We start from the raw sequence: 72,089 nt of genomic DNA, 5'->3' as shown, positions 1-72,089 counted from the left end.
CAAAAAACAACAAAAAAAAAGCCAGGTCCTTTCTTTCCACTCTTCAGCTTAAGTGAATTGACAAAAATTCTCCTTAAAACAAAAAGACAAAACTTAATGGTGAAAGATTGCGATTATTTTTCACTTAGCACGACCACTTCAAACAAAATGGAACGTTTCTAACTCAAATTCTATTTTTTTATTTCCCGGTATATCCATTATATAACTACTGAATTGAATAAATCATACGAGAAAAATAAAAACCCATTAAATTATCTAATTGCTTACTAATATTTTTTACTCGGATATATTTTCACTCTTTTATAATTATGATTAAGATTTTTTTTTTAAAGAGTAGTAAGGCATTCCATGCATAAGATAAAGAGATAAGGTGATAGAGTTCTCTGGACGTATGGAAATGAGTCGAGTCAAGTCAAGTGTTATTAGGTTTGAACTCGACTTGAGCTTGGCTCATTACCTGTCATAGACTTTTTTTAGAGGCTCGGCTCAACTTCCATAAAAGTCTGACTTGACCTACGAGCCTATTTAAAAGCATGCCTAAAGACGTCTTTAACCAATTAATTGTTTTAAGACCTAGTGAAATACTAACTAAAAAAATAAACTTATAAAATTTCGTATAAGTAATGTACAAATCCAAAAATAATTGATAAACAAAATCATATCGAATTCAAGTTATTAAAACACAAAGTATATCAAAAGAAAATGAAAAAAGAGAGCATAAATATTAAAAAATATATGGATTAGAGATGATTTATACTAATATAGCCAAATAAAAATATTTAAATTGTCTGAAAATGTCTTTATAAAACATTCTTTTCTTTGAAAGTATTAATCTGGTTACATTATCCTTTTAACTTAGAGTCTTTTTCTTTTTAAAAATTTTCCACATGCAAGTGAATTCTCTAAGCACTTTATGATACTTCATCCTGTCATTCATAATGTCATAAAAATGTTATGGATAAGAGTTATTATTATTATTAGTTAAATAAGCCGGCTTATCAAACTTAACGAGCTTTTTTTTATAGTTTGACTTTGGCCTTTTATCTAAAAAAAAGTTTTTTAAAAAGCTTGAGCTTGACTTTTATAGTAAACAAGTCAAGTCGAGCTGAGCCTTAAATAGGCCAAGTCATAGGCCCTTGACAAGCGGCTCGGCTCATTTCTATCCCTAGTTTTGTGTAAGACATCTCCTTAAAAAAATTGGGCCAACACCTTCACTATTATGCAAAATATCTACTAATTCAACACACATTCTCATCCTCCCCCACCCATTAAGCAGCAAAACCCATCTTGAGTAAAAGGACACTTAAATACCTATTCAACCTTATCAAATACTTTGATAATATCAATTTTGCAGGTAAACTCACCAAATATACCTCTAGTCTTACATTTCAATATCATACTTAATTCGACTACAATTAAAAAGGATAAATTGTATCATAATTAAATTAATTTAAATAAAAAAAGAAAATTTATATTGCCATCAATTTGATTAGTTTTAAAAAATGATCTAAATAGAACTACATTTTCGTTTTATATTGTGAAAATATAAAATGGAAACGGTTTCCATTTTGTGTTCTAAACCAATACAAAACTAAAACGTTTGTTTTGAATAGGGAACACACGGAAAAGCCATAATACAAAATGGAAATAGGTTTTCATGTGTTATGTGATCAACAAAAACACATTTTCGTGAGGGGTGTTTTTGTAAAAAAAAAAACTAAAGCAGGGTAGTGTTCTTAGCAATAAAAGTGTGCTGATAACAATTCCTAGAAAAAGAAAAGAACACGCTGACCCAATAAAATAGGCCCATGCCTCGCACTTGGTTGCCAGCCCAAAACGTCTTTCATTCATGTTTTTTTAAAAGGAAAATTAAATAAAAAGAAAACTTAAAATAAAAAAAGTCCATTAGTTTATTCAACCCGGATTTATACCAGTCTTACCTGAAATCTAATTGAATAGACTATAGCGAAAAGAAAAAAGTTGGCACGACATCCATCAATCATATGCATCTTACGTAATGATAAGTATAAATTTGAGGTCTAAATAGGAATGGATGGCTTTATCAAACTTGCTGCATATCAATCACCGAATAAAATCAATACGCACGGTAACAAAATAGAAAATGAATCAATCTCCTCTAGCACTATCCCTCACAGACTACTAAACATGCACAAAGACATCAATCAAATGGTGTTCCCAATCCAACATTTAACACACATACTAAGGCCCTATGCATTTAATTATGCAAAAATAGGGACAAAAAACAGTGCTACGATGCAGGTTAGACAACTGTAAAAAATAAAACCAGTAAAGGCCCAAAGTACTAACATGGATCACTAAGCCTTTTATGGGGTTGGGAGGCAAGGCTTTTACGGGTCTGATGGATTAAGACGATGGCTGGGATCGAATTTTTGGAAAGCCTGCTTATGGAATTTGTTTATGTAATATTTATGTTCTTTGTAACTTAAATATGGTGCAACCAATGTTTACGCTGTCTCTCTTGGAGCATTGTATTTCTGTTTGGGTATAGCTTGTACCCAATTTCATTGATGTGTATTATTTTCTACTGATTTTTTTTAAAAAATGGATCTCTAAGCTCGTGATTGGTGGGTGTGTGCCCAAGATTATTGAGAGTGATTATTTATTTAGAGTGATGGAGATTTAAATCTTGCATCTCTTAAAAATATTTGAAAAGACTAAAATGTCTTAACACCTCCTTCAAATTAATAGTAGCTCTAAGACTTGTAATGGCCACAAACTCGTCCTCCACATCGCGTCACCTCTTTCACCCACCCACAACGGCAACAACCTTATCATTCATCACGGAAATCCATGCACCCCCTTACAACGTGGCACCACCATCTTTCCCTTTCTTCCTTTGTGCATCGCCATTTATGGATTTGAATGAGTTTCGGGTTTTTGGTGTGGGGAGAGACATCTATTATGGAACAATAAATCTAGAATAATCAGTCCAAAACTTTATTTTAGTCTTACGAAAAGATGATTTTAAAATAATTTTGGAACACTTTATTTTTGAATGGTCATTTCGAAAGATAAAAATCACCTTCCTGAATGATTTTTATGAAATAATTTTGAAATCCTTATTTCTATTACGGAAGGTAATATTTACTTTTCTGAATGATCATCTTCGAAATAGTTTTAGAATACTTATTTCTATTCCTGAATGATGTCAAGTTGTTATTATAGCAAACAAAGGGAAAATGAGCTCAATCAGAAGTGGGCTCATTGCATATTTTGGTGCAGTGTGCCGATGCAATTTTTATATATACCTACATTTATTATTAATATACTTCCTCTTACATTCCCCTCACCCCTAAAATACCCTTTATGCATACCTTTCCTTTATTATTAATAGACTTAAATATATATTTTCATACCTATAAAATAATTTTTTTTCTTCAAATTACTACCTAAATTATTATTTTTTGCTTTAATTATCTAACATTTTTTTGTTTGGTTTTCATACTTATTGTTAGTCCTATTTTCTACATCATTAATCACTACAAGAAAGCATGACTTTAGGGTCGGCTAACAAATCATTTAATTTTTTATTATTGTTGTTAGAGTTAATCATGCTAACTTTATTTTATTTATTATTCTTGTATACTTTAGGGGAGTTCATGTAATGTATTTCAAATAATTAAGGAGGTGTCATTGTATATTTTTAAATAATTAAGGGAGGGGAAAGGGTAATGTAATGCATATGAGTGTCAGTTTTAAATAACTAAAAGGGGTTAGTGTATAAAGATAAAGGGTATTTGTGTAAGTTTATGAAATTTTAGGGAGTATTAATGTAATTTATTCATTTTTTCTTAAAACTTAAATGTATAATTTATTTATTTTCTTTTTTTACCAGTATGTCGTCAATTGAGTGAAATTGGTTTAGATATCTTAATTAAAGTCTTTAGATAGAATCTTGAAAATGAAAAAAAAAAGTAATTTTGAGAGAAAAAAATTACTAAAATTGATAAGTCAAACTTTTCTAGTAAAAATTAATCTTTGATAAAATAGATGAAAATGATGATACTTTGCATTAGTAAGATGGTAAAAAAAAATTAATTTTTTTTTAAAACCCTTAAAAAATTGGTGGCCTTATTTGAGTGCTTCGATGGCTTAAAATCAGCCAAGATGCTGACCTATAAATAAATGAGAAATTATATGTTTATATGTATATAAAAGTTTGAAATAACTTTTTCTTAATATGATAAATAAAGAAGTACCAGAGAAGATGAACAACATGATGGAAAGATATATAAAATAAATAAGTAAAATAATTTATTAACCTAAAATTGCGCATTCAGTCCACCACTAGTTATTGTTTACCAACTATACATTTCCATTCAACAAGATATCAAAGTCAACCTTGATGATGAAGATGATCACCTTTTCTCCCGCAAGTAATCTGGCGGGATTGTAGGATTAGTTCAGCCATCCATTCAGTGAATTTTATTATCAGCTTAATTATGATAGATTGGGATGTTAAAAAAACTGGTTTTAAAAAAGTAACTATAACTAGTTATATAAAATATAAAATTATAACCAATTTTATAATTATGGGTAAATAACTTATTTTTATTTAAAAATAGTTATATTTATAAATTATAACTAGTTTTTTTTTATATAGAAATGATTATTTCAAATGTCTTACTTTATTTATCCCTAACTGATTATGTAATATTAGTTTCAAATATATCTTCTTATATAATTGGTTATACAGCTAGTTTACTCATAAATAGTATATATTCGTATTTTAAAAATAATAACTAATTATATCAAATTATATCCATATTTTAAAATTAATATATAATTATAATTATAATACTCACTTATATAACCTAATTATTTATTAAATATGATTATATATAATTATGTAAATACCTAAATTATGAACACCCTTAATCTCTAGTGATAGAGATCACATTTGTTCTTAACTAATTGAACGTACCCCTAGAATAAAAATTACGATAATGCTTTTCAAACCTATATATGTTGACTTTTCGGGAAAGCTTTTAATTTTTTTTTTAAAAAAATCTACAGTATTTTTACTCGGGATTTATATCAATCGTATCACAGTGTCTAAGTAGCATAAGCTTATAGTTTGTGGGATCGATAGGATCGATATTAGTGGTAGTGGAAAGTTCATTATTCATTACAGAAACTGATAAGAGTTGGTCCACTATAACATGCACTGCTCATGCATTTAGGTGATATAGGCTAGTAGTAGACGAGTACTAGGTGGACACAGATGTTTGACTATGTCTTCAAGCAATTTCATAATGGTTAGACTATTTTACAAAGTAGAATTGCATGTGCTCTCAATTAGAAATACAGAAGCTGGTTAATTGATTTAATATATTAGCGGCGAGAATGTTGAAATAAACACGTTTTTAGTTAGAATATGTAGTGCTCTCACTATTTAAGTGCATTTAAACGTGTAACTACACCCCATAATCTTCTCAAATATATGTGAATGGTGCTGTTGCTATAGAAATATTAAGCGTTTTGAAAAAAAACAAAAACAAAAAACTGCAGATTGTAAATTATGAAAGGTGCATGTCGTCTAGAAATATGAAGCATTGAAATCGCTACTGGGAAAAATCAATGTAGTTCATTATGACAATGCTATCATGAAATGTAGATTCATTTATCACTTTATTAATATTTTCGTTTTACATATTTAATAGAGATATTGGAGAAAATTTAAAATTACAAAATTTAACTAATACTTTATTTAATTGAAATAATAATTAATAATCTTTTGAACCGGAGTTTTATAAAAAAAATGAAGTATTTATGCAAGTATATGATACTTTACAAATTCATTGTAGGTGTATGATAATTTACAAATAATAGATGTAAATTGGACATGTATAGGTGTATAATACTTTACAAATTAACTGTAAGTATATGGTTCTATATCATGAATTTAACCGCAGTCATCTGTAATTCAGTATATGTAAGTATATGATACATATGAATTAACAGTTGTTATTTAATTTGTTCCTAAGTACATAATCAAGCTTGCATGGTAGAATGGTACTGAACGCCCGTGGAAACTGCTTGGGCTTCTATGCCCAGTTTAAACCGTAAGTAGAGTCATGCTCCAAAAGATTATGCTTAAAGATTCAGGTTATGTAACTAGCTATAGATTTCAAGTTTTCAACCGTCAATAAAGAAAAATGTTTTTATTTTTTTCCTCTATTGAGACATAACAATGACCCGGTTCTAGTGGAAATATAAAGTGAAACATTTTAAAAAACTGCAAAAGAATCTTATATATCCAAGTCTCATCAGATAGTAAAGCTGTAAAGAGTTTACATATCTAAAAGAGAAAAAAAGATAATAATAATAATAATAAAAGAGTTTTAATCGTTATGCTGTTATATAATCAAGCCTCGCTCTTTATGTTTTTCTCTTTTATCGTAGTTTGCTTTTTTCTGTGCTCCTTTATTTAGAAGTTAACCAAACTGCTGCATGGTGTAAACTGTAGACATAAAAAAAGAGCCTGAGATGACATCTGTTACGAATAAAGGACCTTGTGAGCCTTGTTTCGAGAACAAGGGGCTTCCTTCTACTCTAAAGCATTCATACTCAAATTCATTCCCCAATTGCCTTATTGTTGCATCCTTATATAGGCTATTACCTTCACACATTACCACTAACAAAATTCAAATAGAACGAGCAAGTGGCACTACTAACAGTTAAGACCACTACTAACAAACTTTGGCATTTAGTGAAACTTAAAAGCACTACTATCAGATTGATATTCTTCTACCCCGCGTCCCTAAGGTAAGCTAGTTTGCTTGTGTTCCTAATTCCTAACATTTTCTAGCCCATCAAAAAAACCTTATCCTTAAGGTGTTGGGACTTCAACAATGGCTTCCAAAATCAATACCAGGATCCCAATGTTTGTTTCGGCAAGGCTCCTCTGGGTCAGTAGCCGTCCATAATGCAAACATAACTGGTTGGCGCTTGCATGCAACCATGGTAGGTCCATAGTATTCAGTTCCTATCTCAAACAACGTCATGTTTCTCCCTTTGAGAGCCTTGTCATTAGGAGTTGTTGCACGACCATACTGAGCAACAGTACTGAAGAGCTTGTTGCAAGAAATAGTGGCACGAGTGTGGCAGAGATCGAGGAGGTAGGCAGCAGGCATGGGAAGTGGAGCCGGCAAGGGTGCAAGGAATGGTTGCACGGGTGTAGGACATGGAGGCACAATCGGCATGGGAAGTGGTGGCTAGTTATCGGGATAGGTAGTTTTAGAAGAAGGGCATCCAATTTGGATTCCATGGAAGCTTGGGTCGCGGCGAAGCGGAGTTGAGCTGCAGCAAGTTTGGTCATGGCGGCCTCGAGGCGATCCATGCAAGCGACAGAAAGTTTGGCGTTCGCCATTCGAGGTGTGTGCTGGAATGGAAGGGATGAGTTTGCCAAAGGTGGTTGCTGATGGAGGGTAGTGTGAAGAGGATGCAATAATGGAAAGAGGTGGTTTGGCGGGTGGTGTGGGTTGGCATGGTAGCCATGGAAGGCAGCCATTGGAGCTCAATGAAAGCACCAATATTACGAATAAAGGACCTTGTGAGCCTTGTTTCGAGGACAAGGGGCCTCCTTCTACTCTAAAGCATTCAGACTCAAATTCATTCCCCTATTACCTTATTGTTGCATCCTTATATAGGCTATTACCTTCACACATTACCACTAGTAGAATTCAAATACAACGAGCAAGTGGCACTACTAACAACTAAGACCACTACTAACAAACTATGCCACTACTAACAAACTTTGGCATTTAGTGAAACTTAAAAGCACTACTAATAGACTGATATTCTTCTACCCCGTGTCCCTAAGTTAAGCTAGTTTGCTTGTGTTCCTAATTCCTAACATGGAAGATTGCTAAATTGGTGTTGGTCCACCTTGGGGGAGACAAGCTTAATCGTAATCTATTTTCATAATATTCCTTTAGCACAAAATGACAAATTCTATTAGTAAGGAATTAGTATAAATAAAGCAATTGTAATGAACAATGGATATGAAAATTAAGCTTTCTTTCCTTCTTTTCCTTGTCTGGAGGTCCTAGCCCTTGAAGCCAGCTTTTCTTCCCTATTCCCTATCAATTTTGATGCTCTCGTTGTTCTCCTCCACCCAACAACACCCATGGGGTTCTTCGACAAGCTTGATGATGCTTTTCTCAGGCTTACTAATCATCAGCTATCCCTCAGAGAATCAATGCAATCCTTGACTCAAAAAATTGATGAATTTCTTCTTCGCGTGACTCCCATACTCTCTTCATCTTCCTCCCCAACCCTATCCATTCCGCCACCGCCTTCGGTACCTGTAAACAACCACTGCATGAAATTAGATATGCCTCACTTTGATGGCACTAAACCGCTTGGTTGGATCTTCAAGATCAACCAATTTATTTAGTTCCGCGGGACACCAGAACAGGAATGACATACCATTGCCTCATTCTATATGGAAGGCAGAGCACTGGCGTGATTCCAGTTGATGACCAGTAATAGCCAATTCACCTCCTGGCCCATATTTCTTCAAGCCCTGCAAACTAGGTTGGCACCATCACAGTAGGAGGACCCTACTGGAGCTCTATTCAAGCTAACATAGAGAGGCACAATAGCATAGTACCTGTCGGAGTTTAAGGACCTCGCCAATCGAATCATTGATCTTCCTCTGCCCTTCTTCCTGAGTTGTTTTGTTTCTGGCCTCACCCCGAAGATTCATCCGAAGTGTAGGCGCACCAGCCCTTGACCCTTGTGCAAGCGACCGACCTTGCTCGTCCCCAAGAGGAGAAACTCTTGGACATCCGTTAGCTGTCGCACCCTCGTGCTTCACCACACCAACCCATGCCCTCCCCACCTCTACGCCCTATTTCCCTTCCGCCTCTACTACCTTCCCTTGCCCGCTCTGCTCCACCACCATTGAAGCGCCTCTCACCGGACGAACTCGCCTCCCATCGCAAGTGTGGCCTCTACTTCAACTGTGATGAGAAATACTATAGAGGTCACCGTTGTGCCTCTAGGGTTTTTCTTTTGATTACAGAGGATGAAGACACCATTCTGCCTAATATAGTGACACTTGGACTTGCCTCCTGACTCGCTTAATAATAACGACCCGTGCCCGACCCAAACAAGTTTTAATTCTTTGGGGGGTCATCTTGCCCCGAAAACATTACGCTTGTTGGGCTTGATCTCCGACCACCAAGTGGTGGTGCTGGTGGACGATGACAGTACACATAATTTCATCCAACAATAATTGGTGACTCAATTGGGCTTACCTTGTCGCGAAACCATCCCCTTATGAGTCATGGTGGGCAACGGCCAACATCTACAGTGCACATGCTTATGTGAGGCAATCACCATCGACATTCAATCAACACAGTTCAGGGTTGATCTCTATTTGTTACCCATCTCGGGTGCTAATGTGGTGTTGGGCGTTCAGTGGCTCAAATCATAGGGCCCGATCCTCACGGACTACAATACCTTATGCATGAAATTTTTCCACGATGGTTGTTTGGTCGAACTCACCGGCGACAATGAGTCAACTCTGGGCATGTTGACTCCATCACAGTTTCGTTGTTTATCTCACAAATAGGGGACTGGCCTTTATTGTCACATCGCAATTCTTCTTGACGAAATTGCCCATGACGCCATTCAGGAACCTCATCCTGCCATTCAAGCGCTTTTCACCAGGTTCCATCTTTTGTTTCAACAACCCCATGCCTTACCTCCAGAACATGACACCGACCATCACATTCACCTGCTACCTCATTCAAATCCAATCAATGTGTGCCCATATCGTTATCCACACTAACAGAAGTGTGAAATTGAACTCCAAGTTGAGTCTATGCTTCAGAATGGCCTCATCCAACCAAGCACCAGCCCATTTTCTTCTCCGGTGCTACTGGTTAAGAAGCATGACGGGTCATGGCGGTTTTGTGTTGATTATCGTGCCCTGAATGCCATCACCATCAAAGACAGATTCCCCATACCCACTATAGATGAGCTCCTCGATGAATTAGGCGGTGCTAAATGCTTTTCAAAGTTGGATTTGTTGCAAGGCTATCATCAGATACGAATGAATTCTGCGGACATTCCTAAAACAGCTTTCCGCACTCACCATGACCATTATGAGTTCAGAGTAATGCCATTTGGGTTGTGCAATGCGTCATCCTCATTTCAAGCCACAATGAACAAGATTTTTCGGCCTTATCTTCGCCACTTCATCATCATTTTCTTTGATGATATACTAATCTATAGTGGCTCCTTCGAAGATCACTTGCTTCATCTGGAGATGGCTTTTCAGGTATTGTCCGCTAACCAATTCATTTTAAAGATGTCTAAGTGTTTTTTTCTCAACCTCAGGTAAAGTATCTTGGCCACCTCGTGTTGCACAAAGGCGTGAAACCACTAGCATCTAAGGTGGAAGCCATTTACCAATGGCCTACTCCGCGTTCGACCAGAGCCATACGAAGCTTCTTGGGCCTTGCCGGGTTTTATCGCCGTTTTATCAGAGGATATGCTACAATTGCGGCCCCTCTAGTTCACATCACCACCATGGAGCATTTCGAATGGACAGCCCAAGCCCAGACGACCTTCGAACAACTTAAGCAAGCCCTCTCAGAAGCCCCTGTCTTGGCCCTGTTGGACTTTCAGCTCCCTTTCATTGTCGAAACAGATGCCTTTGGTATCAGGATGGGGGTGGTTCTCTCACAACAGGGTCATCCTATTGCCTTCTTCAGTAAACCATTCAGCCCAAAGCTGTTACGTGCGTCGGCATATGTTCGCGAGTTATTTGCCATCACGACAACCATGAAAAAATGATGCCAGTATCTGCTCGGCCACTGCTTCACCATCATCACCGACCATCATAGTCTCAAAAAGCTTCTGACACAGGTCATATAGACGCCGGAACAACATATGTACCTCGTAAGATTGATGGGCTATGACTATCAAATCCAATACCGCTCCAAAACACACAATTAGGCGGCAGATGCTTTATCTAGATGTTTTGATCAGGACTCATCCTCATTAATGAGTCTCTCAGTCCCTTGCCCTCTCTTCTTAGAAGAACTGTGACACCAATTGGAGGATCACCTTGATTATTGACAACTTCAACAAGCCATCACGGCAGACTCAGACAAGCACCCCGAATTCACTATTGTTCATAACTTGATGTTGAAAAAGGGATGAATTTGGCTACCACGGGGACTTCCACTGATTCCCACATTACTCGTGGAGTATTATTCAACACCCATAGGAGGCCACATGGGAATTGCAAAAACGATAGCTCGCTTATCAAAAAAATTTTGTTGGTTAGGGCTCCGAGAGGATGTCTCCCAGTTTGTTTCGCATTGCATAGATTGCCAACACGCCAAGTATGAGACGAAAAGAGTAGTAAGGTTACTGTGTCCTCTACCAGTTCCCCATCAACCTTGGGAAGACTTGTCCCTTGACTTCATCATTGGACTGCCGCCATATCACGATAACACAATGATACTTGTAGTGGTTGATCGATTCTCAAAAGGCGTTCATCTTGGCATGCTACCTTCGGTAAACACAGCTCATACAGTAGCCTCATTGTTTATGGAAATTGTGGGAAAGATTCATGGAATCCCTTGCAGCTTGGTTTCAAATTGAGATCCTCTGTTCATTAGCAAATTTTGGCAGGAGTTGTTTCACCGAAGTGGAACTCAACTATAGATGAGTTCTGCCTATCACCCTCAAAGTGATGGTCAAACAAAAGTATTAAATAGGGTCATTGAGCAATATTTATGCACATTTGTTCATCGCCGACCATGGGAATGGGGAAAATTTCTCCTCTGGGTGGAGTGGTTTCATAACACCTCATGTAACACTGGAACTGGCACCACTCCGTATGAAATCACTTTCGGACGCAAACCATAAACTTTCCAGAGTACATTGCAGGATCTTTCACTCTCGATGTAGTCGACGAGATGCTAACCAACTGAGAAGAAACATTCCAGACCATCTGAAAAAAGCTTTTGAAGGCACAAGAAAACGTGAAGACCCTTGCAGATGCTAAGAGGAGGGAAAGGATTTATCAACCAGGAGATTGGGTTATGCTCAAATTACGGCCACACCGACAGACTTCAGCTAATGGGTCTCAAGCAATCATGGGGAAATTGGCTAAGAGATTCAATGGGCCCTTTCAAGTTCTAGAACAAGTAAGGATCGTGGCCTACCGCTTAAAACTGTCTGAAGAAACCTGCATACATCCAATCTTCCTGTTCACTGATGAAACCACTCAAAGGCTCCTAGAACTTATTAAAGAAGTTCAGTTGCCGACTCAATTTGTTCAACACCATCCGATTATTGTTCCCCTAGCCATATTAGATTATTGACAGGCTTCATCAACAGAACAAGGACCTTGGGAAGTGTTGGTGCAATGGCAAGGACTATTTCCAGACGAAACATCTTGGGAGGATTGGGCTCAACTATGCAAGGATTACCACCTTGAGGACAAGGTGATTTTACAAGGGCCGAAGAATGATACAAAAGCTGAGGAACATGGGGTAGCTAGCAAAGAACACAAGCCAGGGGTGCGAATAGAAGGAAGATCAAAGAGGGCAATCACAAAGCCCTCTTACCTCATTGACTACCTATAAGAAAAGAAGAGTGTAGGAAGTTGACCTGGAATGAAAGATTGTTATAAGAAAAGTATAAGAGGGCCATAACTTGCTCAGTCTCATTGGATATCTGTCATTACCAAGCATGGATGTGGTGAGTCTCTTGCAACATGCATGTAGGGCTGGAATTTTTTTTTCTATTTCTAATAATAAAAAATATAATAACCATGGAATTAAAGATTTATTAACTGACTATTCAATATATTTTGATATATATGGACTATTTTCTGAAATGAAAATCATAACTTGAAGGTCCTAAAGTACTTCACACTTTTTTTCTAAACAACTATCTGTTGTAAATCTCTGAACCAAACCTTCAAGGTTATGCTTTAAAGAATCGTTAATTGGCAGACAATACTAGTTAAATGTTATTGATTCTACGTCTTATAATATATACATGCATCTAAGTGTACCAATCAAAGACTACAGCATACTTCCCATCATATGATTAGTTAACTGGTGTGCATGTTTCTTATGGGCGCAATTAATGAGTACTTTAAATAAAGCTGAAGCTGACATGCTTATGCGTTTAGTTGCTGTTGAGTAAAATATGAAAGATATAACTCAATAGTTGTGGTGCCAATGTGGGTCATGAGAGATTTTAGCATATTGCTACTATATATGTTCCACAGCTAATTAAGAAAGTAACACTTACCTGTGCAGCTATCAAATTGCGAACATACTGATAAATTAATCTGGTATTCAAAATCTCCGGTGGGGCAAGATGATAAATCAGCTTTAGGGAGCATATCTTTCACTAGAAATGTACTTTAAACTCAAGAAAAAAGCACTTTGGAAATGTTAGCAGTGTTAAAAATAGGTTAGTTTGCTTAGAGGTGGCCCAATTTATTTAGGTGTAAAGCGAATTCTAAGACGATATATTTTTAAAATATATACTTAAAACGATTTATTAATACATTATATTTATTATATTACATCATTTTATTTTAAACATATTTTTCAAATTTTTGAGATGCAAATTTACTTATTGATCATGTCAAACTCTACTTATACGTCATGAATCTAAGCAACAAGGAAATAATCAATATATCAAGGGCTATGCCCAATCTAAGAAACAAGGAAATACTACTTAAGCATAGTCATGGATATAACCAAGAAAGATAAATAATAGCAAAAAACCAAGATTTTGGGACGAAAAAGGAAGAGAAAATAATTTGTCTTTGATCTTCATCTTAGTGTCATTGTCTTGCCAAGGCCCCAGAAAAAAAAATACCTGAAAGTTTTATTGAAACTTAGGGTTTAAAAGAGCTCAAGCCCATTACATAACATAACTCAAACACAACAGAAATTAGTATTCCTAACTAGCATCACCATGATCATGGACAGCATCATCACTAGGTCGTGATAGATTCTAGCAGTATCTTCATAAAAGTTGGAGATAAATTTATCCTTCAAATTTTGACACTTGCCTTATGCCCTTTTGGTTTCTACAATTCAATTTAATTTATGCTCAAAATATGATGCACAGGAGGACACATTATTCTTTTTCTTCATGGCAAAATGAACCTTAGTTGCGCAAATATAAAAAGAGATAGAGAGGGAAAATGGGTAAGAAAAAAGGATAAATAAGAAAACAGAAACAAAGAATTGTGAATCGATTAAAGTTGTGCTTGCTTTTCCAACTCAAAAAGGGTAAAAGGCTTTAAAAAATGATAATATGTAAGTTTACAATAATAATATTTACAATGAAAGTTTTTTACTGCAATTTTTTTCGCCTTTACATTAAAGTAATATTTACAATAATGATATAAGATTTGATTTCTCTGGCATAATCCAACATTATATTTGAGAAGTATACCAGATATGCAAAAAGACAAATATGAAAGAATTTGTGTGTTTTCTAAAAATTAGAGGTGACAACGTCATAGCCCATGTCTCAGATCGACTTAATATATGATATATAGATGAGAATTACTGAAATTATTAATTAAGAAGTTTTGGTGTGCACCAAGTATTTATATATTCTAAAGAAACAATAATCTTTATACATTTTGCTACAGTAATTGTGATTTTATTTTTAATCATGTTTTTCTTCATAAAATCAAGTTTCAAATACAGAGCATTTTAATATAATATTATTTTTATTTTTAATTAAAATTAATAAAATTAAGTGATGTTAATTTATTTATTTTTGTGTAAAATTAGATATTTTTACTTTTATTTGTGTCCGGAAAGAGAGTATATTCTAAATAAATTTATTTTTATTTTGAATTGATTTGACATTCATGGCTTTCAATTTCAAAGCACGAGGACGTGAATGAAAATCCAAAATTTAAATCACATGGTGTATTGAATAAAAGGACTTGGCGGAGTTGCCGTGATCTCGATTGCATTCGGCCTGGTGCACTAATGGTTGACTAACATTATATTTGAAAATAATTTTGTTTCTTGTGGAGTATAAAAAAGTTGCTAAATTATGCTTTCCATGTTATGAATGGTTCTAGCCCGTTGAAGAAGGTGGAAGTGCTTCGGCCACGACGAGTATTGAGCTTAATTACAAGTTGACATCCACTTCTCTAGATCCATTCAAAATTAATTACTCGATTACCAAATTGAATTATCTTTGTCAAATGTTCCCCAGATAGATATGTTGCTCCACGATTAATTAACAAATAAAGGAAAGTAAGAAAGCCAAAGCTTAATAGACAACATCATTAGGGTCATAAAGTTTTAATCAACAGATTTAGTTTAAAGGCGGTGGATATTGTTTTGTCTTCAAGCACGGCTTCTATGTGCCTATGTGTCAAACCCGGAACTCTACTTAAACTAGAACAATCCGTATCAATTGATCCATGTACTTGATAGTCTATGCTTTTATACTTACATTACATGTGAGTGTGTTAATTTAAAATATTTGCGATTTGATTATATTTTTTTTTAGATTAGAGCAATGGATGTTGTTCAACTCACTGAGTTAGAGACTAGTTAATCTCATTCACGTTGTGTGGTTATTGTTAGTCTAAGAAAATTTTACACAAAAAAATCAAACATAAGTTCTTTCGTTCAATAAATCGTTCTTTCATATATGAACACAAGTTTTATACCAATGTGTTAATTTTATAAGTTAGTTATATATAGGCAGACAAAAACATTTTTTTGTAAAAAAATAAAAATAAATTCTAATAATAATAATAATAATAATAACAATAACAACATTAAAAAAGACTTAATTAAGTTTTTTATATCTGAAATATAGACCGCTTTTAGATTATTACCTAATATTTTTTTCAATCAAGTACCTGAAAAAAATTTCAGTTTCATTTTACTACTTGTTGTTAGTCGCCTTCTGTTAAGTGATAACGTGACAGATGGAGTGTCACGTTATCACAGACACCTCATTGTCACGTCATCATCTTCAATGATGTCTCAGTGATTGATTGGACGTGACACTCTCTCTGTCACATCATCACTTAATAGAAGAGAATTAAGGACAGATAGTAAGATGAAATTGAAAAGTTTTTCACGTAGGTATTTGACCAAAATTTTTTAAGTAGTAATCTCAAAACTATTTATGTTTCCAAGTATAAAAACTTTTTAAGTCAATCTAAAAAATAATTTATTAGTTAACAAATGATAAGGAGGGGTTTTTATAAAAATAAATAATTTAATTTAAGATAAAATGATAAATGAAAAATTTTATTTTATTGAAAACAAAAATAAAAATGGTAATTATAAATTTAATTTATATTTAAAATTAAATAAGTCAATAAGAAAAAAATATTTCTCAAACACTTTTATTTGATCAAATATTTATACATTTGTCAAAAATTAAAAATTAATTAAAATAACTTGATGAACATATATGTAATTTACTTTTATATAGACTTAAGAAACTTTATCCTATTTATTTTTTAAAGATAATTTATCATTCAAAATAAGAAATATATTAAATTAATAATTAAGATATTTTTTATTGGTAGGAATAAAAAAAATACTATTTGAAATTTACAATAACTCATCTATTAATCTATCAGGTTTAATCAATTGAACTATATTAATAGGATAATATTGAAGGTGAAATTAACAAGTTAAGATGCATACATTTAATATCTGGAAAAAAAACTATAAGAGAACCCAACAATATCAAATGGTGAGATATATATTTTGGGTCTAGAGAATAGTGAAGGAAGAATGAGAGAAGATATAATATGTTACATGTGTACATTAATCATAGATCGCAAAACACCAATTATATATGATTTAAATAAGCTTTTCATGTCATATATTAAATAAGTTTTTCATACTTGAAAAATATGTAATTTTCAGATTACTACCTAAAAATTCATTTTTTTTTGTCAAATATCTATCTAACAAAATTTTCAATTTTATTTTATTAACTATCGTTAATTCCTTTTCATTAAGTGATGACGTGATAGACGGAGTGTCACGTCATCACGCTTAATCACTAACACGTCATTAAAGGTGATGATATGTCCACCACAAGGCGTGATGACGTGACACTCCAACTGTCACATCATCATTTAATGGAAGACGACTAATGACAAATAGTAAAATGAAAGGAAGATTTTTTCAGGTACTTAGTTGAAAAAAAAATATTAGGTAATAATATGAAAACAGTATATATTACCGGCATGAAAAACTTAATTAAGCCATTAAAAAATACATATAAAATATATTTATAATTTTTTTTGTTTAATTAGTTGGTGACATATTTTTTTTTCATTTACATAGAAAAATATAACAAGAGAAATTAAAATATTTATTATATAAATATTTAATGTACTATTAATCTTATACTACATTTGCTAATAATTTTTCGGATATATGTACTAACTTTAGTTAAAAAATAATAGCAAAGTCCGTCTTGCACTAGAAAAAGGCATTTGCTTAAATGAATAGTAACATTAGCATGAAAAACTATTTATTAAATTTTATGCTCTATATATATCCATCTAAATTGGATGTGGGGCGGATAATTGGCACAGAAGGATAACCACAATATTCTGAATTCCCACTTCCAGTCCAGATAGTCTGGATTTGAGTGGGTGGAAAAGTCATCATGTGTTCATTATATGTCCATATTTAGTTGTTTAGTTTTTGCTATAAATCGATAATTTGTTTGGCTAGAAATTGTGCTTTTATATAGCTCCATTATCTCTTTGGTACGCTAAGGAACAAAAATATACCTCTAGATGTACCAAAAGTGCATGAGAATAATTTTAGCTCAAATCCAGCTTCAATATATATATATATATTGATAATTTGTCGCATTGCCCACGAAAGATCGAGTGTATTTGTCTACTCTACAAAACTAGTTATTTGACTTTTTAAAGGAATTAAAGGATTTCCATCTTGAATTTTATTACACTCACCCTAATTAAAAAGATTGATAAAAAATATTTCAGACAAAGAAATTAAAGAAAATTAGGGTTTAATTCAGAGCTAAAATTAATAATAATAATAATAATAATAATAATAATAATAATAATAATAAAAATCAGAGCTAAAAAGCAAACAAATGGAAAGCAAGGTAAGGAAGAGACCTGTAATGAGAACCGGCCAAATGAAGGGTGTTCATCACTTGAATACGATTTTGTTGTTGGCAATATCTTTTGATAAGAGCAGTTACCGTAACAAAAAGAATTGATATCTTAAAACTTTTGAAGATTCGCATGATGCTAAATCGTAATGGTTGGATAAATAACCAAATTAGGAAGGTGTACGTAGGATAAAACAATTTGCATATTTGGCTAGAAACACTGAATCATACATATATCAAGTTTCAATCTTTTGTGCCTAACGTACTTAATGGCGACATCAAATTTTGGATATGACACGCTTTTTTCTTGAGATGTGATCACCTTACTCCTAATCGATAACAGTACAAATTTTAAAATTTTGGTTTGGTACAAAGGCAGGTTTGCGTCGCGCTCTGACAACAAAGCATAAAATAAAATTTTACAAAAAGAAAAGTGAAAAAAGCAAAGATACATAATTGTTGAAATATCATGGCCTTTTTGTTTATACAACATTCTTTTTTGCAGATAAACACACAACATTTTTTCTCATCAAGTGTTATGCACTTTTTTTTTTGAGGGAATAAAGACTTTACATATTTGTAGAGAACAAATTAAAATCAATTAATGCTGAGTGTTAAACACAGTAAAATGGCATTTGATAATATTTAATAAAAGTTAAATTTTATCAATATAACTATTGAATTTTGTGAGATTATCTTAATAGCTAGTGTACCTTAATGCCACTCAAATCTTTGTTATTGAAGTTATGATATTGGCCACTTCTCTCACTTTACCAAGGAAGGCCAAATCTTCTCAATTTGCTTTTCCATTTCTATCCTCTTCGAACTCAATCCTCCACAAAGGTATTATGATTAATTACTATTAATCACACTTTAATCATCACACAAATTGCATTGTTTGCCTATATAAGTCAGTACATATCTACATTATCTTTATGCAACATAGTCTAGGTATTAGTTAAATTGATATTTAAAATTCAATCACAAAATAGCAATAAATTCACTTGATTAAGATTTTTTAATTTTCTCATGATTAGACTTAATTAATTTTAAAGATAAGTTATTAGTAAATACAAATAAAGTACAGGCTGTGAGATTGTTGTTAGAGTGAGTGGATGTATATAGGTTTGGAGGTACGATGGTGATTGCAAGCTTGGTGAGTCAATGAAGGTTCAAATGGTGGTTTACCAGTGTGCTTGTTCATATTTTAACATTGGACATTCATTTCCATAATTTGTTGCTATATGCGTTAAATTTCTTTGGTTCTAAGTGTGAATGAGACTGTTGTTCACTGGCTTGAGTAGGTTGGTGCGATGACCCCTCTTTCATCAAACGAGGAATTAATGTTTCTCCAGTAGAATTGCATGTCCATGAACAAATAAGTGCAAAAAATTTGTAGTATGAACTAATGAATAGTGTGTTTGAGTATGCGTTTTAATCGGACATAACGTGAATTTTCCAAAGCAATAAATATTATCTTCTCTATCAATGCGTGACTTTGACGTGGAAAAGAAAACATACAAGCGTCGGTGCAATGTTTTTCCAAGCACAAAGGAGAACATGTATCCGAACCAAAATTAAAGCATTCCACAAACACATCACCAAATTGTTCAACACCATCCCAAGGTAAGAAAAATGTGTGAGGAAATATGGAATCTTCAATGATTTTTCCTCGAGCTGAACTTCAATGTGGTAACCTGGAGGAGCTTTGACGCTAAGACAATGCATGTAAGAAATGATGAAAAAAGTAAAACTAGAATGTTTGTACTTTGAACTTACTAGGTTTATCTGTAGTGCTGTGTTTGAGATCGAAGAGTAGTTTTCCCTACGTGATGCACGGTATATGAAGGATGACTATGTTATTGAATCCCTTGATTCATAATACTCATTCCAATACTTCAACAAGGGCTTTTTACGATGTTTTTTCATCAGTATTTGCAAAAATGATGTAATAACAAGCACTTTAGTGGCATTGTTATAATTTTTTTAAACTTGTCTACATCAGTCAATTACTTTATAACCCATGTAAATATAAATTTTTACACCGATTAATAATATAATTGACAAAGAATACGTAATTTTTACATTGATTATATAAATAATCAATGTAGAAATGTTTTTATTGTTAACTTCCCGTCTTCTTTTGAGCGTCTCATTATCGTGCCTCTGTTTCACAAACTTGCTAATCCTTTGCATTATTGCTCCCACCTTCTTCTTGTACTACCATTGTCCTAAACCGATGTAAAAATGCTAACGAAATTGACATAAAAAGTCAGTTTGTAGTATTATTTCCAATGGTTTGTGATCATAATTCAATGTTTTGCCCCCATAGGCTTATGCATAGTTAAAACAAGTGACAATAATCATTGGACTGAAATCAAGTATGGGACGATTGGGCTTGGTAACTCTTGAGTCTATTATTTACTTTATCATTGAGTCATAGTAGATCTAGTACTACCCTAAAAAATTAATGTAAAACTTTTTTTTTTTTGGAAAAAATGTAAATTATATTAAACCCAAAATGATATAATAATAAACGGAGCATACCTGCAGTTAAAGAAAATCAAAAGTTTCCCTAATACAAGGAAATCTATATCAAGATACTAAAATAAATACAACAAGTGTGTTTATCTATAACTTAATCTTACTAATAATCTCTATCACAAACATTTACATCTAGATATAAATGCTGTGAAGCCTAACAAATACAAATATGTTGAACTGTTGTGGTTGGTTGAGATATAATTTAGGTGCACAATGCAACACTGAAGTGTGGGCCCATGGAAGATAATGGGCATATATGGATATGGTTATTCCTTACAACAATGATGTTACCATATTTCCATTTTCCAAGACCTTTCATTTCAGGTCTTCACCAATTAAAGGAACGCGCGCGTTTCCTTTTAGTGTAACTTCTGTATGTTGCGTCCCCCAATATAAAAAAAAAAAACTTCTGCATTTTGCGAAGAATTTTGGCCTATCACAAATATCACATTGCATGTTAATCCAATTTGGATAAATTAAGTTATTAGATTTTATTTATAAAAATGATTTATTGCTCTCCTATAAATTAATTCAATACTTGAATTTTATTTCAATAAATTTTGTTATCAAATTTATCAGAATAAGTTAGTTGAAATGATATACAGAAATTAAAGTCATACATTTAGGATGAAAATGACATTAAATAATTATACGTCTAAGGACTTATTTGATATTTTAGGAACTTATTTTATATTTTCTTATTTTTAAAGATTAATATAACAACGTTTTTTTTTACTGTAAAAGATCAAAGTGGTTGTTTACTTTATGTAATACACTTTATTTTATTAAGCAAAGATTTAATTAAACACTATACTATATATCTAAATGTACGCGTTGTATAAATGGTGAAAATGGTGTTTTTTTTTTCCTACCAGAAGTTAAGCTTTAATTAGAGGAAATTTTACCATAAATTAAAGAGATTAATATTTTCAAATGACGTAATATAGGTGTACTATTAAAATGTTCGTTCTCTTCTAAAAAGAATAATTAAAATGTTCGTTTAATCTCAATTGATACAAATACCAACATAAAAAGATTAAAGGCCGGTTTTTTTTTTCACACCTTCATTTGTGAGGAAAGAGAAAAATTAGAAGGAAAAAAAAGAGAAAGTGATTTATAAATATATGAGTCTAAGAAATTATGGTGAAAAGAAAATCAAGAATGATATAATTAAAACTTAAAAGATATCTTTATTATGTCAACAACAGAAAAGAAAAAAGGAATAAGTTTTCAAAAAAAGAAATAAAGAAAGAAAGCAAATCCTCCTCTATAAAGAGAGGTCCTGAGGTTAAAGGTTGGTGCGTGTAAATAGATAGACACTAGCAAGAAGCAAGGCTAGAAGGGTTAGTCTTCTCTACTTGCAGTAGAATTAAAGTAGCAATACTGAAGCAACACTGCAAGATGGAGAAGAAGGTTAGTCTTGAAGTGAAACCAGAAGAGGGTGATGAGGTGAAATGGGTTCTTGATTCTTCAGTGGACCACAAAGGCAGGGTTCCACTCAGAGCTTCAACTGGTTCTTGGAAAGCTGCTCTCTTCATTATTGGTAAGGAGTTTAATTAGTTGCTTCAATACAAGTTAATTATTAATATTGCATTCCATATATACTAGCTAGCTAGTTACTGGATTTGGACATGCAGTTTAATTTGGTTTTATGTGTTGTTTTCTTTATGCTCCTTTTGGTTCTCAATAAAGTGTAGGGAAAGCTTCTAGCTCCTATTCTTTCTCAAACTTTCACCTACTACTACTACTACTCTTGAAATATTTCCTTCATGCATCTATTTTTATCACTTCTAGTTAGCTTTAATCAGTTACCAGAGTCCCTCCTTGTGTTTGCTGAAACCCTTGTTCTTGAGCTCTACATAATTTTTTGTCTTCTGCACTATTGTATATATATATAGTAATAACACAAAGATGCCTCTACTAAAATGTTTTATGAAACGAGTTTGCATAGTGTGGCTTCTCGCATGTTACATCTGAATGAAGAATATATTGACCTAAAGTTATTGGCTTAGTGATAGCTGCTAATAATGACAAATAATTGTTAAAGAGGCGCTCCTTGTTTAATGAAGAATATAGTTTTAGACAGTATGGTGTGCTCAGTTAAATAGTTTGATTAAACACTTGTTTGATAAATTTTTAACAAAAAGGATTTTATTCATAAATTTAAAACATCTTATAATAATAAGTTTTTCAGTGAAACTTATTAAAATTATGAGTTAAAAATTAATGTTTATAAAAAAGTTGTAAGTCACCGTACACTCCTTAAACATAGCGAACACAAAATAATAAATTGGGAAAGATTCATATATATATATATATATGTCTATATTTTCTTTCTGTTTTCGCTCCTTAATTATGCCCAACATTAAGCCTTCACAATCTCTTTTCATTTTCATTAGAATAAATTCCTAAAATATGCTGCATTAATCGCCCACACATGCATCTATATCATCACAATATATATTCCCTGACACAAAGCAAACAAATCTCATAAATAAGAAATGCCTCATCCAACTTATACGTACGTACATACACACATATAACATTATCTACATTTTTAATAATCCAAATCATCCGAGGAGAATAACTTTTCTTATGATTCATGAATATAGATAGAATGCATTAAAGGAGTTTATGAAACATCTATTCCATCCGAAGATATAGTCAAATCATACTCTAATACAGAAAACGATATGTTGTGAATAAGGTTCTCAAAAGCTGCATATATGCATGTCGCTTGGTTAGTGGTTTAGACAAGTAGTCGGAATAACAAGCTTCTACACTATGTTTTAGATATGCTCAGACTTATTTATTTATTTGGTTACAAAGCAATTAAGAAAATAAAAAAAATTTATAAGGACTCTAATTTTAAAATCAAACCTCTTGAAAAATGATCTAAGATCTTGTTTTGATATATGATTAAGAGTCCTTTGGAATTGATAGATTTTGAGAGTCTCTTTTCTTGAAAAAAATTCTATATTTTTAGTAGAAAATTTATAAAAATACCTTGTATCCAAACAGAACTTAATTAGAATATCATTTGAGTGGTCATTTATCAAGGTAAGAATCATATCCATATATATATGTTCAAGCGTAAGAAGAATTATTGCTCTGAACAAAAAAGGGGAAATGATTATGGTCAATTTCCCTTGTACTCCACGCTAGTTTAAGTAAAAAACAGTACGACCATGAAAAGCGGTGGATTCTCAGTCCCACATATTAATACCCACTACCCACTAATAGACATTATCATAAGACCATTAAAATTATGATATGATAAACGATATCAACCACATAAAGGCTAATGGATGCTATCACTAAGAATGTTGCTATTAGTAGTGGTGCTTCTTTTTAAGATACTGACCCTGATTTAAATCAATCGTGTTAAGTATTTAAAGGTTGAAAACGTACGTGATTATTGTACATGGACCATTGCATGAAACTTGTATAGTGTATATATAAAGTGCGGCGCTGAAGTGGCCGACCTTATATCCTTTACCACAAACTAATAACAATTTCAGGATTCCAATTGAGAATAAGCAAATTTTTCAGAAACCACGTGAATCGTGATATTCCGCTAGTTCTGAAATTCTACCTGTTGTATGCATAGTAGCATTAATTGAGTTCTAGAACACACAATTTATATATGATCATATTTCATTATAACTTAAAACAAATTCCACATATAATTAAATGCATGTGTTGTTGTTAAACTTTTAAAAGAAGTATGTAGAATAAAAAAATATAAGATTGATTTAGTAATAAATAAAGAAAAGAAAGAGAAATCTTAAGTTTGAATTTTTCTAAACACTAATAAGAAAGAAGAAGAGGAAGGAGACATTATGAGTTTGAATTTTCTCATTAATGAAAATTAACAACTAAAATTTATTGATAAAACAAAAGTTAAATGTATCATAGAATAAAATCATTTTATGTGTTTTGTATTTTTTTTCTAGGAAAGTGTATTATGATCTAGTTAAAAAATATTGAATATATTATTTGTTTTATTGATTTTAAATATACATTGTTAACATTTTTTAAAAAAAATTGCCTCAATTCACACTTAAAATCATTTTTAAAAAAATTAATTTATTTCTCCTAAAATATATTTGCATTAAAAATATGAGAAGTAGTCTAAAATTTTATCTAATTAAACATGAGTTGCAGTCAAGGGGTAATAGGCAGGAAACTAATACACTACAAGAAACCACCTTCATAGAAAAAAAATAGTAGAGGACCAATCCTGAACAAAAGGTAAAACAGCAAAATTAGGAAGAACTAATTAAAACATAGCTTGAACTTATAAGGATAGCTAGCTCATGCTTAATTTATCCGCTATGCTTGTCGGAAGGAATGAAACTAAAGAACTGACTCGAAACTCCAAAGCCAAAATCCACTATCTCCGGTGTGTACCCTGTAAATTAACATGGTTACATGGGTGTCAACATTATAAAAAGCATGTTCAATAATGAACCTTATCGTACTATATTAACTCAATCCGACTCTACAAGTGGCTGTATCTTTAATTTTATTTAAAAAGGCACATATCTTACATTATTTGGTTTAACATTCTTTCTAATATTTATATATCAACTTGTTTAAAAGACTTAATAATAAAAGACATGAGACTGGACCTTGTGTTTCTGATGTAGTGCATACATGTTGATTTGCAAACAATTCTTTGCATTATGTGGTTTTATATATATTAATTTTGTGAGGCCAAAGAGAAGACAGTCCGATTCTAGAGAAGACATTCAACGGATTGGAACCAAAAAGAAAACATCTACTTTCATTAGCAACTCGTGCAGCTCCATTATCCCAAGCTTTAAGAAATTCTTTTGCACCTACCTAGCCATGAACTTGATTTATATATAATAATAACATTTGAAGGCTGGTTTAAATTATTAAAAAAATAAATTTTGCTACCTCCAAATAAACTCAAAGGTGTATATCCAAACATAAGGTCAGATTTTCTTAACTGTATCCTAATCCTTAAACTCATGACTATGATGGCTATCTTCATCTTGGTTATGACACATCACACACTTGATTAGAATGAGACATTAATTTCCTCCTATCATATTTTGTCAGAAGAGCATTTGACATTAAATTTCTATAATAGCAAGCTAATGCGCTGTGGACCCCTCCAAGTCTATATCGTATTAAAAAGAGAGAAATACTTAATTTAAATGAATCAAAACCTGGGACCTATGGGAGTATTTATTTATTTTTTAAAAAATTTCTCCTTTTCATATACAAGACTTTGACTAAACCCATGATTCTCTTCGCGTGTCAAAATGCAAAGAATGGAATCGTACCTGTTTGCTTTCTTGTCCAATTGAGGCTTTCCAAGTACAAGATTAGGGATTTGTGGCTCTAGTAGTTTGTTCTCTTTCAAATAGTTGATCGATCCACGTTTGTACGTGGTCCTTTGAATAATATCTTCCATACACATAAGCATCAAGCAAGTAAATTAAAATCACTATATTAGTTTTATGTATCTATCAAAATGTTAATATTACCACTTGAACTTACAATATTAAATAACAAGAAGCTAACAATTTTCTTACATTTATTTAATCCAAGACTAGCATTTTTTTTTACAAATAGACTAGCAAAATTTTTGTCCGTATTTATCATGTATTCTATACTGTAGCATATCTTAATTTCTTTTTTTCTTCTTAGTTTCATGCGATTTGGGTAGCCCAAGGATCTCAATTAGAGAAGAATTGAAGAATAAATATGGAAATAATAACTTATTTATACCACTTATCTGAAAGAAATTTACTACTTCAAATTAATCTGTTACTTACCAGATGCTCTCAAGATCTTCCAATTTAGAGTACCTAAATATTAAGTAACATGTGTTTATACAATCAATCATGATTGGAGCTTACAAGTTTGAATCAAGTTGTTTATTTTCATCAAGTGCCATCAACCATAAGATTTTAATTTGATCCTTGTTTTCAGCTATTGAGACTAGCGAGAGATTGAGCTACTTCGGAATAGCAACTAGTTTGGTCCTTTACCTCACAAAGGTTATGCATCAAGAACTCAAAACAGCAGCAAGAAATGTGAACTACTGGGCTGGTGTCACAACTTTGATGCCACTGTTTGGTGGATTCATAGCTGATGCATATTTGGGCCGTTACTCCACTGTGCTGGCATCATCCATTGTTTATCTCATTGTAAGCTCAATCACTATTTCATTACAACCTAGCGCTCAAACTGATTTTACTCTCAAACATACTTTTGAACTCTTACACCGAAAATCCAAACATAGCCTTAGTATTACAAATATTATCATTTTTTTTAAAGACATATATTTTCATTATTGATTTGTACATTTCCTCTACATCTTCTAACTAAGAAAACTTGTTCTCATAAATAAAAATAAATAAAATGCAGGGTTTGGTTCTCCTTACTCTGTCTTGGTTCTTACCAAGCTTAAAGCCATGTGATGGCACAGACATGTGCACTGAACCAAGGAGAATTCATGAAGTGGTTTTCTTCCTGGCCATTTACCTTATATCTTTTGGAACTGGAGGGCACAAACCCTCCTTGGAGAGCTTTGGAGCTGACCAATTTGATGAGGATCATGATGGAGAAAGGAGACAAAAAATGTCCTTTTTCAATTGGTGGAATTGTGCTCTATGCAGTGGACTTATTGTTGGAGTGACCCTCATTGTTTACATACAAGACAACATAAACTGGGGAGCTGCTGATATTATCTTCACAGTGGTCATGGCCTTTTCACTGCTCATCTTCATAATTGGAAGGCCATTTTATCGTTATAGGGTACCAACTGGGAGTCCCTTAACTCCAATGTTGCAAGTTCTTGTCGCTGCCATTTCCAAAAGAAAGCTTCCATATCCTTCTAATCCTGATCAATTGTATGAGGTTCCCAAGTATAACAGCAACAATAGAAGATATCTGTGTCACACTAACAAACTCAAGTAAGTAGCATGACTTGCTAGTATTTGGCAAGCAAACACAACAAAATAAAACACTTTCTTTTTCTGTTCTTTTCTCCTTAGTGCAACCAAAATGTATCTCTGTTTTTAACACTGTCTCAGAGATTAATTTTGATACACTATCCATCTAAATAATTTTACAGTGCCAATTAATTAAAAATCACCTTATATATGACTTTTAAAGTAATTATTGCAAAAGTTAACAATCTTATCATATATGACACTGTAAAAACTTTTATACTACCAGTATGTTCTAAACTTCTAATTAAATTCTATGCTTAGAACAGAACTGATTATGATGTTTTGTTCCATTTTAACCTCTCTACCAAATTTATTTTTTAACATGTAATTCATCCTTGGTATAATTTGATTTCAGATTTCTTGACAAGGCAGCAATTCTTGTTGATGATGGAAGTTCAGCAGAGAAGCAGAGTCCATGGAACCTAGCAACTGTAACTAAGGTTGAAGAAATGAAGCTTATTATCAACATTATCCCCATTTGGGTATCCACCATACCATTTGGTATGTGTGTAGCACAAACAGCTACATTCTTCGTCAAACAAGGCACCCAGTTGAACAGAAAGATAGGTGAAGGGTTTGAGATTCCTCCAGCTTCAATCTTCACAGTTGCTGCATTGGGAATGGTAGTTTCTGTGGCCATATATGACAAGATTCTTGTGCCTGCGTTAAGAAGGGTAACACAAAACGAGAGAGGAATCAACATTCTTCAGAGGATTGGCTTTGGAATGCTCTTCTCTATTGCTACAATGATAGTAGCAGCTTTGGTGGAGAAAAAAAGGCTTGAGGCTGTTGAGAGGGACCCCTTGAAGGGTTCACTAACAATGAGTGTGTTCTGGTTGGCACCACAGTTTCTCATTATTGGTTTTGGTGATGGTTTTACTCTTGTGGGTTTGCAAGAGTACTTTTATGATCAAGTTCCTGACTCAATGAGAAGCCTAGGCATAGCATTTTACCTTAGTGTAATTGGTGCAGCGAGTTTCCTAAGTAGTATGCTGATAACAGTTGTTGATCACATCACTAAGAAGAGTGGGAAAAGTTGGTTTGGTAAGGACTTGAATAGTAGTCGATTGGACAAATTCTATTGGCTATTGGCAGCCATAGCCACGGTGAATTTGTTCTTGTTTGTGTTTGTTGCCCGTCGATATTCCTACAAAAATGTGCAAAAGTTAGCAGTGGCTGATTGCTATGAAGGCAAAAGTGACTGTGAGGGGGTGGAAACCAAGGTTTAGGGTCGTTCTAATTTTAATTACTAATGCCATTTAGACAACAGAGGGAAATGCACCAATTAGAACAAATATATTATCACATCTCTTGGTGTCTTATATTTATGCTTCTTATTATTCTCTGTTGTTCTCCCATCCTTAAATATGGTTTTGGGTTAGTTAATATCGAGATCCTATAAATACTAGTAAGTAGCTTAATGCACAATGCATTTTCACATACTCTCTGAAATGGTAAATCCAAACATCTTATGTCAATTTTATAACAAACCATGCCACTTAGCAACACAATGTTATCACTTACCAACCCTATAAACCATAGTCAATTTCAACTTTTTCATGTTTTCCGTCTATACCATCCTCAAATTCTTTCTGAAAATTTCCTCATTGTGTGCCACCTTATCCAACAGTCATTTTTTCTTTATCACCACCTACAAAAACAAAGCGCTGTTCGTTCTAAAATCTATAAGGAAGCACTTCTGCACTCCAATTGAACTATGCTAATTAATGAATTGTAGTTTGATGCTATTGTAATCTCAGAAATCAGAATCTTAGTTTTACCTGAGTAAGAGAAAATGCCAAAAAAACATCAGAAACATTACAACTTCAAGTTAAAAAAACAACTCTCCACTAACAAAATGGTCCTAAAATTAGTTATGCCATGACCAAAAAACAACAAAATAACTATTCCCTAAAAACAGAAACAAGAGAAACAAATAAAATACATTCACAATTCCTATTAGCAGTCTTAAACACATTTACTAACACTCCTCCCTGCTTTAGGAGTTGTAATTCGAATTTGCTAACTGATAATGAAACGGAGTAAATATCTGTTGAATTTCTGTTTTACTGTAAATCAGATAAATATCTCCATGTTTCTCTACTTCTCATAAAAAAAATAAGTTGATGTTGAAATTAATGCTTGGTTTTCCCATGAAAGAAAGGACTAGGAGAAATAGCAATAGCAACTTGGTTTTCAACAAGAATCTCCAGTCTCTTTCTATTCCAAGTTAAGATTAAATAAAATCTTCCTTGGCCACAAAGCTTGATTAACAAAAGTTGTGATTGTAAGATCAGTGAATCCAGCTTCGGTTGTAGATTTCAATTCGGGCTATTAGGCTGAGCTACTACAAGCCAGCACATTTTTGGATTGGGCTAGCTCGATCAAATTTAATGATAGGTTGGAATTTCGCTAGTAAAGTTCAGACTTTGCCTGGCCACATGAACTGGTTCATGGTAAAATGAAATTGTATTTCCGTTATTTATTTATTTTTTCACTCTAATTATATACAATGAAACCGTGATTATGATTCTGTAGTACAAGTGAACGACTCTAACCGTGTTTCCATGGAAAGAGTATTTTTGGAAATTAGTAAAAAGTTACTCACGTGAATGCTGAGAAAAACAATTTTAATTGTGTGAATAGTAGCTCCCATCAATTATTTATCAAACCCAAGCATAAAGATTAGCGTTTCTGCGGCCACCAAGAATGAGCAATGGAGTTACTCATTGATGCTAAGAATCCTAATCTATCAGTAAAAAAAATAAAAAATTCCTAATCTATCATTATTCATTAATACCAAATAAGTTAAGGCACACAAGTGCAAGCAAAAGGTTTGTTTGATTTGCGTAAAAATAAAAGAAAGTTGTACAATATAAAGTTCAGTGTTTGATTTTTGGCAAATTATATTTATATTTCTTTATTTTAGACAAATTTACTCAATACATTTTTTACCTCACATAAATCTTCTTTAATTTATATAACAAAATATCATAGTATACTTTTTCTGTTATAAATGGAGGGAAATTAAAATATTGTAAAAAAAAAACTTTTGAGAGACGTCAGTATAAGCATAAATAGAACAATATAAGTACATAAATTGATAAAAATCCTGTTTCGGCTCCTATAAAATTAAATTTATAAACTGCAATAATTTTATTATAATTTTTAATCGTTGATTTCAATCAATGATATAAGTACATTTTATCCTCTAAATTGTATTTTCTGATTTTAGAGGAATTAAATCCGATGTGATAATATCACATTAAATTTAAGAATTTCAATAAATTTGTTTAAATAACTCTAAAAAAATTAAAACAATTCGTATAATTATCTCAACTTATAAAATCAAAACTTATATACAATTAATTTTTATACAAAATCTATCACACCAATATAATAAAGAATAAATAATGATCAGAAAATAAGATTTGAGTACCATGAGCGTGATTGAGTATCACAAAATAAAAATGTTTTGAATAAATTATATTTTTAATGCTTTTATAGTTTATTTGGTGGATAGAATACGATATAATATGATATAATATCTATCTTATCCATGCTATATATCTATAATTCATTGTTTGTCTCTAAATTTTTTCTAGTTTTTCAATTTCTTTAAATTCACAATTTTTGGTTAAACTTCATCTATTGACCGTACTACACCCGCGAGAACTGCACCGAACTCGTGGAATAAATCACTGCACCGTCCCACTCCGTAAAACCCTAATTCGTTCACACCTAAACCCTTTTCCTTTTGTTGTTTTTCTTCACTTCCAAGGCTTCACTTTCTCAGAATTAAAACAAATGCTTTTCTTTTTTCTTTTTCTTTTTTGTTTTCTTATTCAGCTGTTTATTTATTCTCCTTCATCTTCACGCCCTGTTCCTTGTCGAGGAAAAGACCCATTCCATCACCCATGTATGATGTAACAACAACAATCCATCATCCTCTCCTGGGAACTAGCATTTGAGGTTTCCGAGGTTAATCGGGTACTCCGAGTAAAAAAAAACAGAGAAGAAGAAGAACAAGGGTCTTTTTATTTATTTATTTTTCTGTTAAAAATTGAATTTTTGGGTGTTGGGTATGGAAGCAGCACGAATGGGTGTGACGGTTGAAGGTGGGCATGGAAACAAATCAAAAACAATGTGAGAATGTTGCAGCAGCAGCAAATGGGAACGGTGTCTCAGCTTCTAGCGGTTGGATTAGCCGGTGCTTTTGCCAAGACCTGCACTGCTCCACTTGCACGCCTCACCATCCTTTTTCAGGTTTCTTTTTGATTTATTTAGAAAAAGTATTTGTTATGAATGTGTTAGAGATTTAGAGATTCCACATCGACTATGGAATGGCCAAATCATGGTTTTAAATAGCGTTCCGCAACCGCAATTGTGGCCGCAATGTCAAGGTATTTTGATTCACCGTCACCGCAATGGCTGCATCAGCCGCATTTTCTTGCAATATAAAGGTTTTCTGACTTATCGCAACGCGACCACGACTGCAATTTAAAACCATGGGCCAAATTAAAGTATATAAGTGGTGCAACCCTCATCATACAAGCTGGTTTTGTAAGGTAAAGTTAGACCCATGACACACATTCTAAGATTTTGAATTTTGGGTTGCCTAGCATGTCATGGATGTGGATTTTGAGGTTTTGGCTTCTGGTTTAGTTAGTTGGTTGGTTGGTTTCAGTGGTAGATTCAATTCGAATCTCATTTGTCAACTAATTGAAATGAAATTCATAGTACATAAGGTTTTCTAGTATGTGTGCCACAGAAAGAAATATCATGGAATATTTTGAGTTTAATTTTTATACAATGTAAGGCAATTTTTATATTCTTGTCTTGTTTACTTAGGGAATGTATTGGATTAAGATTTTAAAATACTATTTTAAAAAACTTTGTAAGGATGGAATAATGACTTTTAAGATTTTTTAAAAAGATTTTTACAATTAGAATTTTGTAATTCGAATTTTAATGGATTTATAAAATATGAAATCATAAGATTTAAAATGACTCCATGAATTTTTTAAAAACATTCAAAATTATTGATAAAGATCCATGAATTTTTCTCACCTAACACTTTATCGCTTTCAACAAAAAGACAAGGGATTATAAACGATGGGGAAGAAATACATGTCAATTGGTAAAAAAGAAAGAAAGCAAGAAAGTCTTATGAAATCTTAAGGGTTTGGGTGAGATTGTTTGATGTGTATTTTCTACTAAATTTTTTTTATTAAATCTATTAAAATTCATCCTGAAAAAAAATTCATCAAATTTTGTATACTTTTGAATGACAAAAGACTTTTTTTAAGTTATAAGCAATATTAATTGAATATCAACGGAGTTTATAGAATTCCTTAAAAAATCCTAGTCTTGATGGAATATTACATTACTTATTTCTATTATTTAAAAATCTTGATTGAATACCTCAAGACTTTTTTACTAAAAGAAAATCATTTAAAATTCTTTGAAATCCTAATTGAATACACCCCCTTAGTTTCATTTGTTGTCTCCATTTCAACTTTAAATTTTCAAGCTTCAAAGTCAAATTGTGATAATTGTTTGATGAATCATTCTTCTGCTGGTAATCATTATTGCATGGTTGTAACTATTTGTTTTTTTACCTTCAATGACATTTAATAATCTCAGAACGTAAGTTAATTGATTTCATTGAAAAGGATAGAGTGTATATCCATCATTCTCCTCGTTAAATTCAAATTCAGTCCTTTCAAGTAATGTTTTTCTGACTATTTTACATGCGTTGGCTTTATCAGGTGCATGGTATGCATTTTGATTTGGCAGCATTGAGCAAGCCTAGCATTTGGGGTGAGGCTTCACGTATTGTCAATGAAGAAGGATTTAGAGCATTTGGTGACCATAGCTCATCGTCTCCCTTATTCTTCAGTCAACTTCTATGCATATGAATGCTACAAGAATGTAACGTCTGATGCTCTTCACATAATATGTATATGGTTCAGAAGTTGCTGTTTATGTTTCTAAAGTTTGAAACAATTTCATTGTCTCTTTATTGTGTTACAGCTATTACGTTTGCTTCTGGGGGAGAAGCATAGAGGAAATACAGGTGCAGATCTCTTTGTACACTTTGTAGCTGGTGGTTTGTCTGGCATAACAGCTGCTGCAGCTACATATCCTTTGGATTTAGTGAGAACACGATTTGCAGCACAGGTATTTACCAATTGTTGTGAGTTGAGAAATTTTCGGAGCTCAGTTTTTGCATTAGTGACTTGATTATATTTTAATTGGCATTTAGTGTTCCATTGAATTTGATCCAATTTGTAATGACTTTATGTTTGAGATTTTATTTTTACTGAGTTGAGACTAACATGCTATGTTTCTTTGCAGAGAAGTTCCACATACTACAGGGGCATCTCACATGCTTTTACTACCATTTGCAGAGACGAAGGGTTCTTGGGTCTCTACAAAGGACTTGGAGCTACATTGTTGGTATGCTCATGATGTATTTTCAATACCTTTTAGCTTCTTTATGTTGATGATCCTGCTATGTTTTACAAATGACATAACTGCTTATCTTGTGCGGTACAGGGTGTTGGTCCCGATATAGCTATAAGCTTTTCAGTTTATGAGAGCCTACGTTCTTTTTGGCAGTCCCGAAGGTGAATATCTGTATTTGCATTGAATTGAGAGTACATTATGAAGGGGGTTACCTCCTCATGATTGGTGTATATATTTGTAAATATTCAGTCTATTTCTTTAAAATTTAGGCCAGATGATTCTACTGTCATGATCAGTCTTGCTTGTGGCAGTCTTTCAGGAGTTGCATCGTCAACAGGTAAGGTGCTTATGGAATGTTGCTATCTCCAATATCATTTTTTTTCAATTCTTGAGTGTTTCTTTTAAATATAATTTTAGATAATAGATTACATATCCTGTTCCAGATATGATACATGCCTTTTTCTTTGAGCAAATAATGTTAATTAATGATATGATTGAATAAATTTGTTTAGGTCTATTGGGTATGATTGTAGTTTTCAGTTTTCAGATTTTTAATGCCAAATATCTTGTGTCAACTGGTGTAAGCTGACTTTCATCTCATGAACGATGAACAAGTGCCCTCGTTTGAAACACACAATGCCTTAGCGCCTTTAAAATGAATCAGTTACGTAGTGTAGTTAACTTATTTTTTTGTAAGAATATATAATTTTGTCAGTTATTGTCAATATAAGCTTTCCCAAGAAGTCATATGATAGAAGCTAGTTATCTTAAGATAGGAGCAATTTTCTCATTTGGGAACTTTTGTGTTTAATTGATGTCTCTTGCAACATGCAGCAACATTCCCCTTGGATCTTGTAAGGCGTAGGAAGCAGTTGGAGGGTGCTGGTGGTCGAGCACGTGTCTACAATACCAGTTTGTTTGGGACATTCAAGCACATAATTTAGAATGAAGGGGTACGAGGCTTGTATAGAGGCATTTTGCCTGAGTACTACAAGGTTGTTCCTAGCGTGGGCATTATCTTTATGACATATGAGACATTGAAGATGCTTCTATCAAGCATTCCAAGAGATTAACATTAGCATAAAGGGTGTTGCTAGGTGCATCCAGTGTTATTGGTGGTGCACCCAGCACCCCTGTGAAAAGACAAAAATATTTCCGTGTATTTTTTAAAAAAAATTTGTGCACAAGGTCATTGAGGTTGATCCGTGTATTGGTTTTGGTTGATTCGCAGAAGAAAAATTTGATCCATATGTGACCTAGATGATCCGCGAGTCATTTGCGGATCAACTTAATCCGCCGCAATATTGCGGATCAAGTTGATCCGTGAGTAGCCTACGGATCAACTTGATCCGCAAGCAAGTTGTGTCTTTGTTTTTTATTTTAGATGAGGATTATATTTTATTTTTGAATACGAATAACATAAAATTTGCACGAATTGAAACGTAAAATCATTCCAAACATAAAATAACATTACATTAGCTTCAAACATTACATTAACTTAAAGAGAGTGGAAAGAAATAAAATTTGCATCAAATACGACAATTGAGCCATGTTAATTTTGCAACAAGGACATAAATATATTATCTTTCATGTCGATTACATGCTTACTAAAAACAGTTAAAATTTCTATTGGCCCGAATTTTTTTCAGTAGTTAGAATGCACTAGCACCTTCATGATGTCATCGTTGGATTTCAGTTCAATAATTTCGAATTTGATAATTTCATGTGAATACTTATAGTGACTTGGTTGTCGAAAAAACAATCGTCTTACCGTTGTGTTTCATGAATACCATAAGGGGGAATCCCATGAGGCGCAACTTGTTTGATCAAATCCTCCAGTTCGTCCATAGTACATTCGAAAGGAATGTCAAACTTTTTGGGATTTTTTCCTGTGAACGAATAACCAACAAACTCATTTTGGCGTGATATGTTTCACCTCCCATTATAGGACATCATGAGTAAGGGTCATAGTGACTTGAAGTATGTTTAATATATCATCTGGTGTTCTACCAATGGTACATAATAACTCAATCAGATCAACACTTGAAAATTGATTATTACACATTAACATTGTGTTAACATCATCATTATTTTTCAGTTGCATACATTAAAAGCAAAGATGGTTACTTGTATCTGTGAATGACTACCGGTAGTAAATTTCATCCAAATATTGTTCGTCAGTTAGTTGAAGGGTATTATATATTCTGGTTTTTAATGTTTGAAAATCACAAGCGTTGGGTACTCGAAAAGGTACTTGAGTAGAGGTTTGAAAATAAACACCACTGTCGTTGTAAACAATGGAATCATTTGGAAAAATAAAACCTAATATGGAGTTCACAATTGTCTGACTGCTTGTTTCTCCAAAAAATGTTATACTTTGTTCAAAGAGTTGAGTTAGGAATGAATGTTTGATTTTTTTACCGTGTTCAACTGTGTGATATATATAGATGAGTTTTAGTACTATTAATTCAATTTTTTAGAATAAATACATACGCATGCACATGGTTTTTGTCTGTGTTGTCAACCACACCAATGACGTGACGTGATAACACGTTTTATGTTAACACACTTGCATTTCCCAATGTGTAGTCAAGTTTTACAGTGTACTGTCACGCTTTATGTTAACACGCTTGCATTTCCCAATATATTGTCAACTCAGACAATGATTTATCATACATGCGTACTTTATTTTAGTTGCAACAATTATTTTTTTTCGAATAAGCAACAAATTTTTATGTTAACATAACAAATAAACAAAGGTATATTGTCAATAATCATTTAAGTCAACATACTCTCTTTTGTACACGTCAAGCTTCAATAATGTTGCATTCTACTAATATATGGAGTTGGCCACTGCTTCGCCTAAGTATGACAATTGGTAGACCATTACAATGCTATCGACGGTAAAGGACGACGATCTTTTAAATAAATCTGTCGTACATGCAAAAATAAATAAGTATTAACTCAATCGTACACAACTAATTGTATAAATATAAAAAAATTTATATCTACAATGTACCTGAACAAAATGATTGCCATAGACGTGACTGATATAAATTATGCGATGCACCAAAGGATCTCCCGGTGGTTGACTTCTAAGAGGAAAAAATGTCATGCTTTATTGGTGAAACAAGGATACAAGGATTACATTATACCTTGATGCAATCACATATCTCATGTCGGTTATATCCATCCACTCATCCACAGTGACCTGAATGAAACAAATATAGATGTCAAAGTCTATTTTAAAGTTAAGTCTTAAAAATCAAAAACACAAATTAAATATCGTGGTTAACCCATCAACATGTAGTGACATCCTTAAATCCTCAAATTTGTCTGTGCCACCAAAGAGCTTCATATAGTCTTCTGTGAATTTGGCAAGTTCTATAAGTAGATAGGTGCAGACCAACGACTAAGAGGCTTCACTCATACCTAATAAACCGGCAATCGCCTGATATCCACAATTTCCATCAGCTCCAACATCAACTATATTATCAATGAAGACATGGATAAATGACTGAAATTGATCCAGCATAGACATCATCCTTCTTGGATTGGGTTGGTCAGAAGATGATGAACTACGCCTCACTGACGAATTGTTATTTTGCTGAGAATGAAAAACATCTACATACTCCCAGTAACTTTGTTGACCTTGGGCTTCTTTTCATCGGTTTCTTCAGTGCACCTTTTGTGTTAACCTTTGCTAGAGGAGAACACATCGAATTTTGATCAGGGTATGCAATTCCTCGAAGCTTTGTCTTCAGAGAAAACTTACCACAAACATCAAGTTCATCAAATCTTTTGGATATTATTTCGATTTTTTCCTTGATGCTCACCTTGGGCTCAAATATCCCTTGATCTGAAAAACTGAGTCTCCTCCAGAACATATGGATTGAATCCAATAGGATACAACCAACAACATATTTGGATAGCTCACAAGCACAAGGAAGATCGTGTGTTGTTCTCATCACACAACCACAACTAGAAGGATTGTTGCCAGCATAGTGAACACGCTCAAATTTAGTAGCAATCTGATTTAAAGCATACCTTGAAACCATTCCAAGAAGATTCTTGTATAAGGTTTTTTTGAAGACATGTCCAACGACATGTGAACTTGTTTCAAATGATGCTCTAATTTCCGTGTGTTATAGTGTCATCATGTTGTTCATGGCATCCCAGACACTGCATAAGTCTGCAAGGCTATTTTGTAACACTTTTTTTAAAGCCCAGTGAGCAGATTCAACCCTACATTTCAAATACACAAATAACAATAAACATATACAACAATAAAAATCCATCAATTCATCAACGTTAATAGAAATAAGTGAACAATTTCATACCTGTTTGTTGTTGTGTTCCCTAAGTGCATCACCTTATTTGTCCACGCGGTAATAAATTTTTCCTTGTGTGAGATTATCCATATATCCTTCACATAATCAACAAACATTGGCCAAGGTGAACAAACCATTTCAAACCTCTTCAGGTACTCATCAAACTACTGCTCCGAAGGACAATCAACAAGAGTTCCCCAGGCATTCATGACATATTCCCAAGCATTTCTTTGACTAATTAATGATTTACATTTGCCCTTCACATTCTTGTTTATGTGAAAGGTACACAACAAATTTGTACACTCAGGAAATACAATTTTCACTGTATTCATCAATACTAGGTTTCTGTCAGTGACAATAACTCCAAGGAGGACATCACGTCTTAAAAATATACCTCGGAACCGTTCTAAAGCCCAAATCACATTATTAAGACGTTCACCCTCCAGATATACAAAATCGGTAGAGAATGTCATCCCAGTTGGTGTCACCTCAACAAAATCGAGCAGTGAGAGTCTGTACATGTTTGTTTTGTAAGTACTGTTTATCAAAAACACCAAATTACATGCGTTGGATAACTTCACTGCATCAGGGTGACACCAAAAAATATCACGAACCACGTCTTCATCCTTTAATCTGTTCTAATGAATATACTGATCCCGTTCAAGAAGCTTCATTAGATGCTGCATTTCATTATCACTTCCTCTTATGGAAGAACGATATGCACTTTTTGCATTGTATATTTGTTTGATGGTCGTACAACTATTCACATTGTGCTCCTTCAAAGTCAACAGAATGTTTCTTAGTTTGACCATTGACTTCGTCATATCAGCAATAAGTGTCTTTTCAATTTTACTCAATCACCCGGCATATGAATGTCCAACTAATGACTTGGCCAATTCATGATTATGAATCCCACAAATCAACTTCGTCATCCACCCTTGTCCTCCCACCACAAGCTTACCACGAAGCTTGAAGGGATACCTATATTTCCTAGTCTCAGTGTCTCTTCTAACAAATTCTTTCTTCCTACACCTATACTCGCCACTCCTTTCACAGTCAATTAACACAAACAAAGTCCTTCCTCTACTACATGTGTTTATGTCAGACCTTACAATCACTGCCACAAATCCATTTTCATAAGCAACGGATTGAGCCCACCACAAAACATCATCTCGGCTGTCAAACACCTACAAACCAATCCTGATAATTTCAGTTTCCTACAACATATTTATTTTATTAAATCACTCAAAATCATGAACATTATTACCTGAGAAATATTGAATGCATCCGAACAATCAACATGTGGTTAATTCACACCACATTCTTCTTCATTTTCATCATCCATATCCACTTATTCAGGCATTATACCTTCATACATCCACTGATCTTCGTCCCTCTTAACAATAAATCAAAAAATTTAACACAAACATACAACACATAACATACAAAACTATACATAATAACTCATCATTACCAAAAAGCCAAAACCCTATTTCATTCTACACGTATAAACAATTCAAATAAAAAATGATAATACAAACAAAGTAATAAATAGAAAAAATAAAACTTTAAAATAAAATTTGTTACGGATCAAGTTGATCCGTAAGTTACTTACGGATCAACTTGATCCTCAAAACACTTTTGGATGAACTTACGGATCAAGTTGATCCGCAAACTTTTTACAAATCAAGTTGATCCGTAAGTTCATACTTGATCTGCGACAATGAAATATACATGCGGATGAAGTTGATCCGTAAATTCCTTACAGATCAACTTGATCCGTGTGAAACGCAGTACACCAGAACGCACCCAACATTGTGTACCTCGTATGCCACCGCTGACGACCACTGCAACATCGAACACCGCCGCTACCTCCACCTTCACCTTCACTGAAACAAACAAAATGAGGAAGCACTGTGCACCAGAGACAGAAAAGAAAGAGAGAATGCACAAATGACAGCATTGTGCCATTTTAAAACTCGAGGTGACACTGTTCACGATGACACTGTTCACCGACGAGACAGACAAAGAGAAAGAGCAGCAAAGACATTTTGGAAATTTTAAAAAGTTGTTGGGTGCACCAGTAATAACGCTGGGTGCACCTAGCAACTCCCTAGCCTAAAATATTTTTCATCATCACTTCTTAATCCTTGGTAGGAAATTTTGTGGTCTTAGCCATGGCTACATTTTTTCTGTGTATATGTAGTCATAATTTAGTGAGTCACCTCAATAATACCTATTCGAAATTTAGGTTAAAGTTATGGATGATTAGCGAAATAATTTTGTTATAGAAATTTTCACGATTGAGGTATTTTATTTGTGCATAAATTTTGTGTAATTTCTGTTATTTAATAAGTAACGTTTATTACTCAACATGTAATTTTTAATTTTATTATTCAATATTTTTTATAAAAAAAAATGATGTTCTCCTTTTTTCGAAAGAGTCCCGAAAGTGAAGTCGAAAAAGTTTTATGCCAAATTACAAGTGTTGGCGTGTTCGGCGTTCATTCCATTCAACTTTGAACAACCATCATTATCTGTGACATGTGAGTTATCCATGTTCTGTTGGGTCCAATCCACCTATCACACCAGAAACTGATTACTATCCAGTATGAGATCATATATTCCACTGAAAAATTCCAGCATCAAATTTTACAAAATTTGGGATTTTGTCTCGTGTGTAATCTGATTTTCATTTAATGCAGAGAAAATTCTTACTAAATTATGATTTTTGTGAAACAAACACCACCACCATGACAATCTCTGCAGTTCTCAAAGAAATGCGGAGAGAATTAAATCCTTAAAACATCTAACTATATGATGAAAATTATAATGAATTCAGGTTGATAAATATGGACAATTTAATGAGGAACTGCATTCTGTGGAAATTGTTTTGAAATGAATGTAGAGGATCCTCAGCACTGCAGCATCATTCATGTTGTTTAGTGATATTTTGATATTGATCAACAAATAAGATAAATAGATTATTAATCTGTGCCTTTTAAAATGTTCACATCATGATGAATGAATATATTAAATATTCATATTTATCAATAAAGTTTATAACAAAAATGTCACTTTAAAATTATACTTTTTCTAATATCTCTCCCCACTCCCCAAAAAGAAAAACAGAAAGAAATAAAAGTGTAATAAAACCTCCATTGGCTTTGGTTTAAATCTAAATTCAATCAAAATTTTCATTCTCTTGCAACCCGGTCTGCATTATGCATAGGTTAATATTGATATAATTTTTTGTGTACAGTGATCACTCTGAAGTATGAACCTAGGATCTCACCCATGCACCACTAGGCCGACTATAGTGGTTTGATTAACATTGATATATAATAGTGGCTGGTTCACTCTTAAATATCATGAATTTTCTTTATTTTGTTGTAAACCGGTAAAATGGAAACAAATTGGTCCACCTATATGGTCACATTATGAACTTGTCCTCAACAAATTGAGATTCTATACCTTTCAAATTAATTTCAAGCATAACACTCAATGGTCCTAAGGTATAGAACATGCTCTAGAAAGTATTAGATTTAGTTAATAAATATAACAGATAACATTCATAACTGGCGGTGGCAATGCAAAACATATCAGGTGGTATCTATTCTTGGTGGAATGAAGTGTTTCGTTTCCATGAAGCTAAGCAATGTTATTAGTTGTGGCATGCAAGGTGATGCAACCCTTCTGGTTCTTCATCCATGTGGTATCAATTAATAGTTAAGAGAATGAAAGTTCAATTAACTAAAACTGAATATGACATGTGATGTTAATTAAGAATACATAAAATTTGTACTCGCATATCAATATGTGTATCTTGTGTAATAGTATCATAGACTCGAAAGTTCGAATATCATGCCCTAAAAATCTATTCCCAAATAATCTAAATTGTATTAATTAAATAATATTGGGGGTTTTATACTTTGGGGATTTGTTGTAATTAGATTCAAGAAAAGAAAACTAAAAACAACAATAGGGTTGAGAAAGATATATGTATGAATAAAGATGTTGGGAAGATTCAAGGGGTACACCTGTGTACCAGGAGCCACCACATAAAAAAATCTGACATCATACTCTAACCCAAAACCTTAAGATTCAGGTTTATGGGTCTTCTCCTCACTTATATGGTGTTCAACCTTTTCACTTCTAACCGATGTAGGACTTCACCTCACACTTGTACTCCAACAACTAAGTCATAATCCAAGTTCTAAGAGGATTAGCTAACCATGGTCATAGAACAACAAAACAACATACAAGATTGTATTAAGAATAAAAGAAATCGAAAACCTTGCATATTAAGACCCTAATTGCCCTCGGTGCAATTTTGTCTCTCAAAAGCCCTTCTTCCTCAAATGTAAAATAATGAATACCTAGACATAGACCCCAATACTTTATTTATAATTCCCTATAGATAATTACTCTATATAGGCGCACTACTACCGTTGTGAAATTTACCATGACTGTGGTTGGAAACATGTGACATTGAAGCTTTGAGGCATTATGAACTCACTATGGATCTCATGAGTTAACCACAATCATGATGGAATTTACCATGACCATTGTTGGAAAGACGATGTTGTTCTAAAGGACAATTATTTTTTTGACATGGTCGTGTTGCTTGTCAAGTAACAAAGTCTTCAAATCTTTAGAAAACATGTAGTTTCCAACTCTATTCCTTAATTGAGCAATTAGGCCTCTGCAATACAAAATTAAAATTCAAACGTGAGTTCTGCCAATGAAATACATGGAAATGACACAAAAATTCACAAAATATCCCTCAAAATATAATTTATCAATACTTATGTTTGATCCATAATACGATTAGGATTTTTAAAAAGGGTTACAACTAAGGATTTTGGAGTTACCAAAACTGCATCGCGATCACAATTGGCCACATTTATCCGTAGTTTCTCATAACATCAAAAATTGTGATTAAACTGCAACTACAATCGAAATTTAAAACTTTGACCGCAACCAGCAATTAATTTTAAAAAAATATATTTTATTTTTACTCACTTAGGTTACAAGTTTTAATCTGTATGAACAAGATACTTATCTGTCCATTTCAGTTCTCAATTGGGACAGAGATCTTTATCTGTATGGCATGTATCCATAAAGATTCTTATTTGCTAATGTTGTATGATCAGCAATCATTTTAGTTTTATTCTCTTTTTTGAACCCTTATAAATTCGTATGAAGCCCCAATGCAATCCACTACAGACAAAACCTTCTTTCCATATATTATTTGCTACGTACTGTTCTTTCTTCTTCTCATTAGTTTAATACCTTTTGGAAGAGCTGTTGAGTGGGAAAAGCTAATCTGCATCCTGAGGTTTAGAGCAATGTTTTTGTTGCATCTAGTCCTTGGGATGCAGATTATCTCTTCCTTAACGACAATGCAGACCGGTTTAATTAATCATTTTAATATCTTCCACTGGTTCAATGCTTCTTTGGGAGAATCACTATTATTGGGTGAGGACAAGGTAATTTGCATCCCAGGTTTAGAGCAACATTTTAGTTGTTTCTAGTCTTTGGGATGCAGATTATGGATTCTTCATCACCAATGCAGAACGATTTAATCAATAAAATGTGGATGTGGTTAATGTTCTTATTTACTGAACAATTACCAATTTATTTTCCCAAATAGAAACAACAATCACTCCCTTCCTTATTTTATGGTAAGGCATTTATTTTTTAAGAATATCATTAAAAAAATTAAATTTTTTTACTATTCTAAATGACAAATAGTGTAAAATAGAGAAATATTTCAAAAGTGACAAATAAAATGAGAGTAGTATAATATTTCTAATTTTACCATTACCAATGGATGTGGATCATACTCAGGTAGGTAGCTGCTATCATACTAGACAGTTGAGATCATTAATTGCATTATCAAATATTGCATCTTGAAATCTTACACACTAAATATAGACCATCCATGTAGAGAAATTCATATAAGAACCCGCAACAATTTATCTATTGGCAATAAGGATGTAGCTAGTTTCAGGAACAGTCTGCAAAGCTAACATAATATAAAATTAGAATTTGAGTTTGAGTTTAGCTCAATCTATAAAGCTAATTTATTGAGTGAGTTGTCTCCACTTGTATAAACTATTTTAACTTTATTACTAGTCAAAGTGAGATTAACAATACACCCTCTCATACCAGAGATTGAATATCTGGAATGCAAAGTTGTAGGAGATAAAGGGTGACCTGAAAGGTCCAATAACAATCACTAGGATAAATTCTGATATTACCTTATTATCTAAGTTTGAGCCTAAACTCTACTACAAATTAAAGCTAGGTTATCTTTGTGTAACTCCAACAAAAAGCTTGGTGACTCTAGACAAATGTTGACCAGTTACGTATGATCATCATCCTTATGTAACTTTTTGTTCGTTGTTTAAGCTTGTATAGGCAGTAAGCAGTATAGCACACATGCCAATTAGGAAATAGGAACAACTACTTGAGGTTTGAATTGGATATCAATCAAATTACATCAATGGCTCAATATCCTGGTTTTTAGACCAGAAGTTCCTTCATCTCTTCACTAACTATACGAAGCTTCTATTTAATGCATGACCATGCATGAACATCAGAATTCTGCACCTCCACATGTTTCTTCAACTTTCTGTCTAACTATTAACTAAGATTGTTTTCTACAAGGAAAATCAATTGTAACTCACGTGCTGCAAAGCACGAGGTTGAACTTAAAAGTGACAAATGCTAACATGAAACAAACTCTTGTCATAAGTACTTATGTTTGTGTATAGTCAGAACATATGTAGCAACATCACCTTGCTGAAATGGCTTAATTTAAATAGCATTTTGTAATTGCAATTGCAGCCGTTATATTGTGGTTGGGCAGTACAAATGCAATTGTAGCCACATCAACATCTGTAGCAGGAAGAAATTTGATGCTACTTGAGCTTTGACTCTTGAGACGAATTGTAACAGGTTTTTGCTATATCTGCTAAATATCTTTGAAGCTGTCTAACTATTAGCAGAAGCTGTCTTAATTAATTCAGTGACAAAGTAGAAAGAAATGGATCTTTTCTATTGTATATGTTCAATACAAAGGAGGAATTTTGCTTTTGTTCCTTCTGTTCATTATGCAAGATATGATAGAATCTATATCTCAATCATGACAATTCCTGTTACTTCTTAAATTAGGGAGTGGGCTTTGTAGAATGACGTAAATATATGATTTCCCTTTTAACAATCTTAATCTTAAGCACATCTATAAGTAACAATAGACTTTTCTGTTACTGAGGCCATTTGGATGTTTATGCATGTTGGTTAATAACTGAGCCTTTTTTCATTTTAAAAAAATGTTAACATGTCAATTATTAATGTAATTTGATATGATTGATATATAATTTTTTTTTAAAATGTCGGCAACAATTGAATCTCTAAACTTTTATGTGTATAAAAAAGTATCCTTTGAGAGAGATTAATGCTTTATATAAATTTCAATATGTCAGTAGATTAATTCTTTAATTTCCCATTGCAGATAGAGAAACCTTGGATTAAAAAAATACCATCTGGTTTTTTGTCTTTTTTTTTTTTGTAGATTCCTTAACCAATAGGATATTTGTTAATCAAAATCCTTTATTAATTAATTTTGTATTCATAATTAAACCTGACATCTGATTCCAAGCAAAATATTAGGATTTTCCCGAATAAAGTGAACTAAAAGATATGTTTTGCCCATTTCTCCTTAAAAGTATTTTTTTTCTTATTGACTGTCCCATCACTCTCTTGCCTTTATCCTGCATAAGAAGAATACAGATACCACTGTCGTTATGATTTGATGATATATGGAAAAAAATATTGTTGTTGCGTGCATAGCCTTTATCAGTCTCCCTCTCACCCCGGATCTTCATACTCTGCCAATTAAACAGTTTGGGATCCAACTTAAGTCTTATGGGCAGTGGCGATCGAAAATCCTAAATAGTGAGTGTAAATTATAAAAAATAAAATTAGAAAGTTGAATTATATAAATATAAATAAAATAAAATAAAATATAAAAATATAAAATTTTATTTATAAATTTGATAAATTTTAGAAAATGAGAGAATGTAAGTGCACATCTTCGGCTGGTTGTAGGTCCGCTATTGTCTATAAGGCAATTGCATTTGTTCATTAAGATATTTTTTATTTTAATATATTTGATAAAAAAATGTATCCCATAAAAAAGTAGATGTTGCTTTCATAATAAGAAATTGTTTTTATAAATATATTTGGTATGAACGGAGAAATAAGAAAGTCATGATTAATTTATATAACTTCTGTTAAAAGTGATAATTAATTTTTGTCGAAGTCTCCGGTACACACAAGGTGGTTATTGTTTTCCAATTGTAATTTCTAGAAACTTAAATAATTTAAAATTTTTTAGCATTGATCGAGATTATTGTTTTGTAAAATCTTAAGTTTCTTTTTTCTCTCGCTACAAAATATTTCTGGATCCCTCCCTGTAATTAAGAGAATAGGAGTATGTTTGGTTTGCTGTCTCACAAATTTCAAAATCAAATTCAATAGTTCAACACAAATGGAACGTAAAGAAAGAATAAAAATGTTTTTGTAATATATGTTTGATTCCAATATCTGATTGTAACGATTATTTAAACATGCACTAAATATATATTAATTTTTCAAAACAACTGAAAACTTTATGCTATCTTTTAATTACGAGCCCTTGAAATAAAAAAGTAATCTAGATCAAAAAATGGTTTATGCATCCTGGAACATGTTTTATGGTCTTGATACCTTGGTGTAATCAGCAATTACATTAAATAAATTTAATGTCAAGTGATTGATGAATGATGAGCCATATCTATAACATGGCCAGCATCTCATTCAACACGGTTTTTACCTAAAAATCCAATAAAATATCTTAAGGAGACATGGAATCACTCCACAAACACGGTAATAGCTTTTGCAAATATAGTGCTTATCGTATCACTGATATGGCACCTCAGATGCAAACCAGAAGGCTGCTCAGTGATGAAAAGTACAATTGAATATTTTATATTTATCATTTTTCTTTTAGCTTTAGTCTAATCAAGGTTTTTTTTTTCTTTCTCGCGCGTTTCTTTCCTACTGCAAATTAAAATGTAACATTCTAAATATTTGGCACACTAAAAAAATTAGTTTTATAACTATAATTAATTTTATATAACTAGTTATATAAAAATAAGTATAAAACTATAACTAATTTTATAATTATGAATATTTCAATTAACTTATTTTTATTTATTATTAATAATTAATTGTGTAATTGATTTTAAATATAACTTGTTATATAATTAATTTTATAACCAATTTATTCATACCTAGTCATATATTCATATTTTAAAAATAATAATTAATTATATCAAATTATATCCATGTTTTAAAATTATTCATAGTTATAGGTATAATATCCACTTATAATCTAGTTATTTATTAGGTATGATTATAATTATATAAATCCCAAAATTTTGAGCACAACGTTACGAAGAAATTATGTTTGCTGAGTGCAGTGATTCTTCCTTTATTTTCAATAAGGTTTGAACTTGAAACTACAAGTTGGATATAGTAACTTGTACATTGAACTGATTGACGTTTAAGAAGTATATTTGTTATTATGATTATAATTCATGATTGATTGTAAGGAGTGATAAAATTTAATGACAAATGATACACAATCATTACATATTCATAATATATAATAACAAATATACAAAGCTTAATTAGAAGAAGTATATCTAAAGAGGATATTAAATTTATACAAGTTACATAAAAATTCAACATGAATTTGTAATAGATGCAGTTAAAAAATAATTTGTAATAGATTACAAAGAAACAAGTTCAAAGAAAAAAATGTTCTTTCTAGAATAATTAATTATTAGATATTGTAATGGATTATATTGTTATTTCTAGTTAGGCTGTCTGGTGAACAAAGTAATCGAATTCAATAGAAGTATCAGAAACAAAAATTAATCAATTACCCTTAATATTATCACTTGGCCTTTGAGCATTTTGTTACATGATTAACAAGTATGTGAAATCGTAGTTTTGATTGTCTTTACAGGGACTTACATAATACTTTGCTAATTTCTACAAAATTCACTATCCTGACGACAATCGGAAACAAATAATTGATTAGAAAAATAAGTATCAAATGCTAAGGATTCAATTAAACAACAATTAAATAAGCAAATAAATAAAACTATTTTTTTGGAAATTTTCTTATGAATAAGATTAGCGTTGTCTCCCTCACTATCATCTTGTAAGAGAGTATTAGACTATTAATATGATAAAATAATTAATTATTTATGTTACAATTTAAATTCAAGTTATAGATATATTTAAATCTAAGTTAATTATAGATAATTTAATAGATAATTTAAATTTTATTAGTATTTTTTATTCTATATATCTCTCTTGTACATTTACAATTAAACTGAATAAAATTTTAATTATTTCGTCTTTTTATACCACAATACTTTCTTCTTTTCTTGTTCAAGTAATTGCAAAAGCCGACACTTCTGCTTAGCAAAAATTAGGTCTCACTAAGCCAAAGTCATCTTGAGGCAAAGGGAGTTTGAAGGACTCCTCACTCAACAAAAAAAATAGGTGTTTTTGAGCAAAATGTGCTTGACACACGTAACTTTAATTAAGACGTACATTCTCGTTGAACAAGATCATCATTTTGCCAAACGTAACGAAACTGAATTGAAGAATAACATAAGTGCTCTCAAAACACCTCTCCATTATGCTTCATTTACCTGCAAAAATTACTAAAAGGTTGAATAAAATTAAGTCCTAAAATAAACCTTTACTCTAAGATACATGGGGATATTTATAACTTGAACCTTTGTTTTCTCTTTGAAAGGTAATTATCTACCAGTATGCCTAACCTTCTTAGGTGGCTTGTTTTCTGATGGGCCCACAACCACATAGCTAGCCATTCAGATTTACCTTATAGATGTACATGATAGATGGAAATAAATAAGCTTAGTCCATATTAACAGTAGGTTATATTGTACTTATACATATTAAAAAAAGTATTTTTTTTGTTAGGTTTATTAATTTTAAGAAAATAGATTTTAAATTATTCAAAAATATTTTTTTTACTTACTCTCACTAATTAGTCAATTTATAATTTTTTTTTACTTATAAAAAAAGTTTAACAAGTCGGTCATTGAAATGAATATAAATAAAACATAATACAATAGTCATAATAACAATTACATTAAATTTTTACTATAATGTTTTAAGATTATATGCATTATATATATATTTAAATCCGTTAGCTTATGTAAGTTAAGGGATTAAGGCTTATTAATTAGTCTAGCTAGTAAGTAGTAGGTTTGTAGACTTATTTTAAAGGTTTTTATTATAAAGTAGGTTTCAAATAGATTTTTAGATTAGCCCATACTTTTAAAGTATTGTATCAGAAAAAAAAACAAATACTCTCGGTTCATTACAGCGTACTTCGGGGATAATTACACCCTATAGACAACACATCCCATGCATGCTTCAATGAATATGTAGTGTAAAGCTAAGGAATACGCGTCCTAATTGTGGAGAGTGGAAACCCGTAATTTGCAGAAAATGGTCCAAGTCTGGCATACAAATTGGTCATGTTTTATGCCCAATATCATTACTAGCTGATACATAATAATTTGGAATCCTATACCTTTTAAATCAACTTCAAGAATAACATTCCTATGGTCCTCAAGTACAGCATATACATGATCTACAAATGATGGACTCGCAGGAGAAAAAGAGATAACATGCGCATATATATCTAGTAGTGGAAGTGTTTCCACTTGCCAAGAAGTTAAACAATTTTATTACTAGTGGCATGCAGGTTGATAGCTTGATACATGTTGCCCTTGTGGCTCTATTTCAATGTTTTAGCATCTATCCTCACATAAGCTAATAACTTACCGAAAGTGCATGCATTAAAGGAAGGATGAGGTTCATAATGAATCGTTTCTTCACCCCTTTTAGTTTTAGATCAGAACTAAAAAGAACATGCATTTGTTTTCTGCCACCGTAGGAATAATTTAATTAATTTCCTTTCCCTTCTCAATTCATACTTTTGTTATCCTTTAAAGCCAACATAAGCTATCTTCTATAATTAGCATTAATTAAGATTTCAGTTTTTCACATCTCACTTCTCTTACATTTTCCCCCCCGTGATTTTCCTCTTTCAGCATCTCTAGTCATATCTTCATTTGATAATTATATGAATAATTCATTTAAAATTGTCTCAACTAACACCTAAATGAAATAATTAAGATCGGAGATTAAATAAGAATATTTTATTAAGTTAATGGACTTTGACATGATCAAATAATGATTTTTAATCTATTACATATTAGCACAAAAAGATAACATATAGTTTTTTCCTTCTATATCAAAAATATTTTCAAATAAAAACAATTCTATTGTAATAAAATATAATCATGACGACAATCATTCTTAACCACACATAATATATAGTTTTATAACGGAGAGAGTACAATTTGTAGATTGTAACAGAAGTTTGAAATCTTTGTTCAGAAGGTGTATAATAAATATTAAAGCACGTGACACAAGATTATTAAAATTCCATGTCGTTCAATATAGTTTCTACGTTCTCATCATCAGCAACGATCATTAGTAATGCCACGCAGGTTAGGCTTGCTTTCATCACTCTACTATTTCTATTTCCTTCTATACATTTTTTAAATTTACAATACACAGGTTAAGAAATATAATTATTGTCATTTTTGTTTATATCAAATTATTTGTATTTTATATATATATATATATATATATATTATCTTTCTTATTAATTTATTGCTCTATATTCTCTACACTAATGTTTCTCTTTCTTTCTTGTGTAGTGATAAACAGAAAAAGTTGTATTTAATAATATTATCCAAAACTCTCAGAACGTTAGATGGATATAGACACAAACTCTCGTCCACAAATAAAAAGAATAAGGAGTATACCGATTTTCTTAATTTTCATATAATTGAACTAGGGGCAATTAAGAGCTTATTGAATCCCCAAATTAACCAATAGATTGTGCTACCGAACGATGGAGACCCTCAAACCAAATACAAATATAAATGGGGCTATCTTTCCTTTTCAATTCATTGTCATATTTTTGAGAGAGGGATCAGCAACACAAGTTCTACACATGGAGTTACATCTTAAAGCTTAAGATTCTTATTTTAGAGCGTAGGAACTAGGAAGCTTCAAGCACACTGAAGCACTTACATATTCGTAACTGCGTTTTCGTAAATCTAGAAAGAATAATTAATCAAAAAGCAGTCAACAAAAAAACATCGTTACCTTTGAAAAGTGAGGACCAACCGTATGATTGGTTAAAGAAGAACATGGATCAGGTGAATTTGATTAGATATTAAAGCCTTTTAGCTTTTCCCGTGGACCCTATGATCACATCACATCTCATAGAATATTAATAACTTTGTGTGTGATTGTAATTTCTGAATCAAACAACTGTTATCACTCCAACCTACTGCAAACAATTTTTTTTTCAGCTAGATTTTGATGTTTTATATATTTATTATTTGATTTATCTCCATTGGTTTAATCCTTCATTGAAAATAATGTTGGTAGGATTTTAAATTGTGATTTTTTGTCTCATTTGCAAGTATACCAAGTTACATAAGTAGTATAAAACAATAAAATTGAGTATCAAATTCTACAAATATTATGCATGTACTCAGAGTTTTATATATATATATATATATATTAAATTAGTGATTCAAATCTAATCTTGTTCATTGATTAACTACAAGTATAAACTAAAATGAATTAACTACAAAGCAAGGAATATGAAGGTTGAGAAAAATAAATGCACGAAGTAGTGAGATGGTGTTGTGGTAATTTTAGGAATGTGTTGGGAGTTTTGCTTGCCAGAATTTCTCTTGATGTAATTTTAATGAATTTTTTTTTTCTTAACATTAATATGGTTATTATCCGCATTTATTAGTTTATTCTAACCAAAATCCTTCAAATGAAAGAACCTAAACCACTTAATATTGCTCTTAATCTCTTGGCGATTGATTACTAAATAATTTACATAAGAGAAGAGATGCATAAACAAACTAAAGAAAAGCATTTTATCCCTATATATGACTCACTTTAGATATTATTTCCAAGTTCTTAGCATACAAACATTTCCCAATATTTATATCCTAAAATAGTACATAAAAATGGATGATCAAATCATAAGTATGTAAATAAGCACATGAATGAATAATAATAACAATATATTATAAGATAGTTTAGAATCATTATATTAGAGAGTTTGGTTTGTAGAACTCCCAACAACGGATGATTTTTAGTCTCTTATTGTCATGAGAAAATTCAAAAATAAAGGTGGTGAAAGGGAAGAAAATGAAAGAAAAATGGATTGAAATGAATCAGCCAGATCTCTGGAAAATGGATTTTCCATGCACCGGCTGGTTGCTTTCCTCTGCTTCTTGCTAGTTTCTTCATGTCTAAGGAAATAAAATATGTTTCCTTTCCTTTTATATGTCTCACCAATCAATTGGCCAATCAGAACTCTCTTGTGCGCTTAGCACAACTCTCGCGCTGAACGTGCATGTTTAGCAAGATCAAGTGGTCACGCACTAAGCACAAGCTGCTCGCTTAACGCGCTTGCTCGTGACAGTTATCTTCCATTCTGACTCCTTGTGCTAAGCGGCTAGCTTGGGTTGAGCGGTTCTGACTCACTGAGCGAGGTCACGCTGAGCACGACACTTCTGTTCATTCATCCTCTTCCATGTCTCTGCTACAACTCAACTTTACACAAAATACAAGAAAAATTACTCTAAAATCATTGACTTTAATATCTTCTAAATAAAAACTCAAAAGAAGTTAAGTCTTATTGTTTTAACACAAAATAAACAATAAAATAAACAATAAAAGATAAGAAAATGAGATAATTACTATGTGATTTCAATATACAAATAACGTATGCATAGCACCTATCATGACTATTACTTTATAGTATTAAATTCCCGCTTAATGGAGGTGCAATATGCCTTGTTGCCTACTACCACTATTAAGACATTATGGTCACGTTGTAAATCGAGCTCTGGTTAATTTTTTTCTCGAAATTAATTTATTATCTCAATTATTTTTCTTTGAATAACTCTCCGTAAAAGAAAGGATTTAGATGGAGTGATGTTGTTCGATATTAGCTTGCCCCAAGATGAATTATGAAACAGATTTATGAAAAAAAAATATACATTCAGAGGATATAAAATTAATTTGATGATAAAGATAGGAGAAATAAATAGATCGTGACTTTGAACCTTAGTTTATTATCTACTATAAAATCTTTAACCTATAGAAAATACCATTTTAGCCTTAACTAAATTGTGTCATCAGTCCAATTGAAGGTCATTTTTGTCAATTCTCTCTTTTTTTTCAACTTTTTGAATTTCAAAATCCTCTCTTTCTCTCTCGTACACCATCTCAGCAAATGGATATTGTTGAAAAGATTTCAACAATTTTAAGCAGAATTTTGCCCTCATTTTGAATTTTGATAATATCCTCCACTCATCTCACAAAAACAGCATTGTCGCACCACCAGCGCCGTTTCGCATCATCTCCGACCAAAACTATCTCCTCCATCCTTCATCCACAGTAACCAAACTCTGACCACCACCAAACAGCATTGTTGCACCACCACCGTTGCGTTGCACTAACAGGTATTTCAATGTGACAGATCAAGTTTGAAATATTTGTCTTTTGTTGCTTCTTTCTTCTCATTAGATATAGACTTTTTATTTGATATACGTTCCAAATTTTTGTTGGTGTTTTTTAGTCTTGCTTTTGCTTCTTATATCATAAAAACAAATTCTACTTAAAATTGTTGAAATCTATTTTTCTTATGAGGTGTTTGACAAAATGTCTCACCCAAATTCTATTATGATTCCTAGCAAGTCTTAGGTTACAAAAATGCCTCACCCAAATGCCATTAAAATTGTTGACATATGCTTTTTAATCTTCTATATATACATGTGAATTCCCACCTCTTTTTTTAAAAAAATTCTCAAGACCTACTATTAAAGAAAGTTCAAAAATTTAACTCAAATTAAATGTGTTTTAATTCCTATGAAAAACTGCATCAACAATGGCACTAGAAAAGCATACATTTTGACACAGTACATCTCTTTGAAAGTCATGGGTTAGTTCCTTAGCAAGTTTTAATTTTTATTTTTTCTTTATTGTTGTTTTTTATTTCTACTTATTCAACAATTTTTTTTACTATGCATTGTCCAATGTTGATATAAGATAAATGGTACTAAATTGGAAATCAGTTGCTTCTCATGAGACTAAATAATTATTCTTGAAGGTTTATGTTACACACAATGGATAGTTTATATATACATATAACATTGGGTAGCTTATGAAAGATTTTTCTTTTCTAGATATGAGTAAGAGGTAGGTACGCATCGCTGTAATTAAGTTCAATTTTGTAATGTATTATGGGCATATTTGTTTTAAATTGTGTGATTTTTTTATTTTGTTTAATTATTGTTATTATTATATTATAGGCCCTAACGGAAGGTCCTTTAATTCAGCCGTGAAACTTTGCTGTGATGATGGGGTGAACACTGAGATTTTTAGTCTAGGTGAGTTTTATGCTTCAAATGATACAATTGTATCGTCGGATGAGTTTTGAAAATTTTTTACCTTTTTTTTCTTTCTAAATTCAAGTTTTTACCTTTTCTTTAGAAGATCAAAAAAATTTCATTTTCCTTTTTGGGTTATAAAAGAGGTTCGGGAAGTAGTGTGGCAAGGGAGGCCTAAGTGCAGACAGTGTAGCTTGGTTGCTGCTAGGATTTGAACCTAGGATCAATTGATCATGTAGTCTCTATCTCTAAGAGTCTTGGTATCACTTAGCAATAGTCATGAAAATGTAGTAGTGCCTTGGTGTAATTCCTGAACTAATCTATAGGTTCAGTTGGGGTCATTATATCAATAAGACCAACCAATTTAAATAAGCCTAGATTACATATCAGCGACAAATTATGGATATAATGTAACTAATGATTTATTATTCTTTGAATCCATTGCATTCACTATATTTAGTCAATATATGTCCTCTATTAAATGATAGGTGTTGTCAAGCAAAACAAAGATTTACATTGTTTTGGAGTTTGTTGATGGGGGAGAACTATTTGACAAAATATTAAGTCTGATTTACCTTTCTATTACACACATAAAATATATTCATGTTACACCACATATTAGTATTTTTATTTAGTTTTATCAATATTCTATACAGACAATCTTGCATCTGAGTACATACAATTCTTGGATTGTTTCTTTGATTTATAGGCTGCAAATGGGAGACTTAAAGAAGATGAAGCAATAAATCATTTCCAACAACTTATCAATGTTGTTGATTACTGCCATAGTAGAGGTGTGTATCACAGAGATTTGAAGGTCTTTCAACTTCCTTAATCTTTTCTCCCTAGCACCATAACTTTTAAATTTGATTGATAGCACTAATCAGGTTTTAATTATTTATAGTCATCTTCAATGTATTTTGTAGCCTGAGAATCTTCTAGACTAAAGTGGTGTCCTTAAAGTTTCAGATTTTGGTTTGAGTACACACTCATAGAAAGTAAGATGATTTCAGCCATACTGGATTGATATAGGTTTCATGTTATTTGATTTTTGATTTATACATTGTAGTTGCCTAAGGTTAAAATTTAGTTGATATAAAAAAATCTTTAATCATTATAGCATCTCACTAAAATTATTCAAGAGTATCAAACAACTCATAAATGATAGTTTATTTCTCTTTGAATATACATACATCTCATGATTTGTTTTAGATCATATTTGCTTGTAGCTAATTAACTTAACATAATGTTACAAGGTTAATTTCATAGTCATCTAGACTTGATTTTGGATAGTATCTTAGATGATATTTCATTTTTAGGTTTTCTAGTTTTGATATTAAGACAACCATTTTTGTTAGAAAGCTCTTGGTGCTATGGAAATGTTTGATCTTACTTTTCACTTGAGTTATCTACTTTAAGGGCAATTCATTTGCATATAGCTTTGGGAATCACATTCTTCAAATTCTTACATAATGCAGGAGGATGAACTACTCCACACTTGAAGGAGCTTAAGGATTTGCAGAAGGATCCTCTCACGTCATGTAGGTTAGCTTCTCGATCCCTTCCTCAATTACATGTGTTTATAAATGTGCCAAAAAAGGTATTTGACTTATCAATATATATTATAGATGTTATAGTTTACAGATGCAAACAATACATGCTCTTCATTCTGTTACATGTTTCTTTTTTCACTTTCTCAACTGAGTGTGGCAACACTTTGTGTTTGTATTTTGTTCTTTAGAAATTCTCCATACATGGTCTTCATTTATTTTGTTCAATATATATTTCTACATGTGTATCTGTTTGGTATGAAGATTAAATTGGATTGAGCTTATGCAGTGTTTGTCTAAGTTGGGTATTCCCAACTTCCACTTTCTTAATATTTTAAAAATTAGTACTAAGTTTTTCCTATTTCTTTTTCCAAGTTTATCTTTCTCTTCCCATTTCTTTTCGGAATCTGTTTTTGTATTTGGTAATAAAGGAAGATGAGAAAACACGATTTATTCAACAAAATGTTGGTATCAATTTGAAGTACGATGATGACAACTTAAGAGTTCTCTACTTTTGGTAAGTCTTTCCATTTCTTTTTACAACTATTTGCTAGTATAGAATAAATTTATATATAAATATGGATATCCTTTTCTCTATATACATGGTTCATTCCTCTTCTCTCCCTTTTTCCTCTTTTTTTTCATCTATTTTTTTCTTTTAATATTTCATTCATATGATTTTATTTGTTTTTGTTGTTCCATTGATTTTTGGTGTGGCTTGATTGATGGATTATGGAGAAATAACTAAATATTTATTTGATTTTATTTTGTATTACTTTGTGGGATGAAAGCTACGTGTTTGGTTAAATGCCCAAATGTACATTGAGATTTACTTTGGCTATGCAGAAAAGATTTCTACTCATTTGTTCTTTTAATGTTTTATCTGGATAATGTTATACGAGTCTTTGTACATTTTGTTTGAATGATATTGTTTTTTTTATTAATTTTAAACTGATTTATGAGTTACAAGTTATGTGTTTGATCTAATGCCCAAATGAACTTTGAAATTTTCATTGGCAAGCTTTATTGGTTGGTTTTTTTAAATACTGACGTTACATTTGGTGCATACTCACTATCACACTACATTCAAAATATGGTCATTTAAAATGTGTCTGATTTTTTTGTGCTTAATATCTATATCTTTTTGCTTTGCAGGTTTTTCTGGAAAAAAAGAATGGAAGAAGAAAGGAAGTGTCTGAGTATCTTTTGGCTTTGTTTAGTTAACTTCTTTCTTTCATGGTATTTCATTTCTCTTATTTTTATGATTTTTTTTCATATGAAAATAAGGACTTGGACTGCTATACTACAATATGATAAAAGAAACATATATATAATTTGTTTTTTAATGGATAATTTGGTTTTTGTTAATTAGAAATCTAATTATTTTTTGTATGTTTTGTAATTATTATATTTCAGGTAGTAACGGTTTGAAGTTTCTTGGTTTGGTCTAAGATAAACAAACTATTGCTCTAGAAACCCATCAACTCAATTTTTTCTTTCACGGTATTTCAGTTCTATTATTTTTATGATTTTTTTTCATATGAAAATAGGGACTTGGACTGCTATATTACAATATGATAACAGAAACATATATATAATTTGTATTTGTTTGGTCATGTTATATTTTTTGAATGCACAATTTGGTTTTTCTTAATTAGAAATCTAATTATTTTTTGTATGTTTTAATTACTATATCTGAGGTAGTAAGGGTTTGAAGTTTCTTGATTTGGTCTAAGATAAATAGACTATTTCTCTACAAACCCATTAGCTCAATTCTACTAAATATCCAAATGTTGATACATATGGTTTAACTTTTTTTAGTGGACAAGTTTAGAATGATATATGATTTTTGGACTCTATTATCTGTGTTTTATTTCTCAGTTATTTTGTTTTCTTTTCTTTAAAGCTTAGGTATGGAAGAGGTTGTAGAAGTTTAGATTAATTTTTTTTACAGCCCCACGACAGAAAACTGGAGAGCAAGATATGAAGGCAGAGTAATTAGAGAAACTAACAAAACTAGAAGATTGGTGTAAACAAATTCTTATTATTACTTTCTTGATAAGGGTATGCATTTTGCCGGTATTTTTAAGTACATATCTTTTTTTATTGAAGAAAAAATTAAAATTGTAAAGTACTGATTTCTTTATATTTGTAACTGTGGGTCAAAGACCAAGTCAGAATTAAGAACAAACATGAGCTTTAGCTTCATTTGACATGTTACATTAGAAAAATATTTATCAATCCACTACCCAAATTAGAGGATTGACTCGAAAAATTGGGTGGATACATGCAACCAATTATCTAGCCTTCACAGCTAATATGGTAATTTTCTTGATTTGTTTTTACATGGATATTTATCCGTGTTTGTTTTCGTGGATTGATGAGATAACATCATTATCCTAGGCAAAACAACCGCATCTAATGATGTTATTACTATAATTTTTCTAATTGAAATGGGATATTTTTTTATTGGAGGTCTCTCAATAGGTGACTTCATTATTCTTTAATGCTAGAAGATAGTTTTAGTTGTCTTTTGGGGAGTTATTTGGAAATAATCAAGTGATTGAGTGGTTGAAAGGATTTACAATATGGTATAAGAAGCAAACTTGGTGTGTATTTTTCCATCCTATATTGTTGTATATTTTAAAGAAACATGATCAATCTGTAGCATTTTGCAGATTAAGTATTCTATTCTTGTATGTAGATCTTCATGATGAACCTTTCTGCTCCTTTTATCTATGAGTTCTTCAAGGGTGCACTGGACAATGTTCTGCCGCAAGGATCCTTCTCTGTTAAATTCAAAGAAAGAAAATTTTACATATTGATCTTAATAATGTTCATTTTAGGATTCAAATATATGGACTACGTTTTTGGAAATGAGACTGAAGTAAGAACATTTTCTAAAGCTCAAGGTTGGGAGGTAATCATTAATTAGCAGGTCTGAAGACTTAGAGTTTTGTTTAAGTTTTAATTTGTTATGTATTTTGACTTTTTTTCCTATTGTTCTATTGAGCAGATGGATAATGTTGAGGAAATAACTTTTAAGATTTCTTAGTTGTCAAAAGCATCTGAAAAACATAAAAGGATTACCATTATCACCCAAGGTGCAAATCTTGTTTGTGTTGCAGAGGATGGGAAAATGAAATCATACCCTGTGATACTATTACCTAAAAACAAATTAGTTGATACAAATGGAGCAAGTACAAACTTATTGCTTTTAGTATTTAAATGTTAAAGTTATGTGTGCAATTAAGTTTATGGGCAATTGGTGTGCTCATAAAATGCTTTGAATAGTAAATCATAGTCATGCAACCAATACATAGATATTGCATCTTGATGATAGTGCCAAGCTAGATTTTGATTTTGTATATTCTAAATGTTTGTTGAAACTTAAAAAATTGATAATGTTATGTACTTATATTCTTTTGTTTTTGGAGGAGATGCTTTTGTGGGAGGATTTCTTTCACAATTGGTTAAGCAAAAGCCCATTGAAGAATGTGTGAGAGTTAAGCACTCAATGTTATCATCCAAAGGTCGGGTTGCACATACCCAGAAAAGCCTGATTTTCATTAAGTGATTCCTCCTTTATTGTTACTGCTATGAATTATTATTATTATTTTATTATCATTGAGACGGATTTTAATAGACACACTTTAACTGGTGTTGGGGTTTTTTAATCCCCGACTAGGGAAAACAGTGTGAAAAAGTTGAGGTTGATTTGTCACACTCAATTAGGACGGGAATTTGTCAAAATTGGAGTACTCCACAAGATTGATTTGTTTCTTTTATACATTGCTAAGTTTTTGGAATTGAGGGTTGATCCTTAGTTAATTTGAATGCAATCCATTCTTATGCGTTTATTTATTGTACTTTTATTTATTCATATTTTATTTATTCTAAAAATATATATTGTCCACTGGAGTTTAGAATAACAATTTATTATAATATAGATGACCTAAGATTATAATTTTATGACATTCAATTTAATTACATTTATAATTAGTTTTAAATTTAAAATTAGACAAAAAATATGTAAAAACATATTATTACGAACTAACCACCATTTCAGTAGGCTAAAATAGTGTTCTTTTACTACCACCGAGGTTTAAAAAATATAAATACAAATATTGTACATCAATAATACTATTTTATATTATCCTTAATATCTGATTGATAACTTTAACTAATTTATTTTACTATTGGTTGAGTCTATTGAGCTAAAGTTTATCATCACATGCATATCACCAATGTCTTAATTGGTATTTTCATGATTAAGTTATGCAACTCCTACTGCACTTTTAATTATATATTACAACGTTATAAATAATAAAATATAATAATAACTATATTTAAATTATATATTTACGTTCAACTTATTGTCATTCCTATATCTATTAAAACTTTAATACACCCCAACTAAGGTCTATTTTGTATTATTAATTTCTATTATTAATTTATCTCAAATTGTAATTTTTCTAATATTAAAAAAAAAGTTTACTTCTTAATCTAATCACGATTTCACTACTAAAATAAAAAAATATATATATAGCAGAGCCTAACGGAGCAACTCGTGCGCACGGACGGGTTACTCACCAGTTATTTCTCTAAATCAATTGTCATTAGCTATTAATATTAATACCTTCAGTCGCTAAATGCCATTGTTAACATTAACATAGGCTATATTTATGGGATGCTCGGGATGGGCTTTATCGAGTGACATATGGCCCAGGGCCTCCGAAAAGTAATGTTATCCTATTCTAAAATAAAACACTATAAATTTACTCCAAGCCGAAGTTGTTTTTCTATATCACAGCTATAAAAAAGTGGTTTTCCTATATCTAAGTACATTGTAATAATCTTGTCTTAAGTTAGACAGTGTCGGGACATGCTAGGTGCACCCAGCAACATTGCTGGTGCACCCAGCAATTAGGTGAATGGGCAAAATTGCATTTGCGTTAAAAAAAATAATTTCTTCTTTCGGAAGAAGGTTCTTTCGAAAATCTTCCGGAAGAAGAATTTGTGTTCTACCGGAAGAACCTTTTTTCGGAAGCTTTCCGGAAGAACCTTCTTTCGGAAGAAGGTTCTTCCGGATGAACAATTTGTTCTACCGGAAGAACCTTCTTTCGAAAATTTTCCGGAAAAAGGTTCTTCCGGATGAACAATTTGTTCTACCGAAAGAACCTTCTTCCGGTAGCTTCTCCGGAAGAAGGTTCTTTCGGTAGAACAAATTTTTCATCCGAAAGAACCTTCTTCCGGAAAAGTTACCGGAAGAACTTCTTCCGGTAACTTCTTCAGAAGAAGGTTCTTCTGATAGAATAAATTATTTTACCGGAAGAACCTTCTTCTGAAAGAAGGAATTATTTTTTTAATACAAGGGCAATTTTGCCCATTCACCTAATTGCTGGGTGCACCTAGCATGTCCTGACAGTGTCAACTTTGTCAACGCTTCAACTTAGCAATTTTGGATTGGCCTCCATCTATTGGGCTAGCTTGATTGAAACATGGCTATTGTATTGTATAACCTATTATTACATCATGCACCTTTCATTACATTTCAAAAAAAACTTATTGTAGAATGCAAATTTGTATTTCAAAATGTAACGGGAAGTGTTTGATGTAATAATGAAAGTTTAGGATATAAATGCCTTGAAATATTGGACCTCAGTCCATTTCACATAAGAAATAATATAGTAATATGTACCCAAGGAACGAATGACATTTTTGTAAAAAAATAACATAAACAATATGCGCATAATAACTTCAAAAACCCTTACGTTAAAAGTTATCAAATTAAGATAAATATTATCGAGCTAGTTGATGGAATTCAGATTCCATACAGTTAAAATCAGTGTATTTGGTGCATTTAAGTAAATCAGAATGATAAAATGGAAAACAGACAGCTTAACTTTTCATCTCATGAAATCAGATTAAAAAGCAAATTTAGAATCTAATCTATCGTATCTTTTTTATCAAATGTTCCCAGTACTGACCACACGAATTACATGTACCTTTTGTTAATTGCACCTTTCACTGACCACACGAATTATATTTTAGTTGATGCCAAACCAAGGTATCTTTCATTGATTTTTTTACACAATTGCACCTTTTCATTATTTTTATACACCAGAGTATCCCTCTTTCACAATTATATACACAATTATTCGTTTTTAACTGTAGTCACTGTGAATTCGAGAATGGGGGATTCGAATTCACACTTGTTTTTCCAAATGACTTTTTGCATCCCTTCAGAATTCGGTAATACCAAACCCAAATTCTAAACGCATTATTTTTTTATTTTTCTTTTTTTAACTCTTTCTTTATATATTTTGTTTAAATTTTTTAATAGTATTAATAAAATAATAGTAATTAGTAATATTACTAAATATTATATTTAATAATATATATAAATATAATAATTGTTAAATATTAACCTATAATGTAACTAATTGAATTAATAATTAGTAATATTTTTTAAAAATTATTTTATTACAACATTCAAATAATATCATGAGTAGAGACAAATACCTTTGAGTCCCTAATTCACACCTTGTTTTTTACTTTTTGCAGACTTCCGTTTAGAATTTGATATTTCCAAACTCAAATTCTAAACAAGTTTTTTTTTTTGATTATTTTTATTTTCTAATTTTTTTAATTAATTAGTAATATATTTAATTATTCTATTTAATAATATAATTTTTAATATATAATGTAACTAATTAACTAATTGTAAGAATAATTATGAATAATTACTTATATTTAAAAAAAATTGACAATAGATAGGTAAATAATATTATGAGTAGATATAAACACTGACAAAATAAATAATTAGCATTTGTGATAATTTGTAGACACAAACAAGAACAACATAAGTTATTAAACATTTCAACAACAATTTAATGGGTACGTTGACGACTTTGACTTGTGTTTCTCCGATTATTTGGACATTTGTTTTTGGAAGGACCAACAGTTCTGCACAATGAATAACGCTTTAGTTGCTCCCTTTCTCTTTGGTCCATTCCAATGTGTATACGGGTTGATCTTGGGCGACCCTTTTTTTCCTCTGCATTTCTCGATCATGACGCATAATTGGTCCTTCATATTTTGGCCAATATGATGCATGTTTCATTTGGTCAAATGATCCATTGGAAACATTGGACACATAATTGAGCTTGAAAACATCATTGATTAATTATTTGTAATCAATATGAACATACATACATGCTACAATTGTATCTGAATATGGCATGTGTACATCAATTTTTTTCTAGAAGATGTCGTTGTCTTGGATTTAGCGATTCTTCCACTATGAAAATATTACTTTGCCTATTGAACTCAATTACACGCATGGAGTTAGCCTTTTTTTTCTTCGGGCTCAATGATGTTGTCAACATTGTCTACCAATTCTTTATCTGGTGCCATCATTGTTATGGCTTCCCTGCCCCTCTTGACAAAGTATTTGTTGCATCTTTCATAAGTACTATTGACCAACACAAAGATTGGGAGACTCATTGTTTCTTTCAACATTGAATTCATGGCCTCAACAAGATTGGTTGTCATGTGACTCCATTGTCGCCCACTGTCCCAACCAGTAGTCCATTTTTCTTTTGGGATCTTCTCTAGTCATTCAATCGCTTGCTTATTTTCTTTCATTACATTGTTGAAGTAATAAGAAAATTTGGGCTCAATCATGGTGTACCCTAACAAAGCTAGCTTTGCTCAAGTAGCAAAGCTTAGGCACTTCAAGATTGATTAGCATTTTGTAACCGAGCTCGCAGAAAGATGAATACCTAAGACACATTTTCCACCTTCTAGTGGGAGAATGCACAATAATGTTAAAAGACGTGGCACTTCAACTAGGACTACGTGTCGATGGAAAACAAGTGATTGGACCAACTTATTTAGGCTAGGAAGACATGTGTCATTCTTATCTAGGTGTTTTTCCACTAAGGCAATGCGATAGTAGGGTTGGTGATCAAACTAAAATAGTTGCGTGACAATGTCACCTTTACCATAACAACAATTAGAAACCCATCACAGATCATACATTCTTGGATTGATTGGGTGAAAGGATATTCATGCTTGATAAAACAAATAACAAAGTTCACCTAATGTATTTAACTCTATTAAAAAATCTTAGGCATGCAGGTAGATATAGTTGGGGCTCCGCTTGTTTAGCTGCACTCTATAGATAAATGTGTCTGACAACAAAAGTTGATGCTAGATTCATAGGTGGGTGTACATCATTGTTATAGTTTTGAGGATGATATCGTATTTCATTCGTTGCACCATAATGCAATAGACAACCAATGTATCCACTAGTACTTAAGTGGAGCGAGCATGAGTTACATTTTGCTTGAACTTCTCACGCTGATGTTATTGATTTCAAAGAAAGAAATAATTACATGAGCCATGGTTAGGTATAATTTATGACAATTATGTATAAATTAATATTACAGAACTTAATGATGTTTCATACATTGTAATAATATTATTTAATATTACAGTTTCTTGGGATGTCATATCTTCCTTATGTCCAAACAATGTCACCGCAAGCATTTAATGATTCACACATGGATTGCATGCACTGCATTTGTTTACTATGTAGTGGTTGTCTGGCAACAAACAGGCCAAGTGAAGCTCCAATTCGATTTATGCCAGGATGTATTGAAACCACTGAAAAACTTAAGTAAATTACACAAGGTGGACATGTGGAAACATTGACGAGAACGGGAAAAAAACTTGCTAAGTGAATAAGGTTCTAGAATGAAATACAAGAAAAAGTCTTGTAGGGCAACCTATGCAGGGACTTGTAAATCACACCCCTGAATACCTTCAATGGTACCGTATTAATTTGGTACAACCAAGGAACATAAATCCACAACCCAACAACAATGATCCAGATGACATGTTGAACGAAGACCTTGAAGCACATCATCATCATCAACAGTGTGCACGAATGTGTAATGCACCTCCACAACAAAATACATCTGTTACTGACACCATGCCCAATTATGACATGGAGCCACCTTTTCAATTTTTTGCATTGTCTCCGTCCGAATAACAATCATATGCAACATTTGAAAATGATCCACAATTGTTTACATCCAAAGCTACAAAATTTTACAACAATTTGTTTGGTGCAAATCTAGGAACCCTAGAGTCAGTTGTTGTATATATGTAAACATTGTATCCCCGAAACAAGGGTGATAGTTTGTCATTGAATGAGAGACATGTGAGTTTTACTCCACCATCATTTAGTTTATATATCACTCAGGATTTTGATCAACCACATAATGAACTTGTTGACAATGGACAAGAACAAGAACAAGAACAAGAACAATCTTGCCAAAATCTATGTTGCATGAGGAAGCCTAAATGTTGTGCTACTGGATCCTACTTTGGCGATTAATTGTTTATTTTGCTTTTGTTTTTAGCAACTAGGGGATTGAAAAATCATTGTTAGTATTTTTTGTTTATGTAATTTACTTATGTTAATATGTTAATTTGTTGCTATTCAAAATTTATTGGCAAAGTTTCTCAACACCTATTTGAATCATTTTTAGGGGAAAAAATCACCTTTGCTTCAGGCAACTTTTGACACTTATATATGGTAATGTGTATTAGTTATTTTAGTCCAAATAAAGATTTTTTCCCATAGCTTTCATATTGATGAAGCCGATGATAAAACTCTAAGAACTCCAATCAACCTAAAAATACATAATAAAGTATCCAAAACAAGAAAAATTGCCTTTGCTTCAAAATTTCATTCCATGGGGGAAACTTTTGACCCTTGTGTGGTTATGTGTATCCATTATTTTGGTTCAAATAATAATTCATTCCCATAATTTTCATGTTAATGAAGTTGATAATTCAACTTTCAAGACTCCAATCAATCTATAAATGCATAAAAAAATGCTCAAAAATAAGAAAAAATCACCTTTACTTCAAAATTTCATTCCATGAGGATAACTTTTTGCACCTATATGATTATATATATTAGTTATTTTTGTTCAAATAATGATTCATTCCTATAATTTTCATGTCAATGAAGTCAATAATACAACTTTCAAGTAAAAATGCATAAAAAAGTGCCCAAAAACATAAAATAATCTCATCTCAACACTAATATTTGTTTTCATGTTTCACGATGTTACTATTAACCTGTTATAAATCCTCTAGAGTTTCATCTTTTGTGGCAGAAACGTAGTAGTTGAGATAACACAGATAACAATCAACAACCCAAAACGCATTGACGTTAACGATGTTACTATTTACCCGTCACAAATCCTGCATAGTTTCATTTTTTTTTTGTGACAGAAAGTAGTGGCAAAAATAATACAGACAACAATCAATGACTCATAATGCATTAATATGAATGAGGTTACTATTCATCTGTTAGGAATCCTGCACAGCTTCATCTTTTGTAACAAATAAGGTATAATTAAGATAACATCGACGACAACCAACGACCCATAATGCATTGTTAATTTTATTAGTGTTTGTCTCTACTCATAATATTATTTATTTGTTGGGATACACTATTTTTAAAAAAATATTACTAATTATCAATAATTATTATTTCAATTAGTTATATTATATGTTAATATTTAACAATTATTTTATTTATTTATATTATTAAAATATAATATTTAAAATATTACTAATTATTATTTTATTTGTATTATTAAAAAAATTAAACAAAATATACAAAGAAAGAATTCAAAATAAAAAAGCAAAATAAAAAAAAAAAAACACGTTCAGAATTAGTTTTGGTATTAACGAATTCTGAAGGGGATGCAAAAAGTAATTTGGAAAAACAAGTGTGAATTCGGGTACCTCATTCCCGAATTCACAGTGACTACACTAAAGAGGGATAGTTATGTATATAATTGTGAGAGAGATACTTTGATGTATAAAAAAGTGAAAAAGTATAATTGTGTAATAAAAATCTCTTTTCTTTCTTTTATTCTTTTCTGGCTGGGATGGAACCTACTGGCTACAAGGCTACATGTCTTTATTCGTTTGAAATAAGCATAAAATAATTTCAGAATAAAAAAAAAACATAATATAACTCATGCACTAGACAACAGGTTTTTGAGCAGAGTTTGGGTGTGCAGAGTGCTGGAATACTTTCATCACTAATTAGGTGTTATATATATTCAATGAAATTCTATCAGCAAAGTTAATTTTCATTAAATACATAAATTAGATATATTAATATTTCCAATCTTTTCAACAATGTTTTTTAAAAATAAAAAAGATAATAAAATAAAAATTACTATGAATAATTTAAAAAAGAAACTTCAACTAGCCTCTAATAATACACCAGATAACATTTAAAGGCAGCAATTGAAAAATATATATAATATTCATCTCAGAATCCAACAGTTATGCTCAAGGAAAAGATCTATATTTTGATTAAAAAAAAATATGTAAATGATTCTTTTACTGATCAAAAAATGATTCTTAGTTAGAGGCTGCTGCAATTAATATTTTTTGTAATCAATATTAAATTTAGAAAGAATAGTTTCATAACTTTAAGAACAACTATAAATTTCTGAAACAAAACAGGCCTCTCAACTCAATCCACCCAACATTCTTCTATGTACTGTCATTGGTTCAAACCTTCTTGGAAGAGTCAGTATTGGTTTAGGATCAGGTAATCTGCATCCTGAGGTTTAGAAACAATATGTTTATATATCGGGGGTAATCCTTGGGATGTAGATTACCACTTCCTTATGTAATGACCAATATCAATTAAGAGCATTAGAACATCAGTTCAACAAAATCAATATCCTCCTTTACTTCAAGAGTTTAGTTTATTCTCTAGTGTTTATTCTATTTGATTATACAGCTATTGGAGTTCCTTAATTTATCGGATAGCTCGTTTACCCGATGAAACCAGAGTTTCTACTGTGTTCCTATGAATAATGAACCACTACATGCTTAACAGGTAAAAGATGCTCTATATTTATAAGAGTGATACGGGTGAATTTTAACCATAAAATTATATATATATATATATATATATATATATATATATATATATAAAAGATCAAGATTAGAAATTTATCAGTGATTCTTCTTTTAAGATATCCTTTAAATAATTTCTAATGCTAACCACTTATGTGAAATCCAATGTTTAAGATTTGATTATCTTATCTCTCATTATAAATAAAAAAATGTATAGAGAGAGAGAGCTAATAAATAGTATAGTGTAAAAAACTTTAAATTATATATAGATAATTAAGACTTAATGTAATATACTATTTAAAAAAATTATGTAACTTTAATTCAAAAATTCACATTTTAATATTAACCATTTATGTAAGATCTAATAGTAAATATTCATTTTTCTTACTCTTGTATAAAAAAGACTCTCACGTACAATATACATTTTCTATTTACATATAAAGGATGACACATTAAGGGATGAGTATGTGAAAGAGTTAAATTTGACAATGCAACCATCCATAAATGGTTAGAGTATTGATATTTAGAAATTCCAATAATGCTAACACTTCATTGATATTTCTTCTTTCTTTTTATTTCTCTTTTTAACACATCATATTATTAATAAAAATCAATAATTTTTTTTCTCTTCCTATCTTTCTCAAGGTGTTTGCATAATAACCAAATATATTTTTTTAAAATGGTTAAAATTATGTGTGTAGTGACTGATCTTTCGTGAGAGCGAGAGTAGTCATGGTCCCTCCAAAAAAATTTCTCCATTGAACAAGTGTATATAAGAAAAAAATTATATATAACTTTGTAAATCATTTTAAATTTATTTATTTAATTATTTGCTCCCCTCAGAATAATTTGCCGATCAAGATCTGCCACTGAATCATGTGTGTTTAGTTTTATCAAAATATGAGTAGTAAAGTGACCAAATATGTACTTTGTTCGTTAGTGTCATCAAACTGCTTACAAGTAACTAGAAACAGAAGTACGTCGACAATATTTTATTCTTCATATGTGATAACCAGAGATAATTGGGAAGCACCATTTTTGCTTTTTATGTCGTAAGCTATTTTTATAACTTTTTTAAAAAGGTAATTTGAACATGTTTAGCTTAGATTAATTAGGAATATTAAAGAGTTTAGGTTGTTCTATAACAACTAAAAATTTTGGAATTTACTAATCACAATTTCTAGCCTTCTGCAGCACTCCAATAGCTTCTTCCCTGCTTTCTGTGAAATTCTTCCCATCTTTGAAGATCAGAAATTCCATCATCTCCACACGAAAGAATATGAAACTTCCACATAAATGTGTGATGCAAGATCCAAAGTCTTTTCCAACCACGGAATTCCAAGCAGGTCCATATGCTTCATCAAGTTTCTGTCCATCAACTTAATTAACTGAGATAGTTTTCTACATGAAAAATTAAATACACCTAATATGTTGCAAACCACTAGGGTTTCATTCTAATTAGTTTTTGATTACATATTTACATGTATTAACTCAGTTAGAATTTTCCAGACATTCAAAGTGCTAAAGATTTTACATTCTCAATCAACTTAATTTTCAAATAATAATTATAAAAATCAACTATCCTATTATACATGCATGATGATAATGTAAAATCTTTACCGTGCCAATCTATTCCAAGTGTAGTAAATACTCTTGGCTCATAAACTAGCTGAAGTTGTAACTAGCTGGACAACTTACAGTTCAAGAATGTACAGTAAATTTTTAGTCTTGTTAAAAAAATGTACATATATTCTCAAGTGATTTACTGTTACTGTATTTACTGATACAATCAAGTGACTGTTATTAAAAAAAATTGATGCAATCTTTTATTAATTTTTGGTTTAAATATGTTTTTAATCTTTTAAATTTGAGTCTTTTTTTAATCCACAAAATTTAAAGTTACTTTTTTTAGTCTTTCAATATATTTTAAAGTGTGCTTTTAAAGGTTGGTTAAAATGATTATAATCAAGTAAATAAAAAATTAAAAACTTATTAATCGCATTTAAAATTGTTTTAATTTTTTTATTGACTTACTCTAGTAGTTTAAAACTCCATAAAATCGTATTTTAAAATATAAAATAAAAAAAATCTAATTTTGATGGTAAAAAACTACAAAAACCGTAAATCTTTTATTTCTTATTTGACTCACTTTACAAAAGGACTAAAAATATCATTTATAAATTTTATGGACTAAAAAAGTAATTTTAAATTTAAAGGATTAAAAAATATGATTTGAGAGATTAAAAACATATTTAAGTCTTAATTTTTTTTAAAAATATGGAATTGAACACTTGGTGAGTCATTATTTTAATAATAAATGATAAAAAAAAAAAACGAGACGTTCCAATGAGAAAAGTGGATGAAGTGAAATAGTTCGATAAAATGAGGAAGACTAAAGGAAACTTTACAGCAAACCCATAAGAGAAAAGACCTTTATCTGTGGTTTCTTTGAAACTTTGTATTTTGATTATTATTTTTTGTGAATGAAAATATGTATTTTGATAGAGCATGACATATTTCATTCATGTATAGTTAATTACCCAACGAGACAACCTTTGGCTGTTGTTGTTATGGTGTAACTATATCAAGGAATAAAGTGGAGCCTATTTAATTATAATATTTCTGAATGATAAAAAGAAAAAGAAAAAAAAAAAGTGGAGCCTATACTATATTACGTTTTAATTTGAAGGTCCCATATATATCCTATAGCTAGAACACTTCATTATAGCTGTCTAACTAAAAATGGAAAATAATGGAATATCATAAGGCTTTATGTACTAGTCGGTGATTCTATGTTTTTGTTGATTCTAGTATGTGTGTCCTCCTGTGATTTTAATTTTTTTTTCCTTCTAAAAGTTTCACAGATTGAAATTCTTCGAATGCTAAATAGTAGCAGTTATATATTGTGAGATTGCTTTGCAATATTTTTAAGAGAATGTTAAATAGGATATAAGAATAATTTATGTGAAATTTACTTAATAGAAGAGAATATGTAAAAGAAAGAAAAAATAGAATCAAAACTTTTGTTGCTAGTATTTACTTATCATTTTAAAAACAATAGTAGGATTTTGAAATTTAATTTGTTTTACCTGTCAATTAACTTTTTGTCTAAGTGCGACAAAGGATCTAAACCAAATCATGAGGATTCTTGCTTATAGGAAGTCTTAAGGGGATGATGCCATATATTCTATATACCTTCTTTATTTAAGTCATATTTAGTCTTCATAATTGATGCAGACATGTTATTTTAGGGAAATTAATTATTTTGAAATTGTTCTGAACATACTTTTTTTTTGGAACTTTTGCCTTTACTTATTTTGTAGAAATGGGTAACATTCGTTTTTTCTTTTTCTTTGT

The 72,089-nt window shown here is 31.6% G+C and overlaps 2 protein-coding genes, 3 non-coding genes and 2 pseudogenes across 5 annotated transcripts in view; 5 read left to right on the top strand and 2 right to left on the bottom strand.

Moving 5' to 3' along the window:
- Positions 1-17,056: 17,056 nt before the first annotated feature.
- Positions 17,057-17,188, bottom strand: MIR4387C (microRNA MIR4387c). The gene has a single exon (NR_048679.1). It is a non-coding gene; the product is annotated as a microRNA MIR4387c (primary transcript).
- A 4,828-nt stretch (positions 17,189-22,016) lies between these two features.
- LOC100801757 (protein NRT1/ PTR FAMILY 5.6) lies at positions 22,017-29,192 on the top strand. Its single transcript, XM_003529063.5, has 4 exons — positions 22,017-22,288; positions 26,716-26,933; positions 27,154-27,701; positions 28,096-29,192. Exons 1-4 carry the CDS (start codon positions 22,147-22,149, stop codon positions 28,967-28,969), a joined length of 1,782 nt encoding a protein of 593 aa, XP_003529111.1. The 5' UTR covers positions 22,017-22,146; the 3' UTR covers positions 28,970-29,192.
- A 2,168-nt stretch (positions 29,193-31,360) lies between these two features.
- LOC100784096 (mitochondrial substrate carrier family protein B-like) lies at positions 31,361-35,411 on the top strand (annotated as a pseudogene).
- An 8,446-nt stretch (positions 35,412-43,857) lies between these two features.
- Positions 43,858-43,940, top strand: MIR2111F (microRNA MIR2111f). The gene has a single exon (NR_126691.1). It is a non-coding gene; the product is annotated as a microRNA MIR2111f (primary transcript).
- Positions 43,941-59,469: 15,529 nt separating this feature from the next.
- LOC100783562 (adenosine kinase 1-like) lies at positions 59,470-60,332 on the top strand (annotated as a pseudogene).
- Positions 60,333-68,409: 8,077 nt separating this feature from the next.
- On the top strand, positions 68,410-68,497 carry MIR2111E (microRNA MIR2111e). The gene has a single exon (NR_126690.1). It is a non-coding gene; the product is annotated as a microRNA MIR2111e (primary transcript).
- A 1,256-nt stretch (positions 68,498-69,753) lies between these two features.
- The window catches only part of LOC100527181 (uncharacterized), a 4,272-nt gene continuing 1,936 nt past the window's right edge, over positions 69,754-72,089 (bottom strand). Inside the window, 1 exon segment of the mRNA NM_001249153.2 lies at positions 69,754-70,100. Coding sequence (NP_001236082.1) covers positions 69,900-70,100 — 201 coding nt within the window. The 3' untranslated portion in view covers positions 69,754-69,899.

The sequence above is a fragment of the Glycine max genome, chromosome 7, assembly GCF_000004515.6.
Source record: "Glycine max cultivar Williams 82 chromosome 7, Glycine_max_v4.0, whole genome shotgun sequence".
In the NCBI taxonomy this organism is placed as follows: domain Eukaryota; kingdom Viridiplantae; phylum Streptophyta; class Magnoliopsida; order Fabales; family Fabaceae; genus Glycine; species Glycine max.
Note: the sequence above shows the minus strand (reverse complement) of the source record. Positions and strands in the feature narration are given on the sequence as shown.

What these genes read in the sequence shown, in the direction of transcription:
- LOC100801757 (XM_003529063.5), top strand. Translation starts at nt 22,147, where the DNA reads ATGGAGAAGAAGGTTAGTCTTGAAGTGAAACCAGAAGAGGGTGATGAG. An exon ending in AGCTGCTCTCTTCATTATTG is followed by an intron (nt 22,289 to 26,715) that starts GTAAGGAGTTTA and finishes CCTTGTTTTCAG; the next exon opens with CTATTGAGACTAGCGAGAGA. An exon ending in TGTCACACTAACAAACTCAA is followed by an intron (nt 27,702 to 28,095) that starts GTAAGTAGCATG and finishes ATTTGATTTCAG; the next exon opens with ATTTCTTGACAAGGCAGCAA.